Genomic DNA, 72,089 nt, shown 5'->3' with positions numbered 1-72,089 from the left:
TGCACTATACAAAGCTGTGAATTAAATTGACAATCTCTGTTCTTTATTTTTAATTTTAATCCTTATTCGATTCATTTTGCACTTGAACTGAGAACACACATTGTTGCAGAGCAGCTAAATAAAACTAAAAAAATTTAGACTCTCTTCTTAAAAGTCAGTTAAAAAAATTGAACTCAAGTCTCTCTAATGTTCTGCAATGCCCGTACTTGGCTGTTAACAGAACTGGTACCAGGGAATCTACGGTATAAGGCATTTTCTCCACTAGAATCTCCTCCAAGAAGTGGGGCTGAAAGGTTGGCTTGAGACGACATAAGGGGTGAAATTAGTCTTGGTCTAAACATTCATTTTAGTAACTTCAGTTGCCTGGAAGAGTGTGCAAAGTCACATGGGGTGGTGGGTGGGAAATGGTGGTCAGAGGTCTTTGCAGTTATGTATGTTGGCCAATTCTTTGTCTTACATAGTCCCACCGAGCTGCTCTCACGTTTTCAAAGCACGGAGGAATTCAGATTACTCAGTTAGGGTTCTCCCTCAACCTACAAAGTCAAGAGTTTCACCTACCCACGTATTTTTCATGACTTGTGGAAGAATACTGTATCTTTCCTAATTTGTATTTAAGTTAAAATCAATTTTGAGACGACATTGTGCTTTCAAATATGTCATCAGCGCGTAGCACAGTAAGTTGAGTCCACCTGTCACAGCTTGTCTGGAATATAATTGGGTGAGCTCTTGTAGCAAGAATAAAATTCATCATGTCGCCACTGGAGAAGTCTATCAAAGTCTCCATTTGTTTCGCTATATCCTTGTCTGATCGAATCCACTTGAATCTAAAATTTTCTAATTCCAAGGACTGACATGATGACAGGAAACAGCTGGTAAAAGGCCCCAAGACGCCCTATGCTTTTTCATGTAATTACAGGCAGTTTTCTAAGAATATTCAAAGGGATTACTTACAATTATAGCTCATTAGGATAGCATAGATTTTTCTCCCCAGAGTGGATAGTCAAAACGTATTAACATTCTTATTGCAGAGATATTAATACCAAGTTTCTTTGCAAGAACAAGTTACAAAAACATCTAAGGCAGTATAAATCCAACTATATTAGATGTACTCTTTCCCTTGTATTTGGGGAGGAAATTTTGTGAAGCTAAGATTACACATACGTAATTTGAAAAACTCAGGGCCTGCCGCCGTAACACACACCCAATCAATCAAAAGTATTTTTCTTTTGTGTGAATGACTTTGCATGTTATATGTTACCTCATATGATTTTTACACCAGTCACATGAGATGACAATCGCTGGTATTTTAGTTGATAAAATTGATTCTCAGTCTTCTTGAGTTATTTGCCCGTAATAACAAATACGGTCAGTAGAAGGAAATTCAGGTTTTTCGACTTTAAGTTCCATTTTTTTCGCCTTTAATAATGAAGAAGGAAAATAACATTTTTGAAAAGTCGTTCTTAAAGCAGGATGTTCTTTACCTTTATGCACGCAGTGGATGACTATATGTTCTTAGTGATTCAAATTTGTTAATAATTTTATAAACATTGGGTGTCTTATTGCTACTTGTATTGAACCATGGAAAATTTATAGAAAATTCATTAAGGAAAAAAAGACATATCTTATTTTAAGTCAATTTCATCCAAAACGAGGCATGGTTAGGCTAAATAGAATAGACCCTTGATTCATTGCTTTTAAATATTTCACACTCTATAATAAAGGTTCAATGTTGTGCTCTTTGGACAATACCATGTCTTTTATTGATCTGGCCTTTCTGTACCATAAAATTACTGAGCATTACACATTATTAAATAAATATATGTAACATCTTTGGAAAAGATAAAATTCTATCATCTCCTTGTGTTAAATAGACAGTAATATGAAACACAAATGGTAAGATTTATAATGTTTAAGTTAGCTCAGCCTTGTTAGAATATTAACATTTTGATAACATTAGTAATACGGTTCCATTAAAGTCATTTGGTTACAAGTAACAAACTGACTCAAGGTAGCTTAGGCTAAAATGGGAGAAAATATTAGAATGTATGAGTTGATCTTACTCAAAATTGGGACAGGAAACATACTGTCAAATGTAGGGCAAAGTTCATATCTCCAACCATCTTTTTATATCTGCTTTGCTTCCTCGTATCGGTGAACACTTTTGCTACACTTCTCAGTAAACGTGGCAACAGAAATGTCGCTGGTATCAAGTGAGCAGAAACGCTTGATTAGCAACCCTGAACCTCATTTGAAACACACTGGGAAAAAAATATGATTGGCTAACCTCAGTTGTGTTTTCCTACCCCTGAAAAGGAAATTTCAGGCTTGCATACTAAAAACAGGATGACTGGTTCTTGTTGCCGTGGAGCAGAGCAGAGAGCAGCTTTCCACAAATGTTTATGGAGTAGGTAGACGCCCCCCAAGCATCTATTACTACATAATAGTCTATGAATTGTAAAATTACTCTGAGTCAACTGTCTCTGCTACTTTCAAGGAAGTTTTCTTTGTGTTTTAACTCAAACTTAAATTTGATGGCATCAGAAAGGGAAACTGTTTTTGTTTGTTTGCTTCTTTTTTTAATTTATTGTTTTACAGTTCACTTGCAAATACTAATTCATACCACATTTTTCAAACTGTATGAAAGAGAGTCAGGGTTTGGATGAAATTAAGCAAAAAAAAAAAAAAAATTGTTAAGGCACATGCAAGGTAATGCGTTAGGAACTTTAGGAAAAAAGGAAGAAGATAAAGATTCTGTACTTTCCAAGGCTGGTTCATTCTAAATGAAGTTGTCTATCTTACAAACATATTAGACATACTCAATATTTAATATCACTGTTGTCCTTTACTATTATCTATAAAACACCCTGAGGGCAGTAAATCATTTTCAAAACAGTTAGCTATCCAGTATCCAGCTCCCCCTTCATCTTCAAAAAGACTTTCATATTGTTGGAGGCACCAATGGGTCTAACTAAAATACTGCTTTCTGTGCCTCTCTTGCAGATAGATGTGGTCAATGATACATGAGACAAGCATGGGTGAGATTTCAAGGAAAACTCTTTTAAAGGAGGTCTCCCTGAGACTTTCATTCTGGCCATAACTGTAACTAAGACTGGACTTGCCCCTTTACTGCCCCAAACTATAAAACTCACTACCCCAAACTGATACACAAAAAAATGTATCAGGTGGCTTCTCTAATGCATTGCACAGCAGCCAGAGCAGGACTAATATCCTTGAGAGAAAAGGAGCAGAGCCACGTTCTCCCAGGCTCTCTGAAGGGCGTAACTTTCTTACCTTAGTGCAGAGAAGTGGAGCTTGAAGTTAAATGGGGATCTCACTGGGCTGAAGGGCAGAGATTGGAATTTCAGCCTTTTCAAGTGCTCATTTTTGGGGGCCAGGAAGCTGTACGGAGGAGCTGCCCAGAGGAATGTGTCTGAAAGTCTGCATGGAAGTTCAACGCAGGTCTATGGCCAAATTCTTGACATTCTGTGTGCAGGGTGGGGCCCGACAAAGCCTAGCAAAGAATAGGCTTGTAGAACTGAGAGCCGATAAGGCATAGAAGAGGTTGAATAGAACTGAGAGGCATTGGAATTCTGGTCCAGCCAGAGTTGAGAGACGTGAGACTCTCGGGCATTCAGTTGACATCCTTGAAAGGCCCTGTGTTTGGAGTAAGAAACATTCTCTAGAATAAGAGGCACACCCTCAGACTAAGGACACAACTGTGATAGACCAGACCAATCCTAACACAGAATAAGGGATCAAAGGCGTTCCCAGTAATGTGCCTGCCTATGGAACATAGCTCAACAACTTTTAAAGATTATCAGCTTAATCCAAACTCCCTATGAATATAGTACCTACAATATCCACTACAAAATGAAAAGTACCTAGATATATGAAGCAGGAAAATGTGTTCCATAATGAAAAATTGATGAAATATTGGAAAGATATAAGAAATTGAAGAAAAATAAAATTTGGTTTTTTTTTGAAGTTTAATATAATTATTAAACCCCAGCCAAATAGAAAGGTTAGAGTGTGCAAGCAAAAGAGCGAGGGAGAGAAGGAAAGAAAGATTACCAGTACAGGACTGGAAGCTATCACTACAAATTCTACATGCATTAAAATAATAATATGGCAATATTATAAGTAGCTTTATGGCAGACAACTCAACAACATAGATGAAATGGACAAATTCTTAAAAATTAAAACCTATTCAATTGAGAAAGACACAAATAGTAACTCTAAATACCCTTATAGTTATTAAATAAATTGAATTATAATAAAAATCTTCCAACAAAAACTCCAGGCCTTGATGGCTTCAATAATGAAGTCTATCATACACTTATGGAAAAACAATACCAATTTCACAGGACCTCTTTCAAAATATAAAGGGAGAAAATACCCTTCTAACATTTCCAGAATATTGCAAGACTAATGTCCCTCATGAATATCAGTACATTTGACAAAATATATGTACAATTTCTGTATATTGAAAAATTACATATATTGTCAAGAGAAATTAAAAACGATCTTAGAAGTGGAGAGATACACCATATTTGTAGGCTGGAAAATTCAACTTTGTTAAGAGGTACTCTTCAAACTGATATCTAGGTTTAACTAAACAATTTAAATCTCAATAGACTAGTTAATTTTTTTTATAGAACTTGGCAATTGTAAAGTAAGGAAAGACAAAAACCCTAGAAGTTAGAAAACATGGGAGAATATTTTTGCAACTTGCTGGTGAGCAAAGATTGCTTAGCAACAAACATACTAGCCTTACAATAACTAACTTGAACTCCATCAAAATTAAAAGACACCACCAAGAAACTGAACAAACAAGCCAAAGACTTCAAAAAATATTTGAAATGTTCATATTAAAGGACTTGTACCCATCATACATAAATGGCTACAATTTCATAAATAAATATACAAATAGCCATTTTTAAAAATGGGCTAAAGACTAAACACTTCACAGAAAATATACATATGGCTAACAATCACATGAAAAAAAATCTAACTTCACTCATCATCAAAGAAATGCAAATTAAAAATCACACTGAGATGCACTAGAATGAATAAAATTTAAAAATCTGCCAAGCAGAACTTCAGCAAAGATGTGGACCAATTGAAATACTGTTTGTTGGAATATAAAATGGTGCTACCGCTTTGGAAAACTCTGACAGTTTCTATAAAGTTAAACATACTATGAGTAGCAATTTCACTCCAAATTAGATATTTACCTAAACGTCCACAAAAAGTTGTTCAAGAATGTTTATAGCAACTTTACTCATAATAACCCCAAACTGGAAACAACCCAAATATCTGTTAACAAAAGAATAAATTAGCATTTGATATGATTATATAATGGAAAACTACTGAACATTTTAAAAAGAAATGAACTGATGAACAATACAACATGAACAAATGTAAAAAACATTATACCTACCGTGTGATTCAGTTTGTATAAAAAAGAAATAAGAAGAGTGTTATCCATTTGGGGTAGGGATTGATAAGGAGAGAGCATGAGGGAACTTTATAGAGGGATAGAAATAATCTATTTCTTGATGTGCATCATGGTTTGACAAGTGTATTCATGTTTCAAAACTGATGAGTTTTGAATGGTGCACTTCATATTTACGCATTTTATTTCCTATAACCGTTACTTCCTATTAAAAAGAAATTAAGTGACAGGCATGATTCCTTCCCTCCCCCTCATACATTTTTCTCCTTTTTTCTCCTTAGAATGCAGACCTGGTGGCTGGAGCTCCAGCAACTATCTTGTACCCTGAGGTGATTTTGAACACATAAGGCATTTTCTAAGAATAATTTAGTACAAAAAGACATGGAGCTTAGGACTCTGACAACCATGCTCTGATATTTTGGATGGAGTGCTTATTTTGAACATTTTTTTTTCAAAGAGCTTATTTGTTATTTGGATTTTTTTGTTCTGTGCAGATGAACAGAACCTTAATATTAGGCTATATAATACATATAAAATATATATCAAGTGTTGCAGAATACCAACCTGTCCTTAAAACCAAGAATAAGATAGCACAATCAATCAGTTATGTATTTCAGTGTCTTCTATTAGAATGGTCAAGATTCCAACTGCTGCAGTTGAAGGATAATTTGGGGATGATGCAGCATGCAATTCTTGGTGGAAATAGAGATCTCCTCTGAACTTCTATTTAGGATGAAAGTTTTGAATGGTGTCTCCATTCTGTAGGAAAACCACTGAGAAAAATTCAGAGTTTGTTTCCCAAGTATTTTCTTCTGTCCCCTCCTCTCCGCTTCCCATTTCCCTCTCCTCTTCCTCCTGCCCCTCCCCTTTCCCCTTTTCCCTTGTGTTTCTTTTCTTTTCATTGCTGTTTCACATGGTGTGTGTTTTACTGTAATCTAAGTGGCCTGTTCTTAGTAGGGCTTTACCGTAAGTGTTGGGAGGACAGTGAGTTCAACTACTCTAAGTTTGTTGTGTCAAGGTCCTGAGACGGCAGCACGCACTAGCCAGCCCCGCTCCACGAGGTTGCACTGTTGCACAGACCCCATCTGGTATGCGGGTTCATGGACATTAGTATCACAAGTTTAGGAAATACACTTGAAGTTCAGTCCAGCATGATGCTGCTTACTATTACTCACGCTGAACTTCTTTTAAATCACAGGGGTAAACACTGTGGAGTTCTTTCAGTTTGTACTCAGGATTCATGGTGGATTTTGTGAGGAGCTGGTTGTTTGTGACTATGGATCAGTATTTAATACAACTGCTTACAGAGAAGAAACTGCCCAGAGACCCTTCACCCATCATATTCCGGTACTGTTTTGTGTGAATTTATGTATTGATTATTCTGTCCATATTTATTGAGCAGTTACTGTGTGCCAAGACCTTGGCTTATGGCAGAGAAAGTCCTTGAACTATTTGAAATCCCTCATTGTGACAGAACCGGACAGAATAAAAGAAATGAAGCCAGTAAATGCACGGCCTTCCCCTGCGAGTGATGCAAGACTTGTTACAATAATAATTGGACACTATTTTAAAATGTTTATCTATAATGTAAGTATATATAGTGTCAGAAATAAAGTCACAGTTTGCAGTGTACTTATGGCAAATACTGAAAAATCTGAAGAATCAGAGCTTATTTTTCACAAATAAAAATGTGTGTTTGACCTACTAAGTAACTTCTATTTATGGAGTCTTTAATTCCATTCGAATTTTTCATTTTATGATTTTAAATAAAATTGTACTCACTAGTCAAGTAGAACCCTGTTCAGAAAGACTTAAGAAGTGTCTTCTTGTGCGGAATTCATCTTCATTTCTTAACATGAGTAGCTATAAGAGATTATTAAAATAGTGAAATATCCTTAAAAATGTGAATAAAGGATAGAGATGTTTCAAATGATGCACTGAAGTTTCTATTAATACTTCATATTTTCCCACTAGTTTAACAACAAATTTAACATCCAATTTTGAGAGATTCTTAAAAGGAAATTTAAAGTAGTTAATGTAATGATTTTGTGCACTCATTCATTAAGTACATTTGGAGTGTTACTATTATGCTAAAACAACCATTAGGAAGCATAGATTAAAACAGCAAAATATGTGTGAGAAATTTGCTAAAAGGCATCCCAATTCTCTGAATGAATTCAAATCTCTGAGTGAATTCAAATGACTAGCCAGAGTGTATTATACCTGCAACCATTTTGCAGGTATAATATTGGATTTTTATTGATTTTTTTTTTAGTGATGATGGAAGCTAGAGAGGCATTAGAATACTAAGGAGATGCAAGTGTATTGGTGACACTGGAAACACAGAAATTCTTAGATGTTAAAATGTATTCCAGAGCCCCTGATATTAATTCCTCAAGAGATATTATGAAAGTGTATTTCTTAAATAATAAAATAAGTCATAGGCACTGGGGACCAGCAGGGGCTTACTAGGCATAAAACATCCCCAAATAAATTCATTTCTTTTTTGAAATTATTTTAGACCAGTAGAGCAAAGGAATCCTGTAGTCATAAAGCACCTCCTTATTTTTAATAAAATTATGAGTACTGGAGGTTAACATGAATCTAGAGTGGGTGGATATAATGTAACTTCATGAAAAGATGGCTGATAATACCAATAGCCTCACTGCTGGTCAGCTCAGCCTGTAAATACTCAGTACAATTTGATATACAGACTTAACAGCTGATTTTAAAAAGTCAGGCATTATTATCTGACAAGAAATGACAGGAATAGATAAAAGACAAAGACTATATCACATCAAGAAATGGCTCTGTGTGTGTGTGTGTGTGTGTGTGTGTGTGTGTGTGAGGATGTGTATGAATATGCGTGTTTGTCTCCATCAGTTTTGTGCTTCTCACAAGAAAAAAGTTCTTGTCTTTTGCCATCATTAACAAAAGTTCCTCCAGTCCACCTTTTACATTTTTTCTTAAGCTCTTTTACACTAAATTGAAGCCAATTAATACCATTTAATTTTAAAATGAATTTATATATATATATATATATTTACATTTACTATTACCATTATCATTTGAATATTGAAAATATTGAAATCTACATAATTCTTTTTTTAATGTGAAAAGATTTTGGTTCATCCACAGGTTTATAGGATCATGATTATTCCACAAAGTGAAGTAGACTTGTTTTTTTGACATTTACAGAAATAACTCACTTTTGGTAGACTAAAATATATGCTCGATTTTATGTGGACAGAATTTTATACAATCTATTGACTGCTGGGAAAAAATATCCATCATTTTCTTAAGCTGAGGATAGGATAAGATAAGAAAAAAAATAGGCTTTTTAAAAAACATTTCCAGATGTTACTTATGTTTTAAACTCTTATGCCTCGCTACCTTTGAAACTGACAATTTTGAGCCACAACTGTTGGCTCTTGCAAATCACAAGTCTTTCCTTTATGAATAATTTCTCAGCCTTGAGTATTTTAAAATATAGACTTAAAAATATTGCAGGGATTTGGGGGTTTTTTGGTCCTCTTAAAAGAAACTCCAAAGAGGAAGTTCACGTGAGTATAAATAGAGAGCAGGCAACAAGGAAGTGTTGGGGCAACACCTGCTTAATTCAAACTTTTGATTTACTACAAAAATATGTCTCTACACGTAGGCTATTTTTAAAAATCCATTCACTGTTTTTCTCCTGTATCCATGAGATTTATTAACAAGGCTCTACACTGAATGCTGAATTCATTCAGATTTTGTCTGTAGGATGGAGGAAAGGACCCATGAACATTCACACCTGACATTATGCTTCTTTTGCCTTGTAACTGCTGCAGATGTTAAATCAGACCAATTAAATTTGTTGACTTAACACTCACAGTTTCTACTAATAAAGTCTGACCCCAGAGGTCCACAACCTGTTGTAATTTATAATTGAGCTATGGCATAAATTGGATTCAAGCGTTTTGAAAGGCTGGTGAGTGATGTAGTTAATGAAGAAGCCCTGCTGAGTACACTGCAACCACACCTCGAGGAGGTACGGCTGCTCCTTGGCGATTGCAGTTTAGGTGGTAGCTTGTATAAAGTAAGAAAACCAAGCGTTATATTTGTTGGGCATACTTCTAAAAAGAAAGCCAATGACAGTGCTCACTAAAGACATGAAAAAAAAATGTAAAGAAGTCAAAGAAAATGATGATTCTTAGTAAAAAATGAGATCGTTGGCATCAAGAATATTCCACTGTCCTTGGAATGTTCTGTGACTTGGTTGTTATATCCAGAGGCGTAACCGTATTGAGGGTTGATTTTTTTGGCAAGACTATTTCTTAGATGGTGGTGTATCATTCATCAAATGGCACATGATGTCTGGTTGCCTCTTTTCTGGGCTGTCAGAGTCACTGATGTTCGAAGCAAGGGCTTGCGAATGGGGCTATTCCTTTTTCCTATTTGTGAAATAATTTTGTAACTAGAGACTTTCTCACTTTTACTAGTTGGTTTTCAGTTGTGTATTTTGTATAGAAAAGACAGGATAGATGCTTATTTTTTCTTCTTCATTTATCTGTTTCAAAAGAAATTGTTGGCTTCATAGCCTCTTCCGAAAGGATCCATTAGATTTTGCTTGGGGGAGATGGGTATCATTTTGAAATCATGGAATTTAAACACAGTTGATGGGTTTACATCTATTGAATTGTTTGTCTGTACTGATGCTCATATAATTCCATCTTTGACCAGTGGGAGCCTCCTTATCTTGACTCCTGAGTCATTTCGACATGACTCCAGGAGTACTTGACAGTTCCTTGCAATTTGGTGTTAGAAGGTGACCCAAGATCATCTTGTAGATTTTATGATCCAGACCTAAAGTTACTCATTTTTCTAAAAATCCCTGGTTTGTTTCAGTTTTGAATGGATCCCCAAGATTATAATTTGAGTGCTAGTAGAGTTGTTTATTGCTACCAGATTAATCATTATTTCTGGGCCTTTCAGTGATTTATGCTATATTGTGGGCCTGCAATAGGCAAAATCCAAATCATGGGAAGCTCTACTGGATAATCAATCTGGTGAATCTATTTTTTTTTGTTTTTAACGTGGACTAAACTCCAGACATATTTAACAAGCATGGTAAATTAATGTTTAGTACACCTCTCAATTTAAGTCTTCTCAATTCACTTAAGCATTAGAATACAGCCTGGAATTTTATTTTGGAATCTTTAATGCTTTAGAAGCTTTAAACTACAGGATATCACCAGTTAAAACTTAGATTTTTATTGTCTCTAGACTAATATTATTGAAGAATACTTCTGTTCCATTGTGTGTGTGTGATAAACAGTTTAACAGTCACCAGAGGATAAGTTTTGACAGAACTGAAATTCCACATTTTTCTATGTTTACTACAAAAATAATTTCTCACTCACCCTGAGTCAGTACACTTTATTTTTCAAAATTGTGCAATCTAAGAAGAAATGCAAAATTTAAGTCTATAATTAAATGTAAAAACTAAATTGTTTTCCTTTCTTTCTTTCCTCCTTTCTTTCTTTCTTTCTTTCCTCCTTTCTTTCTTTCTTTCTTTCTTTCTTTCTTTCTTTCTTTCTTTCTTTCTTTCTTTCTTTCTTTCTTTCTTTCTTTCTTTCTTTCTTTCTTTCTCCCTTTCTTTCTTTCTCCCTTTCTTTCTTTCTCACTGTGTTTAAACATGGTTAGCAAATGTCATGCATGCTTTCTCCTCCCCCCTGCCTTCTCAGTCTAACCTGGTGCATGACCTTCAGAGTTCCCAAACATGTCCGTGGCTTCTTGTGTCTCTCTTCCTAGGAATTTCTCTGGTCTCTCCAGTCTGCAAAGCCAGTAGAATGGGCAGCCAGGACTCCAGGGAGCTAACACCCCAGAAGCAATCCTTAACCCATAAGGAATGTGAGGATAAATACCCGTTTTCTCCCCACCCCCACTGAAGGTAACCTACATGTTAATCCACCTTTAACTGGTTTTCCTCCCTTCCCTGTGAGAACCAGAACCACCACGCCCATTGATTGTGTAAGATTAAGAAATTAAAAATCACTCTTATCAGTTATGCAATAAAACCACAGAATGTCTTGTGACTTGAACACACATTCTTCTTTGCTCAGATCCTTGTCCAGCTTGCACCAAGCTGAGTTAAGAAATCAACCAATACAAACACTGTCTTCTTCTGATGGATGTCCCACCCTAAGAACCTTTGAGTCCAACCCATCAGCAATAAATATTGTACAACCATTTCTCTAATGGCACCTGCTGAAAATTGTCTATGTAGTGCTCTCCTTTGGTGACGTAAGTCATTAGAGCTCTGTTTGCTTACACTGTAACTGGTTTCTTTATTTGAAAAGAGGATGTTTTATATCCAAGTCTCAACTCTTACCCAGATCCTTGCTTCTGAATTTTTGCCCCAATATCTGCTTTTGGGGGAATTGAGACTAAGGCAAATATGTTGAAAAATACATGGATTAAAATTATATTTTAATGATTATTATACAACATATTAACATAAAATAAAAGAGCAAGAATGAAAAAGTATGAACCCTATATGTGATCACTTGGCATTAAGTCATTTTCTTTTTCCAGGTGAATTAACTGAAGCTCATAGAGTTTATAAACATTATACATGAGGTCTCAAAGCCACATGCAGACAAACGAGGTCTACCACTCCTCATCAATGCTGTAACACTGGTCTCTTTTAGCACTGGAAGGATGCACTCTTATTTGAGATTACCTGTGATAAAATAAATATTTACAGGAGCTTACCAAAGTACCAAAGAAAATAAACTTCTGTTGTTTAAGCCACAGTCTATGGCATTTGGTTATGGAGCCTGAGCTAATACATCACTTCTAGACGTTACTTATAAAAACCATGCCATGCACAAGTCTCCATGTTCTCTTCTTGGAAACTCTGTGTACAACACGGTGGAATCTGGGAATCACCATCTGAAGGAGAATCACATATGGGTCATAAACTCCTGTTTTGAAATGTGTGTGATAAATAAACTTTATGTACTAAGCCACTTAGACTTTGGGGCATACCTATCACGGCATCAGGGTTACCTTACAAATAGAAATTAGCGCCTTTCAGTAGAAGGATGCTGCCATGACAAACACCAAATTAGTGTCATTGACCTGGTAGTCAAGCAGCAGACAGAGAGGACACTTGATTTCAGAGGCTGGAAAGGCGGACAGGCATGTCTTACAGCAGCAAAATACTTGTGACACCGACATCTACGAAGAAAATTATTTTCTAGTCCATGTTTTTACGTACAGAGTTGGAAAGCACCTGGGTGATAATGTGTTTTTTTATTTACTTTTTGCTTATAAGAAAAAGTATTATAAGAAAATACTGAACCAGGAAAGAATTGGTCAATTTACAAGCAGAAGTGAAGGGAATAGAGAAAGTCTAGAAATTTAAGGTCTCAAAGAGTTGGAAAAACTAATTGCTTCTAGGTCCCAAACAGTAGGATATTAAATTGGAAAAAAAAAAAAGGGTTTTGACAAAAGCCCTCAAGGACGTCAGATTTTTGCCCTTTAGAAAAATTCAAATTAAATGTGTGTCCCTCTTACTTATTCTTTCAGGTACTCTCCAGCTACCTGAGAGAGATTCACAGAGATGAGAAGGTGAAGAAATAAATTAGCCTTCAAAATGAAATACAGGAAAGGGTTTGGGTGTAGTCGCAGCTGTAAGGTAGCAAGTGGACGCAAACAGACAAACAATATCACTTTTTGAGCATTATTTCCAATGGCTCCATGAACCTGAGTGACAGTATTAAAGAAGCTGTTAACTGTTTTATCATTAAAAAAACTCTCGGATGCCCAGAAACTTAGAGTCTCAGGAAGTGAGTTATGAAAGCTGTTGGTGACCCAAAAGGGACTTTGTCACAGACACCTGCCTCAGGTGTGGGCAGGTAGAGCATCAGAGGAAAGAGAGCCTTCTGGAGAGTGGAGCCATGGGCCATAGAGAACAAAAGACAAAAGATGTTGTCCCAGAGAGGAGTAGGGTCTCACCTGGACCCTTCCCCACAAGGGCACAGGGACCTTGTAGGCTTTCCTGGCAGAGCTTCGTCATGTTACAGGCTATTGGTCACAGTGGATCTCCCATAATTTTGTTTTCCAGATGGGAGTACTGATTGTAGCTATCCTAGCTTCAGTCCGCCATTTTGTATTGTAGAGTGGGTAGGTGCAGGAAATATTCCTTCTCACCTTATTGAATTTGGATGAAGAGCCACTTCTTGACTTAAACAGGCATGTGGTCGCCCAGAGGTCCTGGACTTTGAGTTGGAAGCAGTGGGTGGGTGAAACTTTGTTCTATCTCCCTTGTGAAAAGTGGGGAGTATATTCTACATGTAAAAGGATGGAGATATTTGGTACCCAAGAGGGCAGACTATGTCAGAGATTGGGTAAATAAGTATTCTCCAAATCCATTTCCCCTTGTTGACTTAAAAAAAAAAAAGCACAACCTAAAAGTCGAGAATTATGTTTCACTCAGTAGACTTTCTCAGGACTTAAGCCTGGAAGGCAGCCTCTCCAACAGCTGAGGGACTGCTCTGAAGAGGTAACAGAGGAGCCAGGATATATAGGAGAAAATTACATTTCCAGCTTCTCTTGCAATTAGTTGCTACCATTTGAGTGGCTTCTGGTCAGTGGGATGTGAGATTAGGCTTAGGACTAGGCCTGCCTCTCAGAAAGACTGAGTGACATTCAGTTTTACGATCTGTAACTCACCTTAATCCATACCTACCTGCCTGCTGCTACAAGAATAAAAGATTCAGCGCAAACAAGTGCTCAAAATAAAGTTCCATTTTTGCATATTTCAATGATGATACATGAATTTAACCCCACAACATCTAAAAGTTATGAGGTACCCTGCACGTTGTGACTCATTTTGTTAAACATCAAAACTTGTTCTTGTGTATAATACTTACAAACATCCCATAGCACTGGTGTGCTGTAGGGAGACAATTTGGAGACTTGTCTACGAGTTGAGGACAATCACAATTCGATGTGGAGAAGGTAGTATCTCTGTCATCAGACGGGGACGCTATGGCGGTGGGCAAGGTGCACTACGTCTCCTAGGCATTCTGCTGCCCTTTGTTGGTTTGCCTTCAGTCCTGACTCCTGACGCTCCACCAAGTGTTCTTCCAAGATGGAAGCAGACTCCAATGTTGGGAAGTGTCGGCTTCGGTCACCCACATCCCACAGGTCCTTCCCCCCAGTGTGCAGCTCTACTTCCGGGTCCTTCGTATTGACTCTGGTAAGATCCAGTGTTTGTCACTGGATGACCATGTCACTGGCCAGTGTCACGTGATTGTTTTCTCTCTGGGTGTCCCAGAAAAGCTCCAAGCTGCAGGCGACTCCTCAAGGCACCTGGAGGTGCCTTAAGGACAGGGTAGCACTAGAGAGAGCAGAAGAGGTACCCAGAGTAGGGCCATTTATTTATTTATGCATTTATTTATTTACTTACGTGGAAGGGCACTACTCATAGGTTGGATGATGGCCCCTTCCCAGCCTTCCCCCAGTACGTGAGACCGCTGTTTATTTTATCACAACTCTTGGTCACACAAGTGATGCCTTGCAAAAGCAATCCCTTTTCTTGTTTCTCACCGTGCACATTCAAGGTTGTAGGTCAACAACGGACCAACTCTGAGCCCAGCCATCAGAACCCGAACTCACCACCTCAAGTAGCCTTCTCTATCTCTATTTCTATGAATTCCCTCTTTGCAACTTTATTAACAAAAGGCGTAGTGTTCTCTTCTCTCACACAAAATCATAAAAAGCTTTAAGACCAGTCAGGAAGAAATTCTACCACTTGTAACATAAATACTTACTCCCATTACCGCTAGGTAGTGATATTTTACCCCTGAAGTGTAATGATGCATGAGACTCTCCCCTACCTGGAAAAAAGGAAAACCAAGTAGAAGGAACATTTTCAATCCCATCTGCTGGATTATTCTTGATTATGGGTTGACTTGTGCCTCTTCCAAAATTCATACGTGTTACAGTTTTCACCCCAGGAACTCTTAATGTGACCTTATTTGGAGATAGGAGTTTTACAGAGGTAATCAAGTTAAAATGAGGTCTTTCGGGATGGACCTTAACCCAATATGACTGGTGTCGTTATAAAAAGGGGGATATTGGAGACACAGGGAGAACACCATGCAAAGATGAAGGCAGAGACTGGGGTGATGCTTCACAGCCAAGGAGGAGCAGCATTGGCAAACAAGCAGAAGCTGGGGGAGAGGCGTGGGACAGACTCTGCCCTACAGACCACGGAGAGCACCCAACTGTGCTGACACCTTGATCTCAGGCTTCTCGTATCCCGAACTATAACACAATACATGTCTGTTGTTTAAGCCACCCAGTTTGTGGTTATTATGACACTCTTAGGAAATGAATACACCATCGTTCAAGGACAGACGGAAGAGCATCTCAATGCAACATCATCAACCCACACAGCAGAAGATGAGTTCTTTCGTCTTGCTCTCTCAGAATTCCTGCTATCCAGGAATTTACTCCGATTTACATCTTGGCAACACTTCTGTCTGAGTTGGTTAGTTCCCCCTCACCTTTTCTTTTGTCCCACTTGGCAGATTCCTCCCTGGCTATGGTGGTGGGTGAGGGAGGAAGCTGGGAGGGAGAAGGTGGGGAATTGGTGGGGAGGCTCCCTGCTCCCTGTCTGTAGGAGAATTAACCTCCTTGTCTGCGAGTTCACTCATAGGGAACTCTTACCAAGCCCACAATATTTCAGAAAGAAAAAAAAGATAATGGGTTTCATTTAGAGATGTCTGTTTTGAAGTTTGTCGTTCAGATTTGGAAGCAAAAGCAGGGATGTAAGATAGAGGTATAGACCTGGGAATCAGTGAAATCTTAAGAGTAGACGAAAATTTATAGACATTCTCTGTATTCAGTAAGGAAGACAGCTGAGGGCAGAATCCCATAAACCAACATTTAGAGGATAAGAAGGAAAATAAAGCACAAACACAGTCTGACATTTAGGAGCTTCCTATTAAGTACTAGATAATGTAAATATAATAAGGACTAATACATTCAGGTATCATTGGAAGTCCTTTTTAAATATTACCTAAACTATCTCAAAACTATAACTGAGTAAGTGCCATTATTATCCACACGTCTCTGATGAAGAAACTGAGAGTCTGAGAGGTTATCAAGTAGAAAGTGGACAGCGAGTGTACAGAGCTAGGCTCTCTGACCTTAGAGTCCGTGCCCTAACTGACCACAGAACACTGCCTGGGTGTAATAGCTCTGACTATAACCAACAATAGGTTGGCCGTATGTGAATTTACGTATGGGACCTCCCATAAAACTCAGACACTCTATACGAGGTTGATGTTGATACGTTATTCCTATTTTGCAGAGTAAAGCTCAGACAGATGAAGTACTTTCCGAAGGTACAAAACCAGTAAATAGCAGTACTTGGAACACTTGTAAAACTTTGTAGAATCCAATGTGATAAAAACAAACAAAAAAACTGGTAGACTCCAGTGAAATCTATAGTTGTGTAAATAGGATTGTACAGATGTCAGTTTCCTGGTTTCGAGTCATGTATTTTGGTTACGAAAGATGTTATCATTGGGGAAAGCTGTGTAAGGGATCCCGGAGACCGCTCCGTAACTTTTGCAACTTCTTGGGAGTCTTATATTTTAAAAAAAAAAAGTTAAAATACTATTTTTTAAAAAGCAGTGCTTCAGGGAACTGTATTCAATATGTGGTAGTACCCTATAATAAAAAAGAATATGAACATGAATATATGTATGTAAACATATGACTGAAACATTATGCTGTACACCAGAAACTGACACATTGTAATTGACTACACTTCAATAAAAATAAAATAAAATAAAAAATAAAATAAAAAGCAGTGCTTGATTAGAACTCAGTTTTCTTTGGCTCTGAAGCATACATGCTTGTCCTTACTGACAATTTTTTTTTTCCCAAGAGGATCAGGGACAGGTAACAGAGCAGGAAAGGTGACGAGAGATTGAAAAGAAAATTTAAAAGATGAGAAAACATACGCAAACCTACGTACAATAGGTTTTGTCATATGTGTCATTCACTGTGCTGTTAGGAATCTTCAGTGCAGTCCCAGTGACCCGCCTAGGGGGAAAATCAGGCTTAGGGAGATAAAGTCACACATGTCCCTGGGGTCAGAACCAGGAATAGTCCGTAGATCTCCCTTCCTCTATGCTTTTTCCATTTCTAATGTACAAAGCCGCCGGGCAGAACCTACAGAGAGAACTGTCTCGGGACCCATGGAAACAGATTTCGGTGTGAGAGTGGACACTGAACAGGTGGGGGAACGACGCCTCTGGCTGGGAGCGTTAAGACAGTTCTTGCAGGACAAGCAGCTTCACAGCATGAGAGAGGCGGAAGTCAACAGCGCAGTTTGAAAGGTGAACGGGTGAAGGTACGGGGACTGTCTCAGTCCATTTGGGCTGCTCGAACTAAATACCATAAACTGGGCAGTTTTTAAATGACAGAAATTTATTTTTTATGTTCTGGCATCTGGGAAGTCCAACATCAAACTGTGAGTACGTTCGAGTTCTGGGTGAGACTCATTCTGTGGCTCAGAGATGGCGGCTTCTTGCTGTGTCCCCACAGGATGGACGGGGCGAGGGAGTCATCCAGACCTTTTTTATAAAGCACCAATCCCATTCCTGAGGGCTCCACCCCGTGACCTAACCACCTCCCAAATGCCTCATCTCTTAATATCGCCTTGGGGATTAGAGGATTTCAAGTAGAATTTTAAGGGGGCATTAGCTTTCAATCTATAGTAAGAACATTCAGTGTAATTCCTTTATCAGAAGGTTGGGGGGCAAAACAACAAGAGCAACAACACATAGTAGGTAAATTTGAAGAAAGAGCCATGGGAAGATTGGCAGGTGGAGGAGACAGTGGGAAAGGCTTGAATATGTGACTGTCCTATAGGGAGGGATTTACGAGTCCCGAGAGATGGAACACCTTGCACTCTGAGCTGCTTAGCAGGCATGATTGCTCTGATTTCTTCTTGCCTTCCCTGGAGGGCCTAGCCCACTGCCAGGAACATAGAGATACCAGAAATAAATACAGGAGTTTGGACTGGCTGTTTTAACAGCCCTAAATGTCACCATCCAGGCTCCAATTAATTTAAGGCTCACTGTAATCTGAAAGCCTGTCTCTCTGCACAGAGAGAGCCCTGCCCTGAAGCAGGCTGTCCATTCAGCGGGGAAGGTCTCTGTCTGAGTGCTGATCAGACCTCAGCTTTGTGAACTCGGGCAGGACCACAGGAGAGAGCTTTGCACTGCGGTTGAAGTTGTGGGTTGCCCGCCGTTTCTTGGAGACAGCTGTCAAGGCTGATAAAACCTGCGATGCCTTCCCAGGGCTCTGCAGCCATTTCATAGCAAAAATACATCACTAGAGGAAGCAAGAGACCTAAAATTTTTGGAGATGGATGGACACATGCTTTTGTTGTGTGTCTTTTTACAGCGACTTAAATATTGAGTCGTTCCCTGCAGGCAGCCTCAGCTACCCTTCCCGCCAGGGGTCGCTTTGGAGATTACTTCTGTAGGCAAGTCTCCCGTGTTGGATGGGCACTGCACCACTTGGCAGATGGAGAGACAAAAAAGAATCAGGTGTGGGAATGTAAGGCCGTGTATATTTATGGAAGATTTAACAGCAGAGCAGTTTAGAATGTCCAAACGTACTTGTTTCCAGACCTGTCACACAAAAAGGGATTTATTTCCTTTTGAATGTCAAAAATCATACAAATTTTTAAAATAATTTTTTAAAAAAGGGCCTAAGCCAATAGCTGGTTTGAGTCAGGGCCTGAAATGGGACGGTGTGAAATGAGCTAGCGTTGTGTTGCCAACCAGTCCTTTTTTGCTTTGGAATGAGAAAAATCTTGTTTACCGGAAGAGTTGTGCAATTCTAGGTTTTTCAAGTATGTGTTAGTCAAGGAGGATTAGGTCCAAGAAATAAATTACTTTAATGAGCCCTCATGAAAAACGTGCTGTGAAGGAAGAGTGTGCTTCATTAATGGGATCGGCCCACATGTACTTAATGTTTCCAAGTTTACAAAATAGAGGTGTGGGGAATAGATACACAGTCAGGTTCCAGTCCCATCCTCTCCTCTAACACCATTCTGTTCCCTTTCTCTCTGGACCTTTCCCTATGTGTATGCATTTTCATGCCAACCCAACTCTCTACCCCTTCTCCTCTTCCACCATTTGTAAATAGATATAGGTTACTTTTTATTTACATTATTTGGGATTTATTGTGCTTCCTGAATCTAAGAATTCATGGTTTTCATATCAGCCATTTATCCCTTTAAAGTTTGCCTTTTTTCACGTTACCCTATACTCTCTCCACTGCACCTCCAATGAGAGAAATGTCACAGCTTTCATATCTCTTACATCCCCGTAGTTTTCATCACGTTGTCCCTCTCTGCAGCAGAGGGCATCCTTTATTCCCAGCTTGATCTTGCAGTTCACTGGTTTCCTCTTTAGCTCTGAACAATCTCAACTCGGCAAAGCTCATTTTCCTATCAGTTTTGTAATTTTGCCGTGTAAGCCCATGTTGGATGGGTTTGAACTTGGGAATCCTGTGAAGCATAGACTGGTTTGCTTTCACTTCTCCCAGGACCCATAACTTTAGCCCTGCTCACTATGCACTATGCTTATTTATTTTTATTATTATTATTATTATTATTATTATTATTATTATTATTATTATTATTATTATTATTATTATTATTATTATTAATTTTTGCCAACCCAAACACTTTAAAACATTTATTTATTTATTTATTTAGTTAGTTAGTTAGTTAGTTAGTTAATGGAGGTACTGAAGATTGAACCCAGTACCTTGTGCATGCTTAGCAGTCACTCTACCACTAAGCTACACCCTCCCCTCCTTTTATTTGTTTTTAATTACTTTATTTATTTTTGGGGGGCAGGGAAAGTAATTATGCTTAATTATTTTGATGGAGATACTGGGGATTGAACTCAGTACCTTATGCATGCTTAGTACACTAACACTCAGCTGTACTCTTCCCCAATTTTCTTTATTTTCTTGAGATCTCATGTGTGATTTCAAGAAAATACTTATTTTCTGGGAACCAAAACTGCTCTAAAAATAGAGTCTATTTTTTTTAAAGATGGTTACTATGTTTTATCCAGAATATTTGGATTGTGTGTCTATCTTTGTGTATATAATAGAATTTGGTGTGGAATACTATTTTTTTTTGGATAATTAGTTGGAGATGTTATTAAAAATAGAAGTCTTTCAAATGTTTTAAAGAAAAAAGCAAAAATATTCAAAAAAGATAAAAAATAAATGCTGTGTAAAAAAACTAGAATGAATAAGAAGTTTACTAATCTCCCTTCAACAAGAATTGACAAAAGCTGGAGTGAGTTTTGAACCAAAAAAAATTCATGGGTCTTATCATTATTGCGTGATTTGTTTATTTCAGGATCAAATGAATAATTGGTGACACTTTTCCAAATGATCAAAAAATACCTAAATTAGTTAATTTTCAACATTTTTACATTTCTCTGGCTGAACTACTTTAAAGGTTCTGAAGTTTATAGTAAGAACTTTTTCTAGTTTCCGTCACATACCATTTTGTGGAAAGCATTCCATGTTACTGCAGAAAAGCATTTTCCCCCTCTAATAAGAAGATTTCACAGGAAAAAGAAAATCTGAAGGCTTTTTAGATTCTTACATCTTTCCTTCTAAAGTCTTTTGTAAATGATGCTCTTCTAGATCTGGGAGCATGTGATTTTCCTGGAGATTATTTGATCCTAATAATAATGAGCAAGGATTTTAGTGTAGACGTTACCAATGACACTTCGCACTTATATGTTCCCCTTTTACTTATTCATTTATTTATTTATTCATGCAATACTTTTTAAATACTTGATATGAATCAAGAATGTCAAAGACAGAAAGAACAGTGGAGTGATTTCACTCGTGGGAGTGAACGAACTCCGAAATCTCAATGGTATGTTTTATACAACATATGGGAGCATTGATAGATGGCTGGGCACTGTGCTGGTGCCTTACGAATCACCCTACACACCTGAGCTCAGAACAGGGTTGGCTTTCTCATAAGAAGATGTTATTTTGTGGGTTATTAGTCAAATTGGGATAGGCTTAAAAGTCACTTGGGGAGAGACCCAACCACCATGACTTTGCTTGACCATTAATATAACATATTGTATTAAGCCAGTGAGTTTCCAGAGGCAGTTTCGAAAGAACATGTGTTTCTTTTTAGTAACTCACACCCCTATCCACTTGTCTACTTCCTAGCATTATTTATTCCAGTGCCTTAGAGTGTAGATACTGGAGCAGGCCTATTTGGGTTCAAATTCTGCCTCTTCCAGTTCAGCAAGTTACTTAAACTCACTGTGCTTTAGTTTATTTTTCAATGGGATAAAAAATATTCTCTAACACATAGGGCTGGTGTGAGGCTGAAGAGATAATTGGTTCCAGTGTCTGGAATGCAGTCAAAGTTAAGCAAGTGTTAAGTATTATAACACCACCCTGTTCCATTTTATTTTCATAGTTGTCTGGCCCACTTGGCATTTGAATTCGGGATCCCTATGGTTAGAACTATAACATTTAAAAAGACATGAAACATGGGGAGGGAGGAGATGGTTAAATTACAGCAATAACAATAAAAGTTATAAATAGAATATTATGAGCATGCAGAAAAAAAAAAAGCCTTTCTCTTCCTGCTTGAGAAGCTATGTCCTATTTGATACAAGAGGTGGCAAGAGACCACATCATAAAGCATGGGGAGAATTTGAAGTAAGAATAAGAAATAAGAAAACGGCCTAGTAATGGAATTCTTTACTTTCTTCTTCCAGAAATCATTTCAATACCTTCTAGATGCTGGACTTCAGTGAAATAAAGATGAATTAGAAAGGAATCTGCCATTTAGGAGTTATAGGGCAGGGGCTGGGGGAAAGATGGGCATTTAATGAGGACTCACAAGTCATGTGATATGGGAGAGCAAGGGAGGGAGTAAGCAAGTGTTAGCGAGGAGCAGGCTGGTATTAGAAGGTCCATGGATGGAGGCCTCGGGTGAGCTAGATCTTTGTTGATAAGTAAGAATCACATGGATGAAAACACAGAGAGAAGGACTGTGTGAGGTTAATCCAAATAGAGGAAAGAGCATATGAAAAAGTTTCCGGATTGTGAAAATGATGGTAAGTAGATATGTGAGTTGTGGGAATCAGAAATAATTCCTTAAATTTGTATATGACAAATGTAGACATTATTAGTCATTTTACATACCTTACTCTTTTATGAAAGACTTCATAGTAATTTAAGGTGGTAGTAGAGAATGTTGTCCCATTGCACAGGTGAGGTTCAGAAAGTTGCATAGAATGGTTTATCTTATTCATAAATGGTAGAAAGATTCACGTATGCTATAACAAATACCAGGGACAGATAAGATATGAAGAGGTTTATTTGGTCCAGATTAAATGTCATGTTAAGAAAGTTGGATAAAACATGAAAGAAGTTCTTCCTGGGATCAGCGTTGGTGTAGGAGGGAAAGTCATTTGCTGAACGTACAAGAGATGATCATCTGAACAGCCAGTCAATTTCTCTGCCTCTCGTGTCTTCTGGACCCAACTTCTCAATCTTCTCTGAAAATCTGTGGACCTTGATAGAGTACTCATCCTGTCTAACCCTCAATGTTTAAGTGGAGGAAATGGCATTCACACTAAATACATGTTTTATAAATTCCTTCCAATTCAAACTAATGAAAGTCTTTATTATCTTTAGAAGGTTGACTTAATGTTCCTTCCCATTCATTGTCTCTCTTCCATAAATCTAAATACAATATTTTAATTTACCCTTGAAGTTAAAACATGTTTAAAAATAAAAGTTAAAAAAAAAGTTTGCATTATCTAAAAAATTATTCACTCTAGCATTGAGGACAGTTTTCAAAGCACATTAAATATGCTTTATACAATTCAGGTACAGTACATTAAAAACATGTTTAAAACATTTGCAAAAATAGTTGGCTTTGGGTAAGCATTTTTCCCCTGGTATCTGGTAAAACAGGACTCTGTCTTAATTCTTTTTCTCACATATTTTATGTACTTAGAGGAAATCTCTGTTAAATGAATTTGACAAATGGATTTAGCAGATGAACAGATGCATTTAAAATATAACAGATGGATCTCGATTTTCTTAGGTGAGATGATCTATATCCATTTTATCACGTTACAAGGATGCTGGAACACAAGGCTCAAATGGTACACAAAGAATTGGAAAACATGGGTGGTATCACGCCATGGGTTAAATGGACATTAACATTTTAGTACAGTTGAAATATACATTTGGGGTATTTGAGAAAAAAAAGTGTTTTTAAATGGTAAGAATTGTAGTCAATGTAAAAGAATAAGCAAGCTTCCAAAGCATTTGATATTTTCAACATATCCCATAAATTATGGACAGATTAGTTTCTGTAACTTTTCCTTTAAAGATGTGTGAACTTTGTGGGGTTAGGAGGGAATTATTTGGGGTTAGGAGGGAATTATTCAGAAGCATAAAATTAAGGAGCTTGACTCATGAGAAAATTCAGGTCAAAATGGTTAAGTGACCTGGGGAAAAGTAAGCAATATCAGACCGCTAATTGTAACCCTGGTCCCATGAGTTCTTCTCAAGTGTTACCCCTTCCTGGGCCCTAGGATTGGTTCTAGCTAAAAGGACTGTCTGTAGTTGAGGAATTAGCAGCCCTTATGGAACCTTGCCTGTGGTATCTACAATACTAGAATGCTAGTTCTCCATGTCCTCTCCTTTTTCCAACACTTCCACTCTATCGAAACATGAGATTAATAGATTGCCTGCTCATTCAAACTTGGTGAGCTTGTTTTCCATTTTTTCCTGTTATTTTGAGACATTTCATCCTAACTTAAATAATAATAATGTCACTACCTAAAATACAATATTAATTTAAGCACTTGAAACTCAATTCCAGAAATGTGCCAAGCATTAGCAAATATGCGGGACTTGAAAATTTACCATAACACTTGTTTTTTTTTTAATTATTCACATTCAGTTTACAATTAAGATATTTAAATTATCTGGGGATTATAGCAAATGTACTTTTAATCAATGCCATGAATCAAGTGTTTAAAAATCATTAAATGTATGCATAGCACTGCTTATATTACAGAACTGTGTTATCTATATCAAAACTTCAATTTGGAAAATTTAAATTTGCTGACTTTAGCATGAGTTAAGGTATTGCTAGACAAGGTAACAAATTACAAATCTTAGTAGTGTCACAAATAAACATGTTTGATTATCTATTGCTTTGGAAAAAACAACTCCATGATTTTGTGGCTTAAGGCAACAATCACTGAATCATTCAACATTCTTTGGGCCAAAAATTCCAGCAGGTCTCAGATGGGAAGACACAGTGATGCTCTCTGTGGCTGGAGGGGGAGGATCTAGAATGTTCTATTCACATTTTGTAGCATTGTTTTTGGCAATTATTGTGAGTACTGGCTATCCTAACCATTCTGATACAACAAGAAAAAGAAAGAAATGGCAGACACATTGAAAAAGGAAGAAATATTATCTGTATTTGTAAATGAAATGATTTTCTACATCAGTATTCATTCCCAAAGAATCTACAAAATTATCTCCTAGAACTAATAAATTCAGCAAGTTGCAGGACACGAGATCCTCATGCAAAAACCAATCACATTTATGTATACTAACAATGTATATGTGGAAACCAAAATTAAAAACAAACTACCATGTATGTCTCTCCAACAAAAGGGCACACTTAGGTGCGTACTGGACAAAACATATACAGAATCCATGTGCTGAAGGATTGCACTATTACTACTGGAAGAAATCAAAGAAGACTTAAAGAAATAGAGAAATGTATTTATGAACTGAAAGACTCAACATGGTAAAAATGTCAATTCTACTTGGATATATCTATAGGTTTAATAAAATTTCGATCAAAATTTCAGCAAGAATGTTTTTAGAAATAAGTTTATTCTAAAATATATATGATAAGGCACAGGTCCTAGAAAAGCAAAAACAATCTTGGCAAAGGAAGATAGAGTGGGAGGAAACACTCTACTTGATATTGTGGTTTCTTACACAGCTACAGGAATCAAGACACTGTTACCATCAGAGGGATAGGCATGTGGATGATTGGAACAGGATAAAGAACTCAGAAATAGTCCCACCCAAATATGCTCAAACGATTTTGACAAAGTTGCAAAAACAATTCAATCTTGGAAAGATAGGTTCACCAACAAATGTGTTGGAGCACCTGGACATCCATAAGTTAAAAAAAAAAAGAAATCAACCTTGACCTAATTCTCATGCCTTATGCAAAAATTAGCTCAATATGGATCATAGACTGAACTACAAAGCATGAAGCTTTACCACATTTTATAAAAAGAAAAGACACATGAGAAAAATCTTGAGACAAAAGTTTGGGGAAGAATTCTTAGATTCAACACCAAAACCCAATCCATAAAAGCAAAATTGGATAAATGTGATCTCATCAAAATTAAAAACATTTTCTCTGCAAAAGCCTGAAGAAGTTGAAAAGACAGTCTCTATATGTGTAGAAAATATTTGCAAACCATCTATCCACCAAAGACCTAGTGTCTAGAATATATTTTAAAACTCTCAAAACTCAATGATAATAGACATTTCACTAAAATGATACTGCACCTGGGCACTGAAGAGGATATAGCAAATAAGCACATGAAAAACTGTTCAATACCATTAGTCATCAGGGAAATGCAAATTAAAACCACATAAGTTACTACTGCATACCTATCAGAATGATTAAAAGACAAAATAGCGATAACATCAAATTCTGGTGAGAATTCAAAGAAACTCTGTCACTTATACATTGCAGGTGGGAAGATAAAATGATATAGCCATTCTGAAAAATTTTTGTGCTCTCTTAAAAAAAAAGCTAAGCATACAACTACTATATGTCACTATATGCACACTATATGCACTTCTGGACATTGATTTCAGAGAAATGAACACTTCTGTTCATACAAGACTCCGTACCGTCTGTACCAGTTTTATTCAGAAGAGCCCAAGACTGGAAGCAACTCAAATGTTCTTCAACAGGTGAATGTTCAAACTGTGCTGTAGCCACACTACGGGATACTTCTTGGCAGTAAAGAAGTATCTACACAGAAGAGTCTACTGATACCTGTAACAACTTGGGTCCATCTTCAGGGAATTATGCTGAATGAAAAGCACCGTTGCCAAAAGGCTACAGACTGTATGATTCCATTTACAAAGCCCTCTTACAAATCAAAATCTAGAAATGGAAGACAGATCAGTGGTTGCAGAGATTAGGGGTAAAGTTGGCAGAGGAGAGGTGGGTGTGTCATAAAAGGGCAACCCTGGGGATCCCTGAGGTGATGAAACTGTTCTGAATCTCCACTGTGGTGGTGGTCACATGAATCTACACAAATGATAAATTGCATACAACTTAAATCACACACACACATACATCCCTACAAGTAAAACTGTTGAAATCTGAAGAATATTGGTAGATTGTATTGATATCAGTATCCTGCCTGTGATATCATGGTAGTCTTTCAAAATGTTACCATGGAGGAAATGGTAAAATGTACAAGGAATCTCCTCGCATTGTCTTTTATAACTGGTATACCTCCACATGGGCGATGAAAGACACGAGAGATTCTTGTAACCGTCTTTGGAAACAATCTACCAAGTTTCTTTCTTATTCATGCGAAGTCCAGAGTCGCCGTGGGCATTCATGATTGGCATAGGTTCTCCTCCAATGGTGATTTAGGCTTCTTTCTTCTTGAGACGCCATCCCTTTTAACGGACAGCTTCAACATGAGTTAGCACAAGTGGAGTGAATGTATAATATATACGCAGGATAGGGCTTGGGACTTTTTCATGGGTTAGGCCTAGAACTGTCCAAATTTCCTTTCCATTTTCCTATTATTTTGAGAAATTTTCATCCTATAATTTAGATAATAATACTGCCTGATGAATAACAATTTCAACTCCCAAAACTCAATTCTAAAAACGTGCCAAGATTTGTCAACGTGTAAAGCTCAATTTTTTGACAGAGTAAGATTTCTCATCATCTATATTTAACTTAAGATTCAGACATTTGATTTTAAAAGATATGGATTTCACTAATCCCTTGAATGCAACTTGTATTCCATTGACGAGAAGGCCATCATTTGCCAACATAACTAGAAGAGAAAAGGTAATGTAATCTTACAGTGGTGGAAAAGTTACAGATTTCAGAATTTGTAGTGATCAATGAACACTCTCTCACACAAGAGGTTTGGACACAGGCCACAGAGAAGGTTGGATCTAGTTTTCCCCAGAATTACCTATAATTTTCAGGCCACAAGTGCACCTCAGTAACTCTAAATGCCATGCAAGCGTCCCAAGTTATTGCTGTTACACTCAAGAGCTACATACCACACAAAGAAGCCCAGTGGAAAATCATCTCCATTATATTTAAACAAGACAATAAATTTAGAAATAAAAATTAGCATATTATGGCATTACAGTATTAAAAAAGACTGTTAATTTGCTAATAAGAAAAACAAGTTTGATTTTCTCAAGCAGGGAACATAGTTAACTGGAGTTTTACATACTCATAAACATTGCCTCCTAGCATTTGCTTGACTCTAAAACAAGATAAATTTTCTATTTATAAGACCTACGGTCAAGTTTGTAGTTCTATTTGGGGTCATAGTCATCTAATACCTATATTTTCTGTGTTCAAATGAAATTATATGAACAAGTCCTTTAATAATCCTTTTTTGTTATAAACAAATATGGGTGTTGACATAATTTGAAACTAAAATAAATCTTAACCAAAATTCTATTAGGTGAAAACTGTGGTAATTGTAGGAAGTGTTAATAGATATTATTCATGTAGAATGTCTTAGCTTCTCTACAAGTTGAACTTATTACAAATCAAGGAGCCAGGTAATATTTCAAGACCACAAGCAGAGACTCTCAATTAAACATTTAAGACAGCAGTTTGGGGAAAAAAATAGTATATATCTAGTTTAAATGTTTGACAACTTGCATCAAATCATAAGACTCAGATCTGAAGAGAAAACTCTACCTAGGGAAATAAAGTGGTAGCACTGAATTTTAGCTTTGATTTCAAGGACAGTCCCCTTTCTCGTTTATAATGCCATAACGAGACACACACAAAGCAAACAGACGTCTATATGAAAAACAAAGCAGCCAACGCTTTGTTAATGCCCATGTTTTCAATATGTACTTCACAGAATTGAATTCTGCTTATAGCCAATAAATACATTTCCCCTTCCAAGCTATCCCATTTCACATATGTCTCCAGATGTCCTTATCAGGACTCTCCCAAAAGATGAGCTAAGTGGTCACATATTTCATATAGCTTGAGAACTGATGTTGAAAGACTGTACATCTCAGAATAAATCTTCCATCTGCCTTCTAAACTCTGTGAAATTGCATTATTTCAGGTCTATCCCTTACTCACAGTATTTGTGTTTCAAAAATGACTGTTAACACGCAATTAACACTGAAGGCAATTTTGGATAATAATATTACTATATCTCTTTAGATGGGTGTCTACGATTTATAGAATTAGGATTGGCCAAAATCTTTGGAAAGCCTTTAAAAGATTATATTTGGGCACAAAAATACATAAAGAAAAACTGTTAGAAGTTTGAGGTGCATTTGAAAGATTCTGAACTCTAATTAAGACCTTTATATAGCTTTCTTAGCCCTTTTAAGTCAAATAGATGGGATAATTAGAGAATGCAAATATCACATCAGTATACTTGATTTAATGTATGGGTGGACTTTGGGCCCCGCGAACGGAGCGTTGCAGCACCAAGTTAATAGCTAACGTTAGGCTGATGCCTAACAACCAGTCCAAAATTTTAGTGCCCTATAAAAATAAACACATGTTCCTAATGTGTCTTCAGATCACTGCTGTGTTCATCTCAGCTGTACTCATCTCCTGCATGTGTAGCTTGGCTGGTGGTCAGCAGACTTAGGATGAGCTTGCTTGAGCTTAGGATCTTGAGTCAGGTCTGAGTCCCGCGGCGCTCAGCCTCTTTGGACCCGGGGCAAGTTAGCGTACCTTCTCGTGGCGATGGTAGCAGCACGAATGGCAGGTGGAAACCCATAAGTGCTTTTTAAGACTTGATGTCGCATCCAGCTCACTCCTTCTACCTGCATTTCGTTGACCAAATAAGACAAGGCTGAACCTAAATTCAAGAGAAAGAGTACATACACTTATTTTTTTTAATTCTTATTTTTATTGGAGTGTAGTTCATTTGCAATGTTAGTTCCACATATACAGCAAAGTGATTCACTTATACATAGATATACATGTATATTGTCTTTTCATGCTCTTTTCCTTTACAGCTCATTACAAGAAATTGAATCTAGTTCTCTGTTTTATATAGTAGGTCCTTGTTGTTTATCTATTTTATATATAGTAATGTGTATCTGTTAATCCCAAACTCCTAATCTATCATTACCACCCCCCCCCACCAGCTTCCCCTCTGGTAAACACAATTTGTCTTCTGTGGAGTTCCTTAAAAAACTAAAAATAGATTTATCATATGGTCCAGCAATCCCACTCCCGGGCATATAGATCCAGAGTAAACTGTAATTTGAAAAGGCACACACACCCCAATGTTTTCAGCACCACTATTTACAATAGCTAAGACATGGAAACAACCTATATGTCCATTGGCAGATGAATGGATAAAGAAGATGTGATATATACATGTACACACACACACACACACACACACACACACACACACACACAATGGAATATTACTCAGCCATAAAAAATGAAATAATTCCATTTGCCACAACATGGATGGACCTAGAGATTATTATATTAAGTGAAATAAGTCAGACTGAGAAAGACAAATATCATATAATGTCACTTATATGTGGAATCTAAAAAAAAAAAAAGATACAAGTATTATGTATAAACCATGAATTTGGTGACTGGACCAAACTCAAAATCAATAGAGTATGGAAACAAATTCCTTCAATGGGAGCATGTATTAGAGCAGGAGAAGAAGTAAGTGATTTTTATCGTTAACATACTATAAGAACCTTTTTAAACATCCATGGATTGTTCACCATATTTAATCATGAACTTTGCAGCAAAGTAAATCTCAACAAATAGGTCAAAGAAAAAACTTTTTAGGTCACCTTTTTTTGACCATGAAGCAATATGAGTGGATACGAGTCACAAAAATTTATACCAAAAAAATTAGTTCTAGAGGACTCCATAACTGGCATACTGTGGTAAGTGAGACAAAGGAGCAATCTCAGAAGATTACTATTTCCAGCAAGTTGTTGAGTGCTCCAAGCATATGGTTTATTCAGACTGAAGAAAAGACTCTTCACTTAAACTCTATCTGTTAACTCTACAGAAAAATTTAACTGAGTTGCCTAAAAATGCAATGGGCTACTGGGAAGATTGCATTTTACCTGTCACAAGAGAGGCTCTGGGATGTTGGTCCAAATAGGAAGTTGCCAGACTATGATAAAGTGTCATTCATCCACAGCAAGCTAAAATAAATATAGTGGCTTTTCCACAAAGTTAAATTTATTCAATTTCAAGAACTGCCATTATTCTGAGGTTCGATTCTTCCTGTATTTAATCGTTAAAATGCCCTCTCCATTTTAATGAAACGTTTGCGAGCCCAGCGGGCAGCGGTTTTTGAACCTTGTCAGATGTTACACAATTTCACTTGTTCCTGAAATCCAAAAGTCTGAAAGCCTTCATTCCATTTTTACACTTTTTGTTCTGAGCTCTCAGGAAAGAGAAGAATTGGCTGGTTCTGCTCAGTAATGGATCTTTGGCATCAGCAGCCCGTACTTAGGTACCCAGTGATTATTTTGAAGAAAAGAAATGACAGAGCGCCGTGCTGGCAGAGACTGGCTAACAGCTCACCAGCTCTGTTTTCCCTTCTCCTGGGGAGTAGCTGTCCCACCCCTTCCAGCCTCCTCGCCATGAGGTGTAGTCGGAGGCAGTGCAATCACTAGCCTGTGGGTGGAAGTGGTGTTTGACACCCCCAGAGCTGGCCCTTTCAGTTCTCTCATGTCTCTGTAGCTGTTCTTGCATCTGTTGGCCAGATCTGGTTGATTTATTTTTACACTTTTATTTCTTGGTTATGAATGTGGGCAGAGCCATGTGAGTCAGTCACTGAGCATCCATTTCCCAGAGAGCACTAGATTAAGGCATAGGCTCTTGTACTAATTATGGAACCCTTGGGTTGCAAGAAAAATGATACAAAATTTCAGTGTAGGCTGAGGGAGGCTGACCAAAGATGTATCCAGTATCTCTTGGAGCTGGAGCCATGCCAGGAGGAGCAAAAGAATCCCATGTAATTAAAAAAATTAGGACATAGTAATTTTTTTTTTGCCTTATAATTGAGGCAAAAAGATACTGATTTCAGTTAGTGTGTTAGGTTGGTAATGAAAAGAATATTAGAAAATATTTTTAATGAGCTACTACAGATGTACCTCTACATAACTAAAAATTCTAAGCAGAAATGACAGGTCAGTGGTTTCTTGTTTCCAGCAGAAGTGTTTAAGCTCAATAAATTGTTCATTCCGCTGAAATCCTACTGGACAGATATACAGTATTCCCTCAGTAACTTGCCTCCAAGTTCAGGTAATAGTCACGGTTTCAAAGATAAAGATTACTATTAAATTCCTTAGTACCATGGTTTTAACATTATGTTGGGTTTCTGCTTATCTCTCTCCTTTTTTTTTTTTCCTTCTGGACATGGAAGATCATCCTCTTTTTTCATAGCCTATCAAAGTCAACTCAAAGGATGCATTCACAAAAGTGCACTCCTGCTGTAACACTGAGTATCATTCACAAAGAATCACTTTCTTCCCCTGACGCTCTTTCCATCAGATGATTGGGTGGTTATAAGGATACAGGGATTCAGGCAAATTGTTCTATCTATTCTTCTCTCAACCAATGTACCAACTTGATTTCCATTATTTTCGGGTTAAAAGTTGTTTTGTTTTTTTTTTCATTTTCAGCAGATTCTGAATTCTCTTATCACTTGCACATGAAACAGAATCTAGTTTTGAATGTAGCCCCTAAGCTGCTTAGAGGAAATTTCTGAAAGGTTTTATATACTGATATTCCAAAATAAAGGATGCACAAATGTCTTCTCTAGCAGACGATCACTTAATGGAGCTGAAAAGAACAGCCTGATAGATTGGGTACTTTCAGATAATAGCTTTGTGGCTCTGAAAAAAATAAACCTATGGCACGAGCCATGATTGAAATTACATGGGCTACATGCAACATCTTCCTGGCCGTATTGGAGACTTGAGGGTAACAATAATAGCTATCATTTATTGAGGGTCTGATCTTTCTAAGTCATCTCCAACTATCTCTAAGTCCTGTCTCTTTCCACAAGGTACGTACTACAGCTCCTGACTTATAGGTGGAGATGCAGTAGAAAAGGTAACTTCCTCTAGGTCATAAAGGCAATAAATTGTTAGGCCAGGATTCAAACTCAATTTCTGGTCTTTTTTCCATAGTACCGTGGAGAATACCTCACAAAATCATACAGTGGTAAGATGGCCAAAGGGCTTATTTGAAGCAGTGTGGGTGTTTGGCTTGACTGTAGATGGCCTTCTTTCACAGAACCGTGTACAAAGTATATTTTTCTTTCAAAAAGCTTCAGTTGCCATAGATGGTGGGTTTAAGTCAAACCAGCGTATAAAGTGATCTGCATTTTTCTGGGTAAACATTTAGGTTTGGATTTAATGTATGGGTTTACTCATCCAGCTGCTCCCCCAGGCAGTTACAGTCCTGGGGCGGGGACATCATGCGACTCCAGCTCTCTTCCCTTACGTCAGTTCCCAGCAGTTAACAGGAGCCCAAGCCCAAGAGGTGGGTGGAGGTCCGGGTTGGAGGCTTAACCAATCTTTAGTTGGCTTCTAATTATCATAGAACGTTAGACTTGGAAAGACACTGAAGATCACTTTACGGAATTTCCTGATTTGGGAGACGAAATTCAGGACTAAAAGGTAACGTTTTATGCTCAAGACCACATCATGGGTAAGTAGCAAAGCTTGCGTTGTTCGACTCCTAGTGAAGTTCTCTTTCCACTCTTCACTAAGATATGTGCTATCTGGATCCTGAGGAAAAGGCCTATTATTTTCAAGGAAATTGCTTCATTTTTCCACATGTGTGTCATGACTGGTGAGAGTCATATGAGCCAGGAAAGACAGATTCTGCAAATATGTGCATGATAAATAGCTTGATCCGAGTATGTGTTTTATTTAATATTTTTATCACAATTCTTGGCATTTTTTTCATCGATGAATCATGAATGTCTTTGCTGATGGTATATTAGTGGCCAATTCTTTAAAATTTAAGCACCACTCAGAAGTTGGGTTATGCAAGTTATGCAAGAGTTGGGTTCTTACAGGATGTTCTGCTTTGTGATGTGGCCATGATGAAGGTGGTTTTAATGCAGGGATTGGCAGACTGAACCCTGGGTGTGTTCGTGTAAATCTTTAGTAACACCGCACTCTGTGAGGTCTGAATGGGCTCAATTTGCTGAACTGATCAAATGAACCAAAAACTTAACTTCATATTGTTTGTTTTTTCTAGCTAATTAGGATTATGTTAGCATTACTGTATTGTGTTTTTTTTTTCTCATTTTTCCCAAAGGCGTGCACACACACACACACACTCGTATGTAGCTCATGAGCCTTAATAACAAAATATGTCAGGTCAAGCAATTGCAAAGGTATTCTCTGGAGTGATGAAATATACCTTGTATATTATTTTCTGTGCTTTTTTCCACATTCAAATTCCTCCTCTGGCAAATCTCATTTCCCCAAAAAGGAAGAAAATGTATTTCACCTTTACCTGATGTCCATTAGTAAAACAACTATCACAATGATCCTTTTTTTTTACACCACCATAAAGTAATATAAAGCCTCAGAATCTCACACAAAGCAAAGACAAAGTCTATTTTAAATACACTTCGGTAGAATTCCCTGACATCGCCGATCATTTTTCTCTTCTTGTGAGAGGCAAAGGGGGAAACCACTGAACGGGCGAGCTGCAGCCGGCAGCAGCCTCTCACAGAGCCGTTAGTCAGTGTCAGCAAATGAAACTGACAAAAGCATCTGGATGAAAGATTGAGTAATTATTTTTCTGTGTTAATGGCCCTTTATTTGTGGTTTTTATGCCTATGTTTGTTAACAGTAATTGCCTCTCCTCCTCTGTTTATTTTTAATGAGTCCCTTAAAAATGGAGCACTAACTACTGTAGGATTTATTCTCATTTTGTTTACCGTAGAAAGAACAGCGGACAAAACAGGACTCTGTCTCCTTAAAGGGATAGCTGACACTGTGCATGAATGTTAGAGAATGAAAAGAAAAAAAAACCTTTGAAAGTATGTTCATGGAATTTTGAAAATGGAAAAGCAGTCAATGCACTGCACTATTTGTGAGCTGGATCTCAGTAATCCACGGAGATTTAGTTTTATACAATTATTTTTTTCTCTTGGTTTTAGAGTGCTCATGGAAGAATATAAAATAGGCTCTTTATAATACAAAACAGATCACATTTCTCAGCATATTACAATGTTCTGGACCTTCCTCCCGTCACTACATTATATTAAACTCCCTGAGGTCAGGAATCAAAGGAATCTCAGTCATCTTTGTGTCATCAGTACTTAGGACATACTTTGTAGGTAATAAATATTCCACTTTGAATAAAATGTGGCTACAATTAACTTCCAGACTGAGCAAATAAAATCAGCGAAGCATACTTGATAGAACATGTCCAAAATATAAGCGATTAAATTTATACTGGATATTTTTAAAATTTAGAAAATATGCATTTGTTTATCTGTACACATGTGCATTAATTTCCTGGGGCTGTTGCAACAAATTACCACAGACAGGTTGTTTTAAAACAATAGGAATTTATTCTCTCAAAATTCTGGAGGCCAGAAACTTAAAGACAAAATGTTCTCAGGGTCATGTTTACTCGAAAGGCTCAAGGAGGAATCCCTCTTTGCATTTTCCCAGTCTCCAGTGGTTCACAGCTGTCCCTGGTGTGGCTGGACTTGAAGATGCTCCCGTGCAGTTTCTGCTTCCGTATTCACGTGGCCACTTTCCTCTACATGTCCTGTGTCTGTTTTTTTATGTACAAGGACACTGGACATTGGATTAGAACCCACCTTAACCCTGTATGACATCACCTTATCTATATCTGCAAAGAACTTATTTTCCATATAAGGGCACATTCCTTTTTTTTTTCCTCCTACCTTTATTTAGGTACATTTGACCAATGGATTTGTAATATATTTCAAGTATAAATGTGATGATTTCCTATAGATATTCATTGTGAAAGTATTCTTATAATTTAATTAACACATCCGTCACTTCACATATTTACTATCAACTTATTTCTTTCTTTTTAATTTTAGGGTTTTTTGTTTGTTCGTTTGTTTTTGGTGAGAACATTTAAGTTCTACTTTCTCAGCAAATTTCAAGTATATAATGTAGTGTTATCAACTACAGCCACCTTCTTGTACATTTGGTTCTCAAATCTTATTCATCTTTTAAGTGAAAATCTGTACCCTTTTACCAAACTCTCTCCACTTCCCACAACTTTTAGCTCCTGGCAACCACCATTCTACTCTGTTCCTATAAATGAGACTTTTTTTTTTATGGTAAGTACAGTGACAGCACCCAGTATATCATACAGTATTTGTCTTTGTCTGTCTAATTTCAATTAATACCCTCCAATTTTATTCATACTGTCACAAATGGAAGGATATCTTCTTTTTAAAGGCTGCATAATATTCTCTTGTGTGTATATACCACATATTTATCCAATCATCCTTTGCTGGACACTTACGTTGCTTTCATAGCTTGATGATTGTAAATAATCCTGCAATGAACATGGGAGTGCAAATATCTCTTGGAAATAGCAGTCAACTTTTATTTGTACATGTACCCAGAAGAGGGATTGCTAGATCATATGGTAGTTCTATTTTTAATTTCTTTAGGAACCTTCATCCTGTTTTCCACAGTGGCTGTACTGGATTACATTCACAAGAATGTGAACAAAGATTCCTTTTTCTCTACAACCTCACCAGCATTTGTTACCTCTCATCTTTTTAATAATGGGCATCTTAACAAGTATGAGGTGATATCTCATTGTGGTTTTGATTTGCATTTCCCTGGTGATTAGTGATGCTGAGCATCTTTTCATGTACCTGTATGTCTTTTTTGAATATCTCTATTGAAGTGTTTTGCCCACTTTAATTGGATTATTTGTTCTTTTGCTATTGAGTTGTGTGAGTTCCTTTTATAATTTGGATATTAACTCCTTATCAGATATGGGGTTTAAAATATTTTCTCCCATTCCACAAGTTGCCTTTTCATTTTGTTGATGGTTCCTTTTGCTGTACAGAAGCTTTTTAGTCTGATGTAGTCCCATTTGATTATTTTTGCTTCCGTTGTCTTTGCTTTTGGTATCAAATCCAAAAAAATCATTCTGAAGACCCAATGCCAAGGAGCTATGTTTTCTTCTATGAGTTTTATGGTTTTAGGTCATATGTTTACATCTTTAATCTATTTTCAGTTGATTCTTATGTATGATGTAAGATCTTCCAATCTATTTACAATACCATTAAAAAGAATAAAAGATTTAGAAATAAATTTAGCCAAGGAGTTGAAAGATCTCTACATTGAAAAGTAAAAAACAGCAATGAAAGAAACTGATGAAGGCTCAAATACAGTCACATTCTTTGTTTCCCACCAAACATGAATTTTTGAGGTGCACTATTTGACTCAGTACACCCTGGTTGAATTTAAATCCTGGCCATGTCACTTACTAGTTGTGAGACTCTGAGCAATTTGCCTCGTATATAAACTCAATCTCAGTTGCCTCGTATGTAAAAGGATGACTGTGATATCACTATGTACCTCTTGGAGCTGTAATGAGGTATATCTGAACTAATATATGTAAAGCCTTCAGCACAACATCCGATCCTGAATGAGCTCTACTAAACAGTGTCTCTGAAATGAACGTTGTAGACAGTGTGATACGATTTTTATGATAACGTCCTTCAGGGAAGAACAGCGACAAAATGCTAAAGCAAAATTCCTACACATGGTTTCATGAAACACCAAGACATGCAGAACAGCTATGCAAATCTTTAAAAAGATCTATGGGTACAACAGATTAAGTTGAGTGATTGTTCGTAGACTTCACTTTGGCTAACACATCATTCTAATAGAATCATCCCAAAAGCCTTGTTGTGTAACTTAAAAAATATATATATCCACAACAACTAAAAAAAGGGAGAGTCCTTGATATGGTGTCTTAGGTGGGGAGGCAGTGCTGTGAGTGTTCCCAAAGGCATGGTTTGAAAAGAATGAAGTCAGGAGGATGGGTGGCATCCACTTCAAGGAGAGCTTTGTGGATACTGTTTCTTGCAATCAGATTGCTGACAAGAATGAGAGAGAATTGAAGGCTAAGAGCAGGTGCATTTTTACCTAAATGGACCTACCACAGAGAATATCTTTAAGTTCTTCAGAAAGCAAAGCAACACCAGCAACAGCGGCAGTGATGATCCCAGTCATCTTGTGAGGGATTTGTGAACATATTCCCTGCATCCTCCCATTCAATCCTCCCAACTCTCTGAAGGACAAAATGTTAATTGCCCCATTATTTTCCTGAAGATAAGCCCGAGGCACAGAGAAGCGAAATTAAGCAGTGAAATGCTACTCAGTGAATGGGAGAAAAACACATGGATATTAAGCATTCTGACACATGCCCACGATTTTTAACTTCAGTGATTCTTCATGGCCATAGAAACACAGCAATGTTTTTGTACTTTCTGGATTGTAGGGAGGCTAAGTCACTCCCTCTGAGTGAGTGGTGTGACTTTAAGGATGAGATGTTGCCCAGCCAGAAGTGAGTGTGGGGGGCGCTAAATAACTAGAAAAGCTTAAATTTCTTCTGTCAACACCGTTTATCAAATATTTGCTTTGTGTCTTATTTGGAAATAGTATCTTTGGAGTTATAGTCATAACGATGTTATACTGGGTGGAGGTGGGTCATAATACAAGACACAGGAAAACAGAGGGAAGATGGCCGTGTGCAAACAGAAGCAGAAATTGGAGTGATGCAGCTTCAGTGCCAAGGTTGGCCACCAGAAGGCAGGAAGAAGCAAAAACAAGACATGCTGCTGGTTTTGACATTAGGCACCCGGAAACAGGGCTTTTCTGAGCCTTGTTTTTCAAGGTGGTCATGTGATTTAGGAGACCATGTGTCTCTCAGATCCACTCAGGACTGAACACAAATGACACCCTCCTTTTTAGAGGCTCTCCAAAGGTTGGACAGCAGGGAAATCATTTTAATTATGCAAATAATATAATATCATTAAAATTAAGATTATACATAGAAATTAAAATATGAACTGAATATCAAAACTGGGTTTTTTTTTAACATGTGAATTAAAGATTTGCTTGAATAGTCTACTCTTGCAGGCTGGGTTGAAAATGATTTCTTTTTTTTTTTTTTCTGTAGAAATTATATTCCTTTCTCATCTCACTCTCCATAAAATATTGATTGGAAAAATCTAGGATCAAACTAATGGTCAGGGTTCAAGTAGTTAACGTGTTTGACTCAGAAGACATTGTGAATCAAAGTAATTTTTTAACTGGTGCAAACGACTCATCAAGAAGAATCATGTAATTTAATAAATGTGTTTTCTCTCTATTTAAGTTAAAACATTTGAGCTAAAATTAGCAGCATGTCTTGTCCTTTTTCTACATCTTAAAATGGTATAAACCACAGGTGAGATAAGTTTCCTTTGTCTGAATTAATTGCTTTTGGAGAGATGGACCAGCATAAAGCTACTCAAATTTAACAGATGTGGGTGTAAAGGTAGGAGTGAAAGAACCTTAAAAGTTAGGAATTAATACTGACGCAGTAAACCTTTGCAATCCCAAGGATGCTTTGAGATACATTTTCACCCTTGCAATTTCCCCTTAGGAATCAACTAAGCAACTAAAAACGGATATCTACCCATCATGCTCTTAACATAAATAAGCTCGTTAACATCATCTTTGTTCCTAGCAACCTTTTATCAGAAAAACAATTCCTAGATTATGAGGATATCATTCTCTGAAACCAAGGGAGGGAAGGGAAATTGGTGCTATTTTAATTTAATTTGTTTTGCTTTCTTCACATCTAATAAATGGGGTTATGTGTGTGTACGTGTGTGTGAGTGTGTATACACACTTAATTGCTTTACTAATTTGAAGAGAAAAGCAGTGTTAGAAGAGGTTCTTTGCAAATTCAGTTAACCCAGAAAAAAAAAATTGCCTAAGCACTTGAATAGGAAGAGAATGAGGAAAAACTTTCAACTGAAAACTATTCTTTGAGTGCCTTCCAAGGGCCAGACCCTATATAATTATCTAGATACACAGGCTGAAGAAGACAGTTCCTGTCCTCAAGGAACTCAATCAGGACAAGAAAATGTAGGCAGAAGCAGAACATTTAAAGTAGTATGCGTGACAGGCAGTCGCCAGGGTAAGATATAACATGGATCTGGGAAGATGAGATATTGGAAAAATAGATTGGAGATAATGTGGAGAGTAACTCGATTGTAAGATCTAGAAGTTAATACTCTCTCTCTCTCTTTTATAGCTAAATAAAAAACAAGTTTTTAAAAAAACAACTATATTACAAGATTTACTTTTCTTATTTTTCATCTGTGTATTTTCCATCTGTGCTATAGATCGAGTGTTTATGTCTCCCAAAAGTCAAATGTTGAAAACCTAATCTTTAACATGATGGTACTTTGAGGTGGTCATTGGGAAGTCTTATAAAAGAAGCTCATGAAAGCAATCTTGGCCCTTCCACCATATAAAGTTACAACAGAGGGATCAACTTCTAAGAAATGGGTCCTCGTGGGTCCTCACAAGACAGCAAATCTGCCAGCACCACCATCTTGACTTCCCAGCCTCCAGCACTATGAGAAATAAATGTTGGCTGATAAGCCACCTGCTTTTCTTGTTATAGAGACCCAAAGGGACCAAGCCGATCTGAAAAAATAGCCCTGAAGACAGGAATTTTATAAAATTCTGAAGTAGATCATGTTATTACTCTTACATGTTGATAAAGACAATTTTTTCTCATTTTAATGGACGGGGTACATTTTCAATTGTGATTTTCCTTTTCTGATCTTTGTTTCAAGACTTGCTCTCTCTTCTCTTTTCAACTTTATTTTAGGGTTTGAGTGAGAAGATTATAAACCGTGAGTGATAATGAGAAATTTAGACTATGCAGAAGCACTCTGTGGGGATGCTGTGTCTCTGCGGCTTGCATATGTTTAATTGGCGGTGGGTGAGACAACAGAGGGTGCACTGAGGCTGTCATGTGGTCCTGAAATGAGGGCACATCCGCAGTGTCTCTTTCTTTAGCAACCAGCCAGCTCTGGGAGTTTCTTTCCCACAGCATTATCTGAATGTGTAAAAACACTGCATAAAACCTGTGAGCAATGATAACAGCCCTGCAAATCTAAATTTCCCCGTTTCTATTGTAATTTTCAGAGTAAGTCCCAAGTTAAACCAAGCTGACTCCTCAGGGACAGGCTGGGCGTGGGTCCTGGGTTTTCTGTGCGCCGGGCAAATCAGGAAGGTTTGTGTTTGGAGGTTTGCTTATTTGCATGTTTTTTCTTCTATTTCTTAACATTTATAAAATAGCAAATCAATAACAATTACATTTTGATTGTGGTGGTTGTCAGAATTGAAGCTTTGCTAGAAAAAAATGGTCTATTCCGTAGCAAAAAGGCAAGGTAGGAAGGGAGGCTTACATCAGTGTTTCTCAAACTGCTTGGGGAGAATAACTAGTTTTGAGTGTTTTTTTTTTTTCTTATTAATGTCCAACACGTCAAAGACCAGGAGTTCTGTAAAATCCTATAAAAGTTACTAGAAAATGAAATAAAAGACATGGAAAATATAAGCCCCTGATTTTTATTATTAGATTTAACAGACATATTTCTTTTCTGTCAAGCTGCTATGGAGGTTTCTAAACACCTACAATTTCTGTACTTAGCTCTTCACATTTTGCAGAAAGTCTCCGGTCAGTGGACCACACTTGGAGCAGGACAGGCTTAGAGGATTCCGAAAGCAATCACAAAATCCCAGAACAAACAATGAGTTTAAAAACCAAAAAAACAACAAAAAACCAAAAAAACCCATATAATAACACTTTGCTTAGTCAGAACTGCCATTGCTTCTCTGCATTAACTCAGGTTGCTTTCTGAGTTACCTAAAAGTGGAGAAAGTGTCTTCTAAGCACTAAAGCAGTAACTATTGGTGGAATTCAGAACTGAAAAGCTGTTTGTATTTGTGCGTGCGTGCATGTGTGTGCTAAGAATTGTATTGACCAATAGTTCATAATCCAAAGAAAAACCAGAATCTTCATGACATTTTCAGAAGTAACTTCAAAAGGAAACATATCCTCTGAAATGTTGGCAGTTGTATCTACTTGTTTTCAAATTCATCTTTGTGAAATTTGCAAATCTAAAATGGGTAGTTTTACTGGGTGATATTATTTCATTTTTTTTCTTTTCGATATTTTTCAGCAGCCAGCCTTTCCCTCCCTAAATTCTTCCCTCTGCCTCTTTCAAGTTTATATTTCTTCTTATTGAATGACGAATAAGTGGCTGATTGTCATTTTCTATCTCCATTTTTCCCTCCTTTCAAAACAACAGAACTCTTATTTGTGTTTTTCCCTGAATATTATTTGCAGAATAAAAACTCAATTCCCTATTTTCCCTTGCAGTCAAGTGCAACTTTGAGACTAACTGTAGACAATGGGATGTGAGCAGAAGGGTTGAGGCTAGATTCTGGGAACTATACTTAGAAGAGCGCTGTCAATCACAATTTGCTCTGTTTTCTTCATTGACTCTACCTGACTTTTGGTGAGAATGAGGAACTCCATCCGTCTTTGGCTTTACTGTGGTCCTGGAAACAGGAATCACACTTGGTGGAATTAGATGGTGCAAGGGTCTTTAACATCCTCAAACATCATCCCATCTCCGTACCATCTCAGACAGATTTCTTCTGAAATCTTTGACCTTGGAAGAAAGCCAACTCCTGCCTTGTTTAATCAGCTATTATTTAGAACCAAGCCTTATCCTAACTGATAGGAGTGATAATAACGGAAACGTATCGCATTTCTGTGCTTTCCAACATGGTGGCCATTCGTGTGGCTATTCAAGTTTTAGTTAACTTAAATAAGTAAAAATTAAAACACAGTTCCTCAGTCACCCTAGCCACATTTTATGAACTCAGTAGCCACATGAAGTTAGTGGCTATTCTATCAGTCAGTGCAGAAATGGTAGAAATTTCCCTCTTCACTGAAATTTCTCTTGGACAGCACAGATCTAGAGGGCAAGACCTAGCTTAATCTTCTTAGTAACCAAGTAGATATTTACTAATTTTTTTTTTAAATTTCTGTTAGGTAGCTAATCAAGTCGGGGCACCAGGCAGATAAGGTGGAGGAGAGGAAGGATGGTCCAGAAGATGGCGGTATGCCCGCCTTCCACATAAAGGGGCTTTACTTTCTCTAAATGAGCGCCAGCAAGAAACTGATTAGAACTGATGGCTGCAACTGGTGATGGTAACGACAAATGGTAGCAACAAGGACCTAACTGGACATGACCCAATGCTCACTGTGGTATAATTAGCATTGTGGGTTAGTTGTCCCCATGAGTTTTTCTGTGTGCATCATAAGGAAGGACATAAGCAAAAGGGGATGAGCATGACTAAGCACTCCAGAGGCAAGAGTTGTCAATGAAGAGACCACCTCTAAATGAGGGTATAAGAGAAGGGCAAACAGAGACCATTGCTATTTGCCCTTGGTTCAGCCCACCTCCCATTCTTGAAGGTGTAGTTTCCCATTGCTAACAAAAACTTTAAAATCTTTTGCTGCACAACACTTGCATCTCCCGTCTGAATTCTTACCTTTCTGGTAAGATAAGAGCTGGGATTTCCCCTTCCTCTTTTGGGGTAACATCTCTACATATTTAAAATTACCTATTTATTGACTCATCTACATAAATCAAATAAATGTGTGAAAAGAATAAAATTTCTATAGTACATTTGGAGATAATTAAATATCTGGAGAACATTAAATAAATAAGTGTTCATTATCTGAACATTATCCAGGATCATGCTCCTGGGAGAGACAGATATAAATTTCAGGGCTTCTTTCAGGGCCTGGAATAAACCATTCTGAGCTCTTCCACCCCACTCCGCCACCACGCAATTTTCACACTGATTGTTTCAGGTGAAAGAGGACATCAAAGATGCCTACAGGGAAAAGGAGGCGAAGTGGAGCTGAGACACAATACATCTTGGTCAGCCTTTCGTTAGTAAAATAAAGTTGCAAACTGCATTTCGCCTGCCTTTGGGGTAGCGAGAGATGAAAGAACTGGTTTTATCTGTAGTATCCTCATTTCCTTTCTCTTTATTTTTCTCTTTTCCTTTTATTTGAAGTCACGTGCCTTATTTTCTGCGTAGCACTTGTGGCACCTGAGTATCACAGCACGCTAAGACATTCAGAGGTTCGTCTGTGATGTCTTTTCCTTATGCGAGAGTGTGAGGAAGACATTTTCACAAAGAGGAAATGTGATATAACAACAGAAAGTTTAGAAGTTCATTATTAAAAGTCATCAGCTTGCTATATATTTGTTGTTGGTTTTCTCCCATTAAAAATGCCCAGATTACTGCTCCTTTATTCATACTGAATAGACTTCCTATTTTTTTTTTAATTTGCAAGTATATTCCTTCTCATAAGGCCTGAGTTGAAAATTTGTTTTCAAAACCACTGTGGTGTACTTCATTATATAATGTGATTATGAAAATTGAAGACTTGTTTTCTTGGTGAACTAAATTTTTTCCCATTCCTTTTTCCTAATTGCAGGGGTAACCACACTAAACTTCATTCATATGGGAATGTATTAAAAACTTACTAAAACGTTGTTGGCTACATAGTGGAATCCAGTATATTAAAAATGCTTTCTTAGGCATATATTTGTGACTTAAGAGTTTAAAATATTTATTTTGCTTCAAGACATTTTCCTAAGGAAGGTGTTATGCTTTAATTAGTGTCCATGCTATTTGTTGCTATATCTCAACACTAAGTCACGATAAACCATGGTTTTCAGCCTAGAAAGGCAATCATGATGTGATGTGAAGAAAAGTGCACAGGATTTGGAAGACTTGAGTTTCCCTGGCTCCTTTTAAGTGTGGAATGTGTTTAAGTTTATTAGCCTTTCTGGGACTCCATCAGATGAAGGCTGGACTGTTTATCACCAAGTGGTATTGTGACAATGAAGTGTGGAAACTTACAGACTATATTTGCCCACAGGCATGCTCAGGCTGCCATAACAAAATGCCATAGACAACGGAAATTTATTTTTTCACAATTCTGGAGGCTGGAAGTCAGGGTTCAGAGCTTCTGGTGAGAGCTTTCCTCCTGGCTTTCAGACAACCATTTCACATCGTGTGTTCACATGGCCCTCTGTCAACCTGTGTGCGCAAAGAAAGAGTGAACAAGCTCTCTTGATAAGTGCACTAATCCATTGGACCAAGCCCCATCTCCATCACCTCATCTAACCCCAGTCACCTCTCAAAACCCTGTCTCCAAATATCACACTGGGGCACTGGGACTTGAACATATGAGTTTAGGGGAAATATAAATCATTAGTTCATGATAACCTGGCACACACGAGTAGGTGAGTAAGTTCTCAGACACTAAAAGAAAAGTGAACCATCCTGCAGAGATAGGTAAGACCTGCAAAATGAAAACAGTCACGATTACAGACATGTGTTGGAGGATTTCCCTTTTGGAGTGAACTAGTCCACCTAGACCAGAATTTTCTGGAGGGCCTTTGCAGGAACAGGAGCCCCGGAAGATGCCCAGAAAAGAAAAATGGGGATCCATGTTCAATGACACTTTAGAACATCTGCCTAAATAGCAAATGTTTAAAATACTGTTTAAACCCAAATACCCTGAACTTATTTGACCACATGGTCTGCTCACAACCTAGTCTATCTAATAAAATAAAAGTTTTATGAAACACAATTCAGTTAACACTTCTATTTACCAGAATCTTAAACATGAGGTTTTATCATATAGTCGAAAGATTTTTCACTTAGAAATTAAAGAGGAAGTAATTTGTTCATTCAAGATATACTTCTACCCATAATTGACCTTAAGGCAGGACTTGAAAGTCAAGGTTTTATGAGATTCCCTCATGTATATGTATATGTATGAATATATGTTTATGCAAGGCACATACACATATCTTAAAATATGTATATAAACACATATGCATGTACTCTATGAATTTATTACACGTAGTCCATCTATTGAAAAATAATTCAAGCCAATGCAAGCTTTGTTGAAAGTGATTTGTTTATCTTCTGCACAATATATCCATTGAAAACAGTAGCTAACACATTTGAAGAACTTGCTGTCCTTGTGCTAAGTGCTCTGTGTGTATGCTTTTTTTAATTCTCAAAGCAATCAGAGGAGGCAGGTTCGTCTGTTAGTTCCCATTTATAGATTTTGGAAATGGGTGCTTCAGAGACGGTAAATAGGTTGCTCAGAGTTGAGCATCCTGGAAGCAATCAATGGAGATGCACCCTAAGTTGAGGCATGTCTTTGGACCATCCATCTCCTTTCCTTGAGTGACTGACTTCTAAGCATAATATGACATGGCAGTGGTGAAAGGGATTTGCTGATTGTATTTATGTCTTTAATAAATTAATTTTCAGTTAATTAAAAAGGGAGATATCTATAATATAAATAATACAGATAATAAAGATAATACACAGGATGTACACTTTTGTATCTGGCTTATGTTCAATATAATATTTTTGAGATTCACATATGTTGTTGCATGTATCAATAGTGTGTTTCTTTTTATTGCTGAGTACTATTCCATTGTATAAATATACCACAACTTGTTTATCCATTCTCCCAATGATATAGTTTAAATTTATGTATATTATACATTACATATATATATAAATTTATGTATATAGTACACATTTATGTATACTTATGCACATATGTATATTAAATTTATGTTACATATTTCCAAAAAAGGGAGATTGTCTTGTGTGACCCCAACATAGATAAGAAAAAGTCCTTCAAAACAGAACCTCCCTTCAGCAAGTGGTTTGCCTGCTGACCTCGAAGAAGCAAATCACCATGAATTCCACAGTCATGAAGGACTGAATTCAGCCGATCTACAGAAGCTTGGAGGAGGACCTTGAGCTTCAGATGACAATACAACCCAGTCAAATCCTTGATTGCAGCTTCAAGAGACTGTGAATAGAGGACCCAGCCCTGAAGAGCCTGGTCTCCTGACAGAAGGAGCAAGATAATAAATGTGTGATGTTTTCTCTTTTTTTTTTCTTTTTTGTTCAAGTACAGTCAGTTACAATGTGTCAATTTCTGGTGTACAGCACAATTTCTGGTGTCCCAGCCATACATATACATACATATATTCATTTTCATATTCTTTTTCATTAAAGGTTATTACAAGATATTTAATATAGTTCCCTGTGCTATACAGAAGAAATTTGTTGAGGTTTTCTTTAAACCTATGTTTATATATAGTGGTTAACATTTGCAAATCTCAAACTCCTAAATTTATCCCTTACCATCCCCTTCCCCTGGTAACTGTAAGATTGTTTACTATGTCTGTAAGTCTGTTTCTGTTTTGTAGATAAATTCATTAGTGTTTTCTTTTTTTCTTTTTTTAAGAGTCCACATGTAAGTGATATCACATGGTATTTGTCTGTCTCTTTCTGGCTTACTTCACGTAGTAAGACAATCTCTAGGTCCATCCATGTCGCTGAAAATGGCATTATTTCATTCCTTTTCATGGCTGAGTCGTATTCCATTGTATAAATATATCACAACTTCTTTATTCAGTCATCTGTCAATGGACATTTAGGTTGTTTCCATGTCTTGGCTATTGTATATAGTGTTGCTATGAACATTATTAGGGTACATGTATATTTTCAAATTAGAGTTCCCTCTGGATATATGCCCAGGAATGGGATTGCTGGATCATATGGTAAGTCTATTTTCAGTTTTTTGAGGAATCTCCATACTGTTTTCCATATTGGCTGCACCAAACTACATTCCCACCAGCAGTGTAGGAGGGTTCCCTTTCCTCCACACCTTCTCCAGCACTTATCATTTGTGAACTTTTGAATGATGGCCATTCTGACTGGTGTGAGGTGATACCTCATTGTAGTTTTGATTTTCATTTCTCTGATAATAGCGATACTGAGCAATATTTTCATGTGCCTATTGGCCAGTTTTATGACTTCATTGGAGAATTGCTTGTTTAGGTCTTCTGCCCATTTTTGGATTGGTTTGTTTGTTTCTTTTCTTATTAAGTTGTGTGAGCTATGTATATATTCTGGAAATTAAACCTTTGTCAGTCACATCATTTGCAAATATTTTCTCCAATTCCATAGGTTGTCATTTTGTTTTGCTTATGGTTTCCTTTGCTGTGCAACTTGTAAGTTTAATTAGGTTGCATTTATTTTTGCTTTTATTTCTATTGCCTTGGTAGCCCTAGCAGAACATTGCTAAGATTTATGTCAGAGAATGTTTTGCCTATGTTTTCTTCTAAGAGGTTTATTGTGTCTTGTCTTATATTTAAGTCTTTAAGCCATTTTGAGGGTTTTTTTTTTGTGTGTATGATGTGCGGGAGTGTTCTAACTTCATTAATTTACATGCTGCTATCCAGTTTTCCCAATACCACTTGCTGAAGAGACTGTCTTTTCTCCATTGTATATTCTTGCCTCATTTATCAAAGATTAATTGACCATAGGTCTGTGGGTTTATTTCTGGGCTCTCTATTCTATTCCATTGATCCATATGTCTGTTTTTGTACCAATACCATGCTGTTTTGACTACTGTAGCCCTGTAGTATTGTCTAAAGTCTGGGAGGATTATTCCTCCTGCTTTGTTCTTTTTCCTCAATATTGTGTTGGCAATTCTCGGTCCTTTGTGATTACATATAAATTTTAGGATTTTTTGTTCTAGTTCTGTGAAAATGTCATGGGTAATTTGATAGAGATCACATTAAATCTGTAGATTCCCTTGGGCAATACAGCCAATAAGTGTGTGATGTTTTCCACTGCACAGTTTGTGGTAAGTGATTACAGACCCATTGATGCCAGTACAGTAATAGGATGGGTTTTGAACTCAGGCAGTATGGCTTCTGAGCTTGCAGCTCTACTCCTATGATATTTGGTCTCTTATAGGATAAAGCTTGGGGTCATATCCTTATGGGGTCAAGGATGACACAAGGTGAATTGCAAACAGTATCTTATGTGAGTATTTTTTTAAATTGTTTTGTTTTACTTTGTTTGTTCATTTGTTTTCCCTGATTTAGTGTTTAGTGGTACCTATGGAAACTAATATACAGGACCAGGTAGATATAACTTAGAAGTAACATGTATTTTTTGTACAGATTCTGGTCTTACTTGTACGACCTTGGGAAATCCCCATGTTGCCACAGCTTTTTTGTGACATTGAGTTATTTTATTCAATTTCCAACTCGAATCTAAACCTATTGATTGTACTACACAATGATGACTGCAAAAAAGACTCTCCAATGACAAGCATTTGCACAATATTAGCTTACAAGTCTAAAATCCATTTCAAAAGTTGTTTAATGAGTGCCTACTCAGAGCTGGGTGCTATTTATCCTCACAAATTCCTTAAGTATTGATTCCTTTTCTCTCTTTTACCAATCGGGAACTACAGCTAGAGTTTGCATGACTTGCTTCTATGACCGTAAGACAAACATTCAAAAGTATGATTTATTGGGCTTTTAGATAAAATCTGGCTTCTTCTAGATTTTTGAATCCATATTCATGGGCTGCACATCTTCAATATGTTAAGGAACAAAGAAAAAATGTCAGATGATTTCAATCGTGTGTTTTTATATTCTACCAGATGATGCAATGTCTAACTCAATTATCAGAAAAACAAGGCAGTGGGTCTTTGTGTTTATTCTTGACTCTCATTTAAGGAGTTGTGTATTTAAAAGTAGCATAATTTTAAATTTATCTCTTCAACCCCACCCTTTATAAATGTACCACTACACCTACTAAGAATTTAGGAACATTAATTGTCTCTTAGAATTTCTCTTTAAACACATGTTGCAAAGAGCTGTTAATTTCATTTTCTTTCTGTTTAGTTTCATTTATTCCTTTTTGGGATTTCTGTTTAAAAGAGCTTTTAGCAGTCTCCAGTCACATATGGTGCCTATGCTTATGGAATAGGCAAACCAGCTTGAGTAAAATAAGAATAAAAATAAACCACACCGAACTAAACTCCAAACTTTTGGGGAGGTCTTCAGTGGTGCTGCTTTTCTGGTACATGTCAATTGTTCCTGTTTGGAACCAGGAATGGAATTCTTCCAAACACCCAAATGTGGTAAGAAAGACAGCATTGTTCTCCAGGTCAGAGAGTCTGGAGAGCGAGACCTACAAGTTCTGGAAAGTTCTTCATCCTATGAGATTTTCAGTCTCTTTTCCTGGCCAAAGACCTTCAGCAAAACATGAGAATTATCGGACGTGCTTTGCTCAAGGACGAACTTGACAATTTCTTTTTGACATTATATTATAAAAAGACAGACACTAAAAGTAACAGACCACAAAGCTCCCAAACCCAAATATTTAAATCTCAGCTACTTAAGAAGCTATGGAAATAAAATGGAATTTTCTAGTGAAATCCCTTTGGCATTGTCTTCCTGCTGAATGTTTTCAAAACACACTGAGCAGTCTTTATCCTTAGGGATCACTTTTCTCTAGTTGCTTTATATGTTTACACATGTTCAACTACTCATAGTATTGTCTATTATAAGAGAAAATTCATACCATGCCTATGGGCTTGGATCCAGGTTATTTAGCAGACTGGTACAAGATGTGGGTGCAGGATGTGTGGGTGTCTAAATGATATTTCATGCTACGTAGGGAGAAGAGAGAAAATGCACAAATGAAAAGAAGAGAGAATTTGTGCTGAGTGGCTTCCCTCCTCTCAATTTGCCAACACAACTTTGGAACTATAACATCTTTGCCCTTAGGCCACTTGAATAAGAATCAATCAGGAAGTCAGTCAAAGAATATTGGGTAACACAGCAGGGAGGAAACACAGAGTGACTGGAGCTTGTTCTCCGGAGTTCGTAATGATGATGGTGTGACAAGACAAGAATTTAAATAAGATGCAAGTCACCCATATGAGAGAAGTCACCACGTTTACCATTCCTTTCCAATTAATTGTGGCTGTGATAGCGACTTCAAAGAGGAGATGGGACATCACCTGTCAGTGAAGGGACTTGTGAGTTTAAGAGGGTGAAGGGAGTAGGGAGGCCGTGCCAGGAACTGAGATCTGTGTAAATAAAAAGAGGATAATACAAATGATATGCAAGATATGGCAAGAAGACAACATTCAATGGAATTTTGGTTTAACTAGGACAGGGTTAGCAAGATGCCTTGTGGGGCAAAAGTGGTGATGCAAATGAGTGACAAGCTGGAAATATCCCTTCCCAAAGGCACTCACTTAAAAAAAATGTTTATCAAACTACCTTAAAGAAAATAACCCCTTCCCTTTTGTATTTTCCCTCCTCCCTTTCCTCTCTGTAATATAGGCACAAGATAATATTTCTCCTGTAAAAAAAGAAAAAAAAAAAGCAACACTATAGGCACATGAACAAACCTCCATTGGCCATTGACCTCCCATCAGGTGCCCCTGGGAAGCACAGAGAGACGGACCTGTTTGGGTTTCCTGCTCCATCTCTGAGGACTCCAGGTTATTAACCAGACTGATACAAGATGTGGGTGCAACGTGTGTGGGTGTCTAAATGATATTTCGGGCTATGTAGGAAGAAAAGGGTTGCTACTCAGCTCTGGCTCCCGGCACCTGTGAGGAAAAAAAAGCCACAAGGGCCAGAGATTGGACTTTTCCCAAGAAGTTCATATCTGAGTTTTAGTGTAAAAGCTCTCAGTATCTTTATTGTTGCTTCAATCTTTTTTTCTGAACACCGGGCAAGCTATACAATGCATATCTATAAGCAGGAATTCCCCGGTCAGCAACCAGAATGCAACTTTGGACACTGAAGTGAAGGAAGATAAGAACTTATAGGAAATTAATGGAATTGGTCTTCAGGCTTCAGTATGTGGTTCCAGACCCAGGAAGTGCTTCCTCTGGTAAATGCTAAATCCATTCTATTTGCATAGCATGTTCTCTTAAGCACTTTCCATTGGAACTGGTTTTGTGTTTGAGAGTAAAGGAAGAATGTATTCCGGCAAGCTAATGTATCCTTCTGTGAGGGGTTGCCTTTCCAGGGGGTTGACAAACACCCATCTTGGCTCTCCAGCAATTTCCTACGTGATGAATAGGTTCCAGGAGCACAGATCACTTTTATTGCTGCCTGCAATATGTTTGATAATAAACTTTTAAGCTCTGTTTATTGGACTGCACATCCAAAACCATTACTTTCTTGGCTAACACCAATACCTTATCTAATGGGAAAGATAAAGAGTGGTTTCAGTAAGAAATTTTAAAGGACATTTGATACTTGGAAGGAAAGAGGAATCCAGCACCTAGTATTTATTTTCTCCAGTGTGTCTGGCATTATCATATTGATTAATGCTGCCTATATCCATCTCATACATAAGCATGTCATCTCTTGGTGTGCGTGGTGAACACCAAGTAACTGTTTCTGCAGCTTTAGAGAAACAGACTTCACTGCCTGGGCAGAAAATATCTGATAATTGCTGGAGATTTCAGAAGGGCAGCAAGAGGAGGGGAAAAAAATGATGCTGCAATATTTGAAGCTGACTGATGATTAATGGATAATTTATGAGCAGTTGACCTCATTTAAATAGAGAGAACTGACAAATGGGGAGTACATTTTAATGTTCGATGAGAGGTAAAATATATATAAAGCTTTATTATTTTCCAATATATTCTTGCCTTACTACATTATTTGATATATAAATAGCACTGTGAAATCTGCTAGATAAGTGATGTGTGTGTGTGTGTGTGTGTGTGTACATACGTGTGTGTAAAGGAGAGGTTCAGGAATTATCACCTTTGTCTTGCAAATGTGATCATTAAGCTTAATTTGAGTGATGTACCCACAGTTCCTCAACTAGAAGGTAGCAGAAAGGATATTCCTGGCTTTCTAGCCACAGTGATTGTGACCGCAACGATAAATATATTTGCCTTCTCCATTCATTATATGCATCTCCCGTTGTGTAGCTGCCAATGGTGGGAGTGGAATTATCCCCATTCTCTCCCTGATCTAAAATAATCTTTAGAAACAGATGCTTGTGTCAAAGTGATTGATTCAAGATGGGCTTGGAGAACTAAGTAAAGCCTATGGGTTTTTGTTTTGAGATTGTGGGGAGAAACAAGTTTGCTTTCATTCACAAAATATAAATGAAAAACTGAGAGAGCATCTGGCCCTGGTAGCTGCTTGCAGGCATCTTGAAGCCACACATGTAGTCAGTCTTGAGAGAAAGCTGACTCCCTGCAGACTGGGAAGAGATTGACCTTAAGAACAACAAGCTAACTACATGTTTAAGCTACTGGATCAAGACTCGGATGACATTTTTTTTTAATATACTCTATAGGTTAAAAAAGTAAATTCTTTTTGTAACTTAAGCCAATTTTGTGGTGGTTTCTATCATTCATAACTGAAGGAGCCCTAAAAGATACACAAAGCTGTGTCTTCAGAAACCAAGTTCGCACTCTCTCTTTGTCTAGAGATAACTTTAGACTGAGTAAGGTTTATTGACAAGCATTGTCGGTAACGTTTCTCAGGCTATTTGCAAATATTTTTGAAACTCTGATGCAAAGAAAAGAAACACATACATATGGAAGTTTTGGAGGATTCTATGCTAAGAAAGTGGATTTAGGTCCATGCAGCAGGTTGTGTTGTACCTGAAACTGGAGAGGAAGATGTTTCCTTTGCTGCTTCTCATAGTCCAGCACTGTTCTGGCCCCAGGTAGTAGGAGCTTTGTGAGCAATGAGAGGCAACACCCTTGGGGCACAGACAATGGCTTGCTATGGGGACGCCATCGGCCAGGAGAAAGCTGGGGCTCCTGTAAGTGACTGTGAATACATTGCCATTAGCCAAGGGAGGTAGACGGCTGGCAGCTGAACAGAAAGCACATTCAAACTATGACATGGTCTGATATGTGTAGCATACATATTGATTTGTAAACATTGTGTGTGTGTGTGTGTGTGAGAGAGAGTCCTTTATGTGGGGTTGCCCAGAACTATGAAGGACTGAGATTTTGCTTACTTACAAATTAACAAGTTAGCATGAGGCAATTTTATGAATTCTTGCAGAAGACATGAGTCTCTTGGGTCAAAGACAAATAAATGTATTATTACTTAGAACACAACAATCAACATGCAGAACGGTTAACTTTGACTCCAAGACCCATAAGGTGATACAGGGTAGCCCAGATGGTCGCTGAACACGGTGGGTTTGCAACACATCTGAGGAATCCTGAGCTGAGGACACTCAAGTCTTTTATATAGGGCAGTAAACAAATCTGCCCCTTGCTCCGGAGAGAGGTGTCATCTCTATCTTGTAAGACTGTCGCTGTCCAAACATCCCTGAAAATGTAGTTCAAATCAAAAAGGAAGTTATGCAGAATTTCAAGGTATGCAAAATTCAAGATATACATAGTTTTAAGACATCCATGGGGCATTGTCTCCTAAACAGAATTCCACAGTATTGTCTGAGATTCTTGTATTAAAAGCTGAATGTTGAACTATTAGAATTTTCATGTTAAAAAAACAAGTATGTTATAAATTCAAAGTATAAAACAAATACTCATGCATGGATACTGATATAAATATCATAATAATGGAAGATATTAGTACGTGAGATTGGATTTGAGGTATATAAGTGTCTATGCTAACTTCTCAATTTTTCTGTAAATCTAAAACTGTTCTAAAAAATAAATTGTATTAAAAACATAATGAATACTTCTGTGTTCCAGCAATTCTATTCCTTGATATATAACCAATAGAAACCTGTACATATATGTACTTAATACATGCAAAACAATGTTTATAGCATTACTATTCTTAATAGCTCCAAACTATAAGTAACTTGAGTCTTTTAATTTTATAATGACTACATATTCTTGACATAACAATAAGAAATAAAGTACGACTACACATAGCTATGTAGATAGACTTTACAAACTGGGCAAAGGAAACTGTTCATAAAAAGAATGTATACAGTGTGATTCTATTTATCTAAAATCAAGGTAAGTACAGGTAACCTATAGTGTTATAAGGCAAGAGAGTAGACATCTTTGTGGGTAAGTAATGGGAGAGGGTATGAAACCTTTTGGGGCTGGAGGTGCTGATAATGTTCCAAGAGTGTTCAGTTTATGAAGATTCTTCAGATTGTACTCTGATGATTTGTGTACTTTTTAATATAAATGTTATGTTTCAATGAATTTTTTAAATGTTTGCATCACACTCACAGGTTGTTAAAATGATTACATCACATACATGAATAGATACTCTGAAATGAGAAGATCTTAGATGATTGATTACATTTTCCAAAGACATACGTCTGTGTAAAAGGGAGATCAAGAAAGCAAAAGAGAATGGTCAACTTTAGGAGTAATATGGAGAATGTTTTGTCTTTTAAATTAAAATCCTAGCTTTAATTCCCTGAAATAAGGGGTAGAGTATGGCAGTAAATAGAGTAAGAGAAAGGGAAGTGACAAATGATTATACTTATTGGTAGAAGGTTGAACGAGCTTAGGGAGAATGACTGAAAGCATTGTCTCATTTTTCCAAGGGCGTAATGAGGTTGTAGGAGCATCTCCTCTCATAGATGTCAGAAGGTCCCCTTGTAGCAGCAACCAAGTGGTGTGTCTCCATCAATCCATCCATGCGCATTCTTTAGCATACTGGTAATAAATTAACAAAAATCATGATAATATAACATCTGTTGTTAATGAGTGATTATTCAGAGAAGTGATACAAAAAACTCTCAGCCAGATTGCCTGAGTTCAATCCCAATTCCACCATTTATTAGCTGTGTGACCTTAGGCAAGTGGTGTAACATCTCTGTGTCTCATTTCTCCCCCTGAAGGAGTGGGATACTATGAATACCATCTGTATATTAGAGTAGTTATGAGGATCAAATGTAAGCTTTCCTTATGTATTAGCTGTGATCATACATCAAACCCTGCTAATTAAGTCACTAAATCATAGAACAAACATACAAGCAAGTCATTTTTTAACCAACATTTTTATAACAGAGGAAACTTAAACTTAGAGTCCTTCAAAACATCTGAGTCCTTTAAAACATTTTTTAAACTATTCAGATAGTTGCTTTCATTAAAAATAGAATTTGGTCTTTTATATTTTAAAGATTTTTGCAGTTACCATTAGATTACTCTTTTCAAAACACATTTCCCATTATTTTAAGGAAGTTCTATATGTTCGCTCGTCTACTCTATTATTCAGGTGAATTAAATCTACTTTTTTTTTTAATCCTCTCTCCTTCCTGTTGATGAAAACCAATGCTCATTATCTACAATAGAAAAGGCTTCTTGTTATGTGAAAAGCAATTATTAATTGTACAGGAGATAACAACTAAATCTAAAATTTCACATATTAAGAGCTAACGGAGGATCCTTGGGACTTGCAGTTCTACTCCTCACAGATGATCTCTGACTTCTCCACAACTCATTTTAAAATGTTTCAAAATAATTAGTTACCTTATATTTACCTATGGCAAATTTGGAAGTTCATCAATTAGAAATTTATAAAATACTTTCTGACCTTCGGGTGGATTAGTTTTGACAATATAGTGAGTCTTTTCCTACACTTTTCATTACAATTCCAGCATACATTTGAAATGTTAAGAATCAGGCTGAAATTTAGATCTCCTTTTCACTTGCTAGTTTTGACAGGACAGGTACTTAGTAATGCTACATAAGAAGTTGTTCAGGATCCAGACTATTAAACTCTGAAATCATCTGAGACCAGGAAGCACTGGAGAATCAGAGGTAGATCTAATATTCCAAAAACTGGAAAATAGCTTAGAATGAGCTCTGTCCTTGACCAGATTAAAGTTATCTGCCCCCATTCCTACTGATCTCTAAGAAATGAAATGAACTCTCTCTGGAGAAAATTGACACCATTCTGAAACTTCCAAATGTAATGTCCGACAAGCAATCAAAAATTACTAGGCACATCAAGAAATATGATCAAGAGAAAGATAAAATAAACAGATAATCCAGTTATTGGAGTTATCAGATACAGACTTTAAAATAACTGTAATTAATATACTCAAGAAAATGATGTACACCTGAAATTGACATAACATTGTAAACAGACTATAACTCAATAAAATAAAATAAAAAATTTAAAAAAAAAAGAAAATGAGTGACATAATGGATTTATTCTTTTTTGGAGAATTGAAATAGTGAAAAATAATCTAATGGAATTTTTAAACCTAAAAATGCAGTAATTGAAATTCAAATTTTAATAGATGAGTTGAACCATAACCTGCAAAGATGATCAGATAGCTGGAAGATGAGCTGGCTGAAAATTTATTCTGAGGCATGAAAAGCAGAAAAGGTGAGAAATATATAAAAGAGAATAGGAGATATGTAGGGCTTGTGTAAAGATGTTATGGATTTGTATTTGCAATTCCAGAGGTTAGGGGACAATGAATGGGGCAGAAGCAATAACTGAACTGAAAAAAAATGAACAAGAATTTCCCAAACTAAAGAAAGACATTAACTTACAAAACCAAAAAGCACTTCAAAACTCAGGCAAGTTAAGTAGGAAAGTTATGTCAAAACTCATTAAAGAGTACTGTTGATATCCAGTGTCAAAGAAAAACTATTGCAAACAACTGGGGGCAAGGGAAGGAGAAAGGAAGCAAAGATGTGGTGCTTCAAATGCACGGCAAGATGACCTCCAATATTTCAACAGAAACAATGAAAGCTGGAAGAGAGTGGAATTATTACTATCATCATTATTATTAATCTTTAAAATATCTAAGTAACTTTTAAGTTGTGACAAAATAAAGACATCTTTAGACATAAAAAAAGGTGAATGAATTTGTCCCCAGTAGACCAAAGTAAAGCAGATGCTAAAATTTTTTTTTTAGGCAGAAGGAAAATCATCTCAGAAAAACAGAAATGTAAGAAGGACTAAAAAATAAAGATAAGGGTAAATATGGGGGCATATATAAGTGAATATATTATATAATACAACAGTAGCAGCAGCAATAATGATACTGATCATAATTATACCTCTAATTATTTGGTGGTGAAGGAGAATGTCTCATGAGCTGTAATAGTTACAAAAAGGCAAGAGAATTGATAAAAGTCATAGGGAATAAAAGAAGGAAAGAAAACCTTCACTGCTTACAAAATACATCATTATTTATGTGGAAAATCCAAAATAATCTAGAAATTAGGTATTAGATTATAACTGCAGTAAGTTTTTTGGATATGTATACATACAAAGACAAACTCTATTTCATACACTAGGAACTAAAAATTAAGAAATTAAATTTTAACATATATTATTTATAACAGCATAAAATAGAATACTTATGAATAAACCTAACAAAAATGAACAAAACTTTTACACATGAAACAAGCACACTGAGAAAATCTAAGGGAATCCTAAATAAATGAAGTGTTTACCATTTTCAAAGCTTGGAAGATTCAGTACTGTAAAGATATTAATTCTCTACCAATTTATCTATGGATTTGATGCAATTAACAATAAGATATGTTAGCAAGTTTTGAATTTGTGTATATATGCAAGTACATGTGTGTGGAATTTGCCAAGCTTATAGAAAAATAAATATGGAAACATAAAAGACCAAAATAACCAAGATAATCTTACAGAAGAAGAGAGTTGGAAGATATTATGTCAGATATCAAGACTTACTATAATGCCACAAAAATGAAGAACATGTGGTCTTGGGTCAAGGATATATAGATCAATGGAAAAAGAAATTCAGACACAGGTGCTTATGTATATAATCACCTGATTTATACCAAACAGGAGTGCTGTTTTATAACCTGTGATTTATAGCCTGATTTAAAACACACAGAAGTGCTGCTTGAAAGAGTTTTTTTTGTTTTTTTTTTAAGTAGACAGAGAACTTAATCAGTTGGAAAATTGGAAGTCCATGTTGGAAAAAAAAAAAATGAATCTTGGCCCCTAATTTTTGCTTAAAGAAGAAAACCCTTTATTGCTGTTTTATTCTCAAGAAGACACAGGAGAACATCTTCATGACTTGGAAGGTCGAGCATTCTTAAGCAGGACATTAAAAACTGCCAGCCATCGGGGACCTACTGTATAGCTCAGGGAACTATATTCAACACCTTGTACTAACCAGTAATGGATAACAATCTAAATCACATCACTGTGCACCTGAAACTAACACAGCATTGTAAATTAAACATACTTCCGTTTTAAAAATGGCTTAAAATGCCAACCATAATGAAATAAAGGGTCAAAATGGGCTACACTGAAATGAAAACCCCTTGTTTATCAAAGACACTATGAGAATAACAAAAATCAGGCCATAGGGTGGGCGAAGATAACCATTATACATGTATCTTACAAGGACGTGTACCTAAAGTAAATAAAAAATTTCTATCCATTAATAACAAAAAGATAGCCAACCCAAGAGGGAAAAAAAGCAAATGATTTGAAAAGACACTTTACAAATTCCAATAGGCATATGAAAAAAATCAATATTATTATCAAAAGAATGCATATTAAAACCAATGAAATATCAACATACAACCCACATAATGGCTTAAATGAGAAGAGATGACCAAATCAAGTGCTCACAGAATGTGGACAATTGGAACTCTCATAAACTGTTGGTGGGCATATTAATAAAATCACTTTGGAATATTATTTGGCGAAATCTACCAAAGCTAAAAATACACATATTCTCTTATATACCAGTTCTTCTCCTAGTTATGTACTCATCAAAACTGGTTACATATGAAATCAAAGCCATATAAAAGAAGGTTTATAATAGCATTATTTGTAATTGTCTCAAACTGAAAGCCACTCAGAAGGACAACTAACAGTCACATGGATAAATACATTCTGATACATTCCTACAGTGGGTTGTTATGTAACAGTGAGAATGAACAAACCACTGCTACAGAAAAGAACATGGATGAATCTCACAAATACAATGTTGAGCAAAGGAAATCATACACAGAAGATGACATACAGTATTATTCTATTTGTATAAAGTTCAAAATAGGCAAAACTAACATATGGAATTAGATGGTGGTTACCCCTGGGGTGTAATGAATGGGAAGAGACTCCAAGGGAGATTCCAGCATGCAGGTAAAGTTTTCTTCTTTGACCTGGGTGGTGTTACAAGGTATGTTAACTTGGTGATATTATGATTTGAGCAATTTTCTGTACTTATGTTAAGTATTAATCAAAACTTTGTTTTAAAATGTGTATCAAAATATCTGCCATTAATCCATTGCAATATACTTTCTATTCCTGCCAAGTGCATTCAGTAATCGGGGAGGAGAAAGTGTGTTTCTTGAGACCGAACACTAACAGACAAGTTTGGGAATGAGGTCTCAGTAAGTGAATCCACTTGAAGCAGTGGACGGTGCTAATTGCTCCTTGGAGCCTTGGAAAGTGAAAAGGTTATGGAAAAAGCTGCAATTAACATGGCAGGAGTCCCACTGGTGTAAGTGTGGATACCAGCTAGGAGGGCTCAGAGATGGCACTAAAACTCTCTTCCAGATGTCAGTTTTTCTCAACATTTATAGGAAGTGGAGGAGGGAGAGAAAGGGAGGCATTTTTTTTGCCAAAGGGAACAGTTCTGTGGGAAACTAGGCGCAGGGACTTTCATGCCCTTGATTGCTGACAATACATGCTTGTCTTTACATGAATTCTTTGCCACCCAGAACTGCGCCCCAAGCACTTTTATGAGTAACAGACTCAGACAGAGAAGGCTGGGGGTCACTTGATTTGCCATAGATGAGCTGCTATCTTGGTTGGGAACACGGCAGCAATTTAAGGGTTGCACAGAAACAAAAATGTAATTACCACTGTTGAAATGTGTCCTGACACACGGCTAACGCTCCCATTCTTGTGCAAAGTGACAGAAGAGAATGCTTCTTGCTCCAGATAGGAGAGAGACTGGCCCCTATTTTAGAACACCTAGGATCTGGGCCATTAGCACTGAGGTAAATAAACTCAAATTTTAATAAATTCATCCTCTCTCTATATATTACATTACGTTGTTTCCTCATCCTCACAAATCTAGTCTTCTTCTTCTTTGAGGAGACGATCATGGTGAATTAGAGATAGTAAGCAGATTAAAAAGAACAATCAACCCCTTACCGCCTCTCTAATCTGAACCACAGTTTCTTCATCTACGAAAGGGCAATAATAATTATGTAGTGATAAACTCGTAACATCTGTGAGCACAAGTGAGGTAGGAAACAGGAAAGCATCTTTAAGCCGTGAACAACTATTAAAACACTGGTAACTAACAGCATATAAAACCAGACTTCTTGGTTTATACCTTTTGCAGGTCTCATCGTTCATTTTGCCTATGTCCTAGATATCTGTATAATGATCCTATTCTCCAAGGAAAAGAATTCCAATAAATTTCAGGTATTCCTTGAGGATATACTCTGGAATTTCTCACGGGACTTTTCATGGTGCCTCGTACATAAACAATGCTCAGTAGAAACTTAAGTTTCAGTATTTTTCGAGTGGAAATCTAAATCAAATTTTAAAACATCTTCACATTAGACAGTAGTTAGTTAGGCTATGATATTGAAAAATTCAGGAAATTGAGATTAAATATCTACTTCGGAAGAAAGTGCTCTGAGAAATTAGCTTCATGAAAACATTTTACCTCTCGGTAGCCTTTAATTCATTGGTTGACTTACGAACATTTTCCATAGCTCTTTTTAAGGTCCTGGGTTCCACACAACAGGACCAAAACTTTTCTGAAGAAGGTTGTTGCATATTTATCAGTAATTTTTTTTGTACTCAACCATTATGGGAAATTTGATGGGTTTAAAAGTTGCAGTGGTATTGTCTTCTTGTGCATTAAGATGGTCGTGGCAATGTATCTGTACTGTCACTAGCTTCCTACGTTGCTCTACATAAATATGGAACAAATCCTTCCCCCATCTTTATCACACTGAAAGACAAATCCTTGCTGGCTAGCTACAGGGTACAAATCTGAAACCCAGGGATAGAGAAGTTCTATGCAGTTGGAAAAAGCGTTATAAAACAATCGTTTCCAGACTTTCTAGCCCAATAAACTCATCAACCCAGACCTGAGAATTTTATTCAGAGAAGTTAAATGACATCTGACATTCGATTACAGTTAAAACTATCCAACTCGTAAGACCATCACTCAAGTTTTTTGTTTGTTTGTTTAAACTCTTGATCTAGTACGTGTCTATGGATTATACTGATCGTCTCCATTTGCCCCTCCAGATTGACTCTCCCCACTCCTCCATCCTGTGCTGTGTTTCTGGAAGCAGACTTTCATGGTCTTCCTCAACTGGATTCCTTTTTAGTTCGCAGTTGGGAATAGTCAATGGAAAGCACTGGCAAGAAATTGAAAAGTGGAAAGAGAGTAAGTAGTGAAGTTTTAATATTTTCCCAGACTCACTGGCTAGTTATTGGTTCACAGCTTGGCACTGATTGTGTTTACTACCGGTGCCCAGAGCACCTAGCAACACCTCCCCTAGAACAACATCCCTCTCTGTCCAGGTTCTGATGCCCGCTCCCCTCCCTTTCCCCTTCAAGACCAGGGCTGGTCACCGTACCCAGTTCTTGTTAGCCCTGGAATGTTAAGCAACAATTTGTAATGAATCCTTCGACTGTATTTTTCTCAATTATACCAATGAATGCATGATCTCATTCCCACGGGGACTCTGATTTATCAGTGTGATATACCAGGCAAGATGGGAGGTCAAAAATGCACAAGAAGAATGAGACTTATAGATGGACCTAGGTCACCTGCTACACAAATATAAAGTGTCAATGAGCAGTGCTCTATTACTGTATATACTGCGATTACCCAAGATTGAAATTCCTCAGACTTCTCCTAGTACTTAATATTATATATGTTAAAAAAGGACTTACATTGTCCAACATGGGAAATATAGGGCTAGAAATTTCACAATCTGCTTTATTGAAAACTTGGTTTTAATAGTCACTTCTATATTTGTTTCCAGGGTGGTTAGACTTGGTGAGATCAAGAAAATGTTCTTAATATTTTTGTTTACACAGTTTTTTTTTATCTTCACACATAGACAAACAAATCCATACACCCTTGCATACATATACAGTTTGTAGAGTATGGTATTAAGTCCAGTAAAAATATAATTTTAAGTATTTTTTACAACACTGATTATCCAGATAAGCTTTAAAAATTATTACTTATATTACACTTCACTTATATTACAGTAGAGCCATAAATTAGTAATATGGTAAGAAATGCCTACAATTGTTCTGTTACTGAGTGGCTGATGGAGGGAATAAGGTAAGAAATGTGAGTGGCACAGTATCAGAAATGAAAAGTAAATTTTGTTTAGCACATAAAGGCTTTACATACATCAATAAAGAGTTTGAATTCTGACATTAGAATCTAATAGCTGAGTTCTCTGCTCTACTGTTGAATAACCAAGTGATCTTGGGCACTTCCCATTACCTCTCAGATTGTCCATTTCCTTATCTGTGCAGTGGGCTTAATAGCAACACTTCAAAGGGTTACTTTGAGTTAAATTAAGTTGAAGGTCTTAGCTCAGAATCCATCGCATAGTGAAGTACGAGTAAATGTTAGCTGTTCAGATATTGATGCATATTAATTACAGACAGCTAAATCTGGTGACAGAGTGAGAAAATGGAGGAAGATTAAGAGGCAGAAACAGAAGCAAAATGAGCACACTGAAGTGTTTCTAATCAATATCTTCTCCAGTGTATAATGGACTGCAAGTTTAGAGAGATGCTCCAAGAAGCACTGTTTTCATGATCAAAAAAAATCTAGGAATCATTGCATTTTATATCTCTTTTCTGGATATACCTATTTGTATATCAATATCCCTGAGAAGCTTTGCAAAATGTTTCCAAAATCTTTCCCATCTTTCTAAAACTTACTAAATATGAATCTCATGCAATGTCAATTATGTCCTATAGAATTTTTGTAAAGCATATTAGGGTCACTTGACTGGGCTAAGTTGCTACTAGCAGAGAAAGAAAGAAAAAGTTAGAGTCAAGGGAGACTACAGATAGGACGCACAGAAATTTCACAAGCAGAAGGACCATCCCAAGGCAGTAAGCATTATGTCATTGTTAACTTGTCCTTGATTTGAACAGCAGTGGCAGTTTAAAAAAAAAAAAAAAGCCAGAACTAAAGATTTTATAAACAATGGCATGTGTCTGATACGGTGGGAAATAATAATGTCAGCACATTCCAAGTGGGTAATTTGTTGTCATTGTGCGTATTCCCAGCAAATTGGGCCCTTTGCTCCTGATTTAAACACCCATTTTTGCCTAATTATGTTGTGTATTTACATTTCACATTATCTTTGTTAACACGTGGAAATCCAGCTGGTGGCCTAGCAGGAAGTCCCTTGAAGTCATAACTCTTAATTACCCTCCCTGGAGCCAGAGTGGTTTGAATTGAGAGGTAGTCAGAATGGGTTATAGGAAGGATGCTGGGAAAGACACACGGATGTACAAGCCCTGGCGTTTTTCTCTCTAAGCCCGCGCCCGGTGCTCCGTAGTGGTCAGCAGCACAGAACAGACTCAGACAGACCTGGGTTCAAATATTAGCTCTCCTTCTAACAAGCTTGTATAACTTGGACGAGTGACTTCTTTCTGTGTGTCAGTTTGCTCTGTATTACAATGGAAAAGTAATGATACCTAAATCCATTTGACTTGAGAGAAGAGGAAATGGGGAAATACGTATAAAGCACTTCACATAGCCTCTGGAACACAGGACATGTCACTCAAGAATGACTTTACTATAATTTTATTACTGTTATTATTTTTTCTGGTGTGTAGTAAGAGATGATTACGTATTTGTTGCCCCCAAATTATGAGTGCATATAACAACTGTAGCATTTGTTAATAAGCAAATCATTTTAAATTTCTCTCCTTCCCTGACCGATTTATTAATTTGATGTTTTCTGCTTTCATTAAAAACATCAGTGTACCAGGTTTTGTTTTATATTTAATGTTAAAAAATTACATTTCTCTTTGGTGTGCTAACTGTATTTTTAAAAGAGATTTGTGCAATGTTTCAAAGATTTTAAGTGGTCAAAATATTTTTAAGTAAACCATTGAAATGAAAACCGACATTTCATCAGAAATACAATCAAGCATTTCATAATTATTGAAAATTTAAAAAGCACTTCAGCCATGATGTAAAAGCAATGAAGATAGCGGATCAAAAGGGTTAAGGCTGAGAAATATGTATGTTTAATGATGGAATTCAAATGATGTAAGTGTGGACAGCTACTACACTTTTATGATCTCTCTCATGGAGTAGAAAGACTGGTCATGCCACAGAAAATTATTCCATTTTCCTCTGATATAAATGTCATAATAATAGTTACTGTTTATTGACTTTATTCCATTGGGCAAGAATTGTGCTAATGAGTATAAATATTATGCCACTGATATCTCATAGAAACTCTAGAGAATAAGTACCATTATTTTCAATTTACAGCTGAGAGTGATGGAAAACAAAAGTAGAAATTGCCTCAACTCAGCATTCCATACCTTACTTTTCTCCTAGTGAAAAAGATGCCTTGCTAGTCACGGGAGCATTTTGGAATTTAGATGGAGCTACTTAGAGACCCTCCGACCCCATCTCTTTCGAATGTTTTCATCATTTTTTTCTGTTCCAGCCAGATCACAGTCATTTCCATAGATTTTCCCTGACTCAACCCAGCAAGGAATCGAGGGGTAATTTTTTTCCCTGCATTTCTGCTTGGGAATTCTGTGTTTGTACATCCGAAGTGATTCACGGAATAGTCTGCATAGAAAATGCCCATCTGTATTAAAAGAGAGTGCATTCAATACCCAGAGAGTAAAAGAGAGAAACAGACAGTGTGAAGGCCTTGGACCAAGTCATTCTTCCGTTCAGATTGACTTCTGCCTTCTTGTGTCGTTGCCACGTCGCCTAACATTTTTATTTTCTTTTGAAGCTAATTAAGCTTGGGTTTCTGCAACTTTCAGTTAGAAGAGTTCCTCCTAATGAAGTCAGAGGTTAAACATATTATCCAAAATGACACGGCTGGTTAGTTGTAAAGGCAGGAGTCAGATCCAGGCCAGTCAAAAGCCCGTCCCTTGACCACTAGAAAACCTATCAAAATTTGGCAAATATAAATACTCAGCAACCCCCATGAGCAAGATGAATATCTTTTAAACATCCTTGGACGTTTTCCTAATGTTCTAACTACTGTGGTAACAAGTGGACAAAATCAAGCCTAAACTTTCAATATCAGTAACCATTTTCACCTTAAAGGCCTTTTCAAAAAATAGATTAAATAGATTTTTATAGTAAATTATTGAATAAGGAGTCCAATCAAGCATCTTTTTTTTTTCCTGAGCACATCATCTGTTGTGATGAGAAAGCAGAGATACTGTGCTCACATAGTTTTAAATTCTGTCTTTAGAAATCTTCGTCCTAGAATGGTAGCATCCATGATCACGTGCATGAAACAGGAGCTGAACAGTGGACATAGGATGAAGGGAAACAGACAAACTGCAGTTCCTGAGTCACTGAAAGCAATGTACCACCAATTCAACTAAGAGGCTAATGATGCTGATACGCTCATGAAAGAGGACAGTCCGCAGGATTTTGACTTCGTGAGGAATCTCTATCCTAGATTGCAGCTGACGATAAACTGCCAGTGTTGATGTGTCTGACATTTTGACTTTGAATGTTATTTCTATTGCTAAGTCTAGTTCACACGAAACAGTGGGTCCCAGTCCTGACCACCCTGCAAGAACCTTGCATGGATGACGTTTGCTGAGTCAAACCATCGGTTTTCAGGTTGCCAAAAGCACACGCCGTCTGTCGTGGCTGGGGTTGACTTTATCCCCCTGGGGCAGATGTTATCCTAGAAGGTCCACGGCTGCCAAAATATTTCATGGGGCGCTCTTAAACATCACCCAACATGAGCTAATATTTCATTTTAACTGCAGGTCTGGGAAACACAAATGGAGATGTTGGGTTGGAAATATACGAGGTGCATTGGACAGGGTGGGTGTTTTGATTTTGAATGCAGAGGATCTCAAGGAAATATGTACTACTCTGAAACTGTTTCCGTATGTTTCCTGATCCACAGCTCTCACTACACGAGACGCGGTGTTGTCTTGATTAATGCCTTCATCGTAAATACGTGATGAATGGGACTTTATGTCCATTCTGGCCCTTTCTCACTGTGACAAGATCAAAGGAAATATATTTCATTCTGCTATGAATGTATTTTTTTCACGTTGCATAATACAAAAAGAAGACCCGCTCATATAGCAGCTCTATTTTATATATGCTTAGAAAGAAAGAAAAAATATTTTCTAAAGCCGAAGTCTCCTCTGTAAGAGAGAAAACTATTTCTTTTTAACCTGTGTTTGAAAGGGTTATAAAAATGATGACATTCTCTTCCTTTTGCTGATGCCAAAATTTGGAAAACAAAAAAGGTGACATTCATCAGTCACATCAAACAAAATTTTATTTATCTTACTTTCTTGGTTATTTGAAACATTTTTATTCTGTAATTAATTATAATTAAAATGTCCCATATTTTTCTATTCAAATTAGTCCTTCCATGAAAATCTTATTTGCCTATAAAGTACATTCTTAACAGTGGAGATGATAAGCCAAGGGGAATGTATATTTTAATTTTTTTAATATACTTACCTTGAACTAACTCATGAAAAGTTATACCAATTCATAGGTTTACCTGCATACTTTCAAAAACTTGACTCTGTTAAGAGTATAACTTTTTTCAATGTTTTATTTGCGTTTTTAATTTTGATAAAGGGTTGAGCATCTTCGTTTTGGAAAACGTCTATTACTTTTTTCCTTCATTTTTTTTCTAACTCTATTGTCCTCATGCCTATTTTTCTTGGATTTATTTTTTAATGATTTGAAAACAATTTTTATATTAAAAATATTATATGTGCTTCGATGCCTCAATGCAACCTCATTTTGAAAATCATTTAACTAGTTAATAACTGATTTTGCTAATTGCCTTTTGGAGTTTTAAAGGGAATTTTTTTTATAAACATGTAAAAACTGTACATATTTATATAATTTAATCTGTTACATTCTTTTAGACATTTTAGGCATTTGTTCTTGCTTAGAAAGGCTTATCCTAATCAGTTATTATTAAAGAAAAAAATGGTCTGTTTTTTCCTATTTAAAGCTTCATTTTTTACATGCAAATTTTTGATTCATGGGAAATTGCTGCATAAGAAACACAGAATAGAAGGCAATTTTCATTTCTTTTTTCCCCTCAGATGAATAGCCTGTTTTCCCAGCACCAGTTATTTCATTCCTCAGAGAATGGAGGTGTAAAAATGAGGACATTTTCTTAGGTAACCTGAGCTTCAGTGATCTTATCAACAACATTATTGTGTTGCCTCTTCACTGGGTAACACTAAATATGTCAGGAAATGTTCAACGTGAAAGCAATCAATATCCATAAAACTTTTAAGCTTTGCTAAATTTGAATCTACATTTTGACCTTGTCAAGACTTTTGTATTAAGTGTAACAAATTAATTTCCTCAGATTAGAATCTGTTTCAGTAAAAGCCATCTTTTACTTAAGGTAAACATTTCCATACACAATTTTTTACTGGCATCTAGGCCAAGATGACTTCCTATGTGACAATTATTGACATACTGATAACAGCTGTGATGAAAATACTATGATGATGCTACTATGACGATGGGCATGGCTTTTAACTTCATTCTCATGCAATGGTAAAGAATTTTCTGAGTCATTCTCACTTGTGACCCATACCTTGCGATTGAAAGCCAGAGAAGAATAGATGTTCAAGGCTAATTGATTGTATTTACATGGCTGGATTTGGCCATTCAGTCTCTCACCATACTAAAGAAAATGGCCAAATATTCTGCATTGCAGTTTGGTCCAATATCCTGGGATCAGACACCAGGTATTGATTTTATTCTAATTACACTTTAATTGACAATAATTAGCCAGCAATAGGCCTTTGTGAATTCTGCTCATCTAGGTATGCATGTGAGTATATTTAGATTTTAAAATGTTGAAATGTAGCAGATTTAGTGGCATTCACAATCCAGACACGCACCAAGTGCTGGCTGCCAAAAAGAAACATATTCTTCTCAATGTCCTAGGGGATTCAGGGAGAGAAATTCTACAGAACTGAACAGGCAGGCAGCCCGCAGGGACACGAGTTGCCTGTAATGGGTGTTGTGCCGATGGACGGTATTGAAGGGTGTAAATAAAATGTGATGGAGACAGAAAGGAAGGAGAAATACTCCATCTCCATGGGGACATATAAAATATTGTGACAGTATTCAAACAACAGTTATATAACTCTTTGTCAAAACCCATTTTTAAAGTGGAAGATTAGAGACACATTTTGTTTAAAAAAATGAAGTTTATGTTCCCTATCATTTTTGACATCTATGACAGATAAAAAGCTAAACACCTCTAATATTAAAAACTTTAGGATAATAAACTAAGAGTGATATGGAACATAAGAAGCATTGTTTTGGTTTGACCACATGACCCAGGCATAAGGGTGTTATGAGTTATGTCAGAATGTGACCCCAGGATGTGACTATTTTTGGAGGCAGGGCCTTTAAAGAGGTAATGAAAGTAAAATGAGATCACTTGGGTGGTCCCTAATCTAACATGACCGGTGTCCTTACAAGAAGAGGAGACTGGGACACAGACACAGATGGGGAAAGACACGGTGAGAGAGCCATCTACAAACAAGGAGAGAGGCCTCGGAAGGAACCACCGTTGCTGGTACCTTAGTCTCAGTCCTGGCTTTCTGTCATGGCGGCCCTAACTAACTAATATAATGGGATCCATTCATAATTTTTTTCAAAACTTTTATTTCTGCATTCAGGTTAATATGTTTTAATAGCTCTGCCTATGTCCTTATTTGCTTTTTATGGCAATTCTGTGATTTATATAGTGTTCATTTGAACTTACAATGGAAATGAGAAAAATGGGCTAAGAAAGTTTAAGTAATTTGCCATGTTCACACGTCTTAGATGTCACTAAGCCAAAGATGGAAACTAGATATGTCCCCCTCCAAAACATTTCTTTTAATTGTTATGTTATACTCACAGGTACACATCTTTGACAAAAGGTTGCCTCTGAGCTCTGTTCAAGTGGAGAAATAAATGTTAAAGTTTTGACTAAAAACAAGATAAGATAGTTCCTGTTGATTGAAGTACTCAAGGGTTGCCTATTATATTTAGAATTCGATGGGCTGATGATAAACTAGGAAAGGAAAACACAAGTGTAGGACTGGAGGCTTCTTAAGGAAAACAGCTCCGGTTAATAAATTAATAACACAGTTCACTTAATTTTCTATATTGAGCACCTGTTCCAGGATTAAGAGCTGAATACAGCCAGAGGACTGAATTCACAGAGCTTAGAGCTTGATGTTAAAAATGAGACCAATTAAAACATCAACTACAAAATTACCAAAGTTACGAGGGCACAGAACGTGGGAACTTAAATGTGGCTTCTTGCTTAGACTTTGAGAAAGGATTTCTGTGCAACAGAAAGAGAACCTCAATGAAATGAAAGGAAGCCCCTTAAGAAGGATGGATTTGTTGAGATAAATAAGAGGAACATAAGAGTAGCAGTTTCTGTTTGTACCCCATTTTTCAGCAAGCTTTGAATCTTCACAGAACAAATGATACATGCATGTTCTTAGTCATAGGGATCTTTCCTACTAATGTCAGATATAATACTTTTTTTTTTCTTTTGGAATAATCTGTAGGAATTCCTGGACCTTAGCCAAGCACTATGCCTATGCTTTAGAATTCTCTTATGAAACCTGGTTTTCTGAAGCTATTGATCCTTGGTCATATGTTGTATTAGTTCTCTAGGACTGCAGTAACAAATTACCACAAATTGTCTGCTTAAAAGAACAGAAATTCATTTTCTCGCTGTTCTAGAGGCTAGAAGTCTGAAATTAAGGCGCTGATAGAAATCCAGTCTTCTCTCCTAGCTTCTGGTGGGTCCTGAAAATCCTTCAAGTCCCTTGTCTTATAGATGCATCACGTCAATTTCTACCTGTTTCAGGTAGTGTTTTCCACTTCTCTGCTTCCTATAAGGACACTAGTCTTCCTGGGTTAAGGTCCATCCTAATGACCTCAGGTAAGGTCACATTCACAGGGACTGGGATTAGAACTTCAAGGTATCCTCTTGGGAAACACAATGCCGCCCACAATGTATGCCTTTACAGAAAGTATCTCCTTTGGCACTCATGATACTTAAACATGAGTAACTGAAAGCCAAAACAATGCCGTGTAACAAACAGCTACAAAACCTCACTAACAGATAATACAAGTATTTCTTTTCACTCACCAATCCAGAGGTTGGTTGCTGTCTCTGCTGATCTGAGTTGGGTTTTGGGGTCTCATGTTCACTCACACTTGTGCAGTCAGCTGCATGTGGATTAGAAGTCTTTGCTGACCTTGGTTGTGTCCTCTCATATGTCTGGACCTTGACTGGGACATCTGAGCTGGCTTGGGTCTCATCATCGAGCGGGTTCTGCTGAGGAGCAGGAAAGGAAGTGGAAACACACAAGTGCTGGTTCAAGTCTATGCTTGTGTCAGATTTGTTATTGTCCCATTGGCCAAAGCAAGTCACATGGCCAACCCTCAAGTCAGAGGGGGAGGTTATCAGCAACAGAGAGACAGGAATACACTGGGGCTATCATTCAACGTTCTGTAACTTATTTTTCTCTCTCCTCTGACTACTCTGTGGTTGTCATTTAGAAAATTCCTCTCTCAGTTTTTGCTGTTCACATATAAGTGCCCCTAAGACCATTTTTCCATTGCCCTCAGAGTTGTTTTTGGGTATTTTTAAGATAGTGTACTTTCTTTAAAATGTTATTTTAGATTTTTCTCTTTTCCTCCACTCTTAACCCATAAAATAAACTCATACTTTAATACCTGAACTCTTTTTCTCCTAATCTGTTGGATACACTTATACTGGAATACCTTAGCTCATGTATTATTTTCACTTTGACACACTTTTCAAAAGTAACACCGCCACAATGACTCCCTGTTACTCACCTTAATACTTAAACTCTCTGTCTCTGTACTAGCTTCGTCTCACTTATTTATTAGTGTTTGTTCTTAGAATTAAATCTTCTAAGATTTAAAGGACTTT

The sequence above is a fragment of the Camelus dromedarius genome, chromosome 5 (genome assembly GCF_036321535.1).
Source record: "Camelus dromedarius isolate mCamDro1 chromosome 5, mCamDro1.pat, whole genome shotgun sequence".
Taxonomy (NCBI): Eukaryota; Metazoa; Chordata; class Mammalia; order Artiodactyla; family Camelidae; genus Camelus; species Camelus dromedarius.
Note: the sequence above shows the minus strand (reverse complement) of the source record.